We start from the raw sequence: 72,089 nt of genomic DNA on the forward strand, positions 1-72,089 counted from the left end.
AAAGTTCTGCAGTCCTTGTGGACTGCCTTTAATATTTATTCAGGACTCCATGGCACTTTAGTTTCTGGTGGTGGGGCCAGGCAAAACTCAGGCTCTTGCCACTGGAGTGGAGGAGTCCCCTCTGGCTGGGGCTGCTTTAAATGCTTCTTCCATGGTCACTGGACAAATTCTGCCCTATGCTGTGTTCCACTGTGACAGAGGCAGGACTGAGTTTCAATGCCAGTTCCCCCAATCATGTATCTCTCCCTCACCCAAGCATACAGATTCTCTCTTCATGAGCTGCCAAAAGATGAGGAAGGAGTGATGTAGGCAATGCAACACTGTCGTTCCTGCCCACTTCAGTGCCTCTTTCCTTGACATAATGTTAGAACCAGCTACCGTGATTGCTTACCTGACTTTTGTATCTTATGGAGATGCTTTCTTGTGGGGATAGTTGTTAAATTTGGTGTTCCTCCATGGGAAGAATTGCTAGATTGTTCTATTTGGCCATCTTGCTTCCCCCAAATTTCCTAATTTTAAGTGCCTATAACAACAACAGCAAAGTAATAATAACTTTAGAGAAAAAAATCAATGTCTAAACTTAACAAATTCTGTCTATAGGCCAGATTTGGTCCAGTGTAAGCATGAACTCCAGTCAAATTATCTGGGTTCCAATTTTTGCTTCAGGATGTACTAGATACATAACCTCACAAGTTAGTTCTGTTACCTCAGTCCTTAATATATAAAGTGAAACAAATAGCACCAACCTCCTACAATGTTTATGAGACGAAATGAGTTTCTAATATATTTCCATGTTTCTGAGACACCACTAAAAACAAGATGCATCATTATTTTATGTGCCCGTAAGAAAGAAAAGATGGCTGCTAATTAACCTATGACACAATGCTTTCTTATCACTCGAAATTGTTGTTTTATAATTATTTAAAGAGCTCTTTCAGAGTTATTTTCACAGTAATTTTTATCATATGTCACTCATGGGCGTGTGTGTGTGTGTGTGTGTGTGTGTGTGTATAAGAAATACTAAGTGAAATAATTTGGTTTGTATTCTTAAAACCTCCCCACATTATTAGTCTGACATGAATTAGTTTTCCATTGTGATTTAAACACAGTATTATTGTTGGTGCTATTAGCAGCACTGGTGATGTAGCAGTTAAAAGAGTGCTCCCCATTGTCTCCTGGAATTTTTTCTAAGTCACTGAAACCATAACGAGAGTTTTCATGTTGGCACTTTCTTGATCTTACTAGAAGATGTCAATGGAGAATTTTCAAACAGGAAGACTTGTGTTCTTTCTTTAAATGGTCCTTAAGTTAAAGATTGTTGGCTAAACATTCAAAGGATTTCAATTGTTCCATCACTCACCTACAATAACAACAAAAAAAGTTTGTGCATATACAAACATCAACAGCTACATAATCACTGCTGTTTTTCTGAGAATTACTGTCAAAATTTTATTAATTATAAGATATTTTTGACTTTCCTAGATGATAAAATGTAAAAAAGTTTATTTGAAAAACTTTAGATAAAGAAATATCAAAGCATTTGATAAATAAAAATAAATTTTTATAGAGAAAAAAGCTAGTCTTTTCACTCAAGTCTCGGCTCCATCATTTATTATCTATATAGCCTTCTTTAAGACCTTGACCTTTTTATCTATAAAACAAACATAATTTGACTTGCAATCGTTGCATGTGACTGTACATGGGTGAGTGGATGGTCACGTGTAGAGCATCTTGTGTATGTCAATTCAGCTATCTGAGTCTGAGGGCTGAAAGAACCAAAATTGGGGAAAGAAAGGAACATCAAAAGATTCATGAATTAGATACCTTCGGAAAAGGCAGACCAAATTTAAAAATTTCCTCAAAGAAGAAAAAACGGATATGTAATATTGGTTTTGGCCAATAAATGTAACCTGTTGAGAACAGAGGAGAAAAGTTGATGAGGAAAGAGAGGAAATAGCACAAAGAGAGAAGCATATGCCTACACTGGACATTCTGGTTGGGTGATCTCAGAAAGCTTGAGTCAAGGTCCAGCTGTCTGACCTGGGATGTGTGTTCACACAAGTCCAGGAACAGTCATTGTTTGTGACGTTGAAGACTCAGGGGCCTCCTTTTTCCATTAAACTGGATTCCAAAGTCCCTCCTGTCAAAAAAATAAAACAAACAAACAAACAAAAACAAACCACTGCTTCAGCTTTTTTGGTTCTTATTTACAAACTGGCCTGTTGGCCTCTTCCTTACCCTAAGTCCCTGGAAGTATCTGGACTTAGAAAATGAGGTCAGTGCCAGAGAAAAGTAAGGCAGAGGGAACAGCTACCTCCCTCCTGCCCCACATCCAAGGATCACAAATGATTTGGAGAGCTGAATGAGGCATTGTATATTTCATTTACAATGATTGTACAACAGCTGTATAATCGATGTTATTGAAGATATGAATGTTGCTCAGAGTGTAGCATAAATGTCCACAGTGAGCTGCAAATGTGAATAAGAATGGCCTTGCCTGCATAGTAATTGGTATTATTACTGGAATGAATGGGAAAGCCACATATGGATGAATGGGTGGGGCTACAAAAGGGTGCAGCCTCAGAGACAAATGGTAGCTTTTATTTTCTCTTATCCATGCCTGTTATTTCAAATAACCATCCACAGTGGGTGGAGGAAAAGGGATAGGAAGTAGGAATATAGTGGAGAAAGAGTGAAGCTGCTCATCTACTACTTTATATCATGCCCCTTCCTGTTTTCCAGTGCCTACACTTATTAATTATAACAGAGTATATCACACATCCCCTCCTGGAAAAACAAAATCTGTCTGTTACAAAGGGTAGAAGGATAGACTCAGGTGAAGGGTGTGGGGGTGGGGGGAGACATAGGGAAGAGAAACACTTCAGGTTAATTGGAGCTGAGAATATAAAATACTCGTCTTAAAGTGTGTGCTTCAGTTATGAGAAGGAAAGTGTCGAGATCATAATGTTTTCTGTGCAAGATTCAACACAGCATGGGTGTTTTAAAACAAGCAGTAATCATTTCTCATGGAGAAATTATAAGCAGCAGCTCCAGGCTCAGGACAAGCGCATGGGAGAGCCGTTCTTTTCATTTCTGTAGAAAGGCACAAGGAGAAACACGGTAGTTAGCAGATGAGTCCCTTGAACCAAATGGCAGAGTTAGTGACATACAGAATTATATAGTTCAATTTACTTATTGCTTTATTCATTCAGAGAGAAATGACACTGAATTCTCCTAGAATTTTGCATATTAGGAGGGAAGAAATTTTGGTTTTAAAAATCAAACTGTGTGGCTTCTGCAAAGGTTGCAAAGCAAATTGGTCAACTTCATAATCAGGAAATAACAGAAAATTGTTAAATGATTTATTTGGCAAAGCTGGCTATGTTATTTCTTTTAGAGAAGAGACTTTTTGAGCCTGATACAAAAACAGCCTCTGCCCTGATAGACACAGTTTTTGTTTGCTTGCTGTCATCCTGGGTGCACCTATGTGGCATCTGAATCACTATTAGGTCTCTGTTTAAAGATTCATTTTTTGCTAGAAATAATTTCTCTAAAGTAATAAACAATGCACTGCATAACACCACTTTAAAAATTCTTAGAAATAACTGCAAGGAAATTAGTTACAATTATTCACATAGTTCCTCAAAATGGTAGCACATGAGAAGAAAGAGGGGTCCCTCTCACCCGTTTTTTGAAGACCATCTTTGTTTACTTCATTCCCAAGTATTAAGAGATTGCATGATCCATTTGCATAGGATAACTAACATATACCACATCATTTGCACGTCTGCAAGTACACGTGAGTAACCGTAATTACACGTGACACCAATTACTCTATTACTTTGTATTAAATTATAATGGAAAATTCCACTAGAGAATTGAAGCCTAATTGCATCTTAATTTGCATAATTTTGCATATTAATTACATCTCAGATGAATAATAAATTTCAGCAGATTTTTAATTTATGCATAGACACAAAAACAAGTGGAGAAATAATTTAGAAAAAAATACCAGCAACTATTACTTAGGGCATTCAACTAATTTTGCTTAGTTTAGCAAAACAAAACTTGGTTTGTTTAATATAGCATCTTTAGACTGATTGCTGTTTATTGCACAATATGTCAGTCTTGAAACATAGGTGCAGACATGGTTTTTCTTAATAAAAAAGTGTTCAATTATAGCATTTTAAGTTTGATTTTTTATATTTTGATAAAACTGTCTCAGAGATAATATTGTTTCATTGGAAATATCTTTGTGATACATTTTGATTGAGACTTAATTTCTGTTGCAGTTATTTTAAATTCAAGGGACTATAAAAATAGAATATAAAAATATCTTTGTGAAGGAGATCACTAATAAAATATATCAAGTGTTTTCTTTCTTGAGTTTACTATGAAGTCACTCAAGATTGTTTTAGTGATTTTTGTATGAATGATTCAGAGTGAGAAATTCCATGTGTTTCGTTTTATAGCATATAACAATTTAGAGGAATGGCTTTCAAAGATTACTACTATTTTCTGACTGTTTTCTTTGTTTCTCACTGCTTGCACGGTAAACAGTAACATTTGTTCTTAATTGCTAGAGACCTGGGTTTTAAATTTAGTCACCTTTACTTTGGATTTATTAAATAAACAAAAGGTATATTTCTCAGAGTTAATTAATGCATTTTAGTTACATAGCTGTATCTAGGTTGACAGTCCTTAAAAAAAAGAAAAAAAAAAAAAACACCGACTTAGTGTTCCTCAAATGAAAATACGTAACTGAAAATTCACTCAGTGTTCCTCAAATGACAATATGTAACTGAAAATTCATTTCATCTACCTCTTGCCTAAACCCAATCTGTATTGCTTTATACCTGCTGCCACTGTTAAAGGATGGGCGGAAACCTTTAGCTCTGCCTCCACTAAGTCTAATACTATGATCATTTGCCAAATTATACAAAAGGAGAGGATGACACGTCCTAATAAATCAGGAAACTGTCAGGATTAATAATCTCAGCCGTCATCTGTTTTCCTATAAAAGCCCTACTGGCATCAAATATTTTCCAGTTTGTTTTGCAGTTCTGTTGGTGCGGAAACTGGACCTGTGCCAGCCTGGTGCCGTGCAACCTCCAAGAAGCCATTCTATATGTCTTTTATAACATTAGTCTAAATTTCACAATTGTGCTGGTTCACAGGGCGGTAAGCAAGAAGTCTTTACAACATATGTTCCCCTTCTCCGGTTACCAATCATTGTTACGATTTGCTATTTGATAGGCAATAGTTTGAGCTTAAAGGCTTAGATTTGTCTTTGTTTCCTAATAGTTCAGTATTTTCTGTTTGTGTCAAAAAAGTTTGCCTTATTCTTAGGCAAGCTAGAAGCAATGGAAAAATAAAAACTCACCAGTGCTTTCTTTATTACATGAATTTCTATTAGGTGCTTGACTCTGGTCTTTGCTTTCTGTTGCCAGGTTACAGTCCTAGGAACACCTTTGATTGTTTGTATGTTTAAAAGCAGAAATAGTTCAGCTATCTAAAATATAACTGAATCGATGACTGCATCTGGTTTTTTTTTTTTTTTTTTACTTTTTTTGTTCAATCCTTTTGACCAGGTTCTTATATTAAAGAGAGGTTTGAGCTGGATGAATGCCTCAAACCAACCCAGTCTTTCCAACATTTAAACAATGGTTCCCTCTTGTGGCTATGCTTCAATAGTGCGATTTAAGAATGGAGGAAAGTAAAAATCTGGTGACTATTAAACAGATTTCGACACAGCATACTGTAGTGATCTACTTGCACCTTGTATTTAGAGGCATTCCCAGAACTCTCAAGTTTTTCTGACTTATTTTCAGTAAGGTATAAGTTTTGGTGTTTGGGGTGAAAGAACAGCCAAGCATCCTGATGCTTATTTCCTGGTGGTATTAGAAAAATACTCTCCTATAGGGGATAGAGTCCACATTTTAGGGCATTTTTGAATATGTTAAAGTGTATGTTGGAAAAAAGGCAGTTTAGGCTGTCTCTGTAGCTTTAGAAATAAATTTATAACTTCACTATTAAAAATATTAATGATTTCCTAAAGGAACATCGTAAGTGTACAATTAAATCTAGATTATGCTTGTCCTTTCAGATTTTATCCTCAAAGATCATCTGAGAGGGGGTAAAAATCTTACAATTAACCAGCTCCTCTAAAATGATCTTTCCAAGCACCTTTGATATATGCTTTTAGAGATTTATTTTGAGTCAGATTTCCCCAGGGTCCACCATCTTACGCTCTCCAAATTACCGTGATAAAAAGCATTCTTCTGACACCATAACTTAAACAGCCCACAAATACTTTCTGTCTGTGTTAAGCTATGTTCAGAACAGCAACAGCCAAGAGCTGTCCCTTAAGTAGATTTTTTTCTTTTTTCCTGAAGACTGTGTTTAATGTAAAAGTAAAGTGTTGTTAGTAACAGAGACAAGAATCTGCACCACGGTCATATGACTGTGTCTACAAAAGATTGCAGCCATCCACGCAAGGCGGATGCGATGTGTTTTAGTACACTTCAACATTCTGAGTAATTACAATGCCGACTTTCAATTCTACTTTAAGGATCCTTTTGAAAGAATGAAAGCATTCGTTCTTGTCAAGCCATTTTCAAGCCACAGTCTTTCTCATTCACCACAGAGTTTAAGTATTTGAAAGTTTAACATGGAAAATGAGGCTCGGGATGGAAACGGACATGATTTCTGTGTGTCGAAGGAGGGTGATAGAAAGAGAGCTGGTCGTCCAGAAGCAAGAGTATGGCGATAATATAATTACCGACAATATAATTACCGACAACATATCACTTACTCTTCCGATTCCAAATGAACTCCTTCCTTTCCCTCCCTCAGCTAGAACAGGCTCAGGCACCAAGTTACAAGTCTCTTCACTTCATTGCCGGGACAGCCCCGCAGGTTTTGCTCATGAGCCTCCATTTTGTTTAGAAGTGCACACCTTTCCCTTGTTAATAAAAACACAGGCATTTAATTGTTAACTATTCACCTGCAAGATGAGTCACATCAAAAGCTCTCATAAGAGAGGAAGCTTATATATTAAGGAAATAGGACTAGCATCAATTTAAGTTTTAGCACAAATTCCAAAATTAAGAAGAATGATTTTTTTCCCCCCTTAAAATAGTGAACTTAAAAAGCAAAGTTATTTCCCATTTTGGTTTTCTGATGCCACTGTCTACCATGACTGGGCTCGGGAGGCACCTTTGCACACGCATTTCCTTTTGTCACGTTCAACCCAGGTCTGGTCTGAAGCTTCCTGTGGAGTTAATGCCCAACCCACTATAATTCTTTCCCTTGACTTTTTTCCCTTTCTTTTTGTTCATTAAAAAGATATAAGATTAGGCTGGGGGTAGTGGCTCACGCCTGTAATCCCAGCACTTGGAGAGGCCTAGGCAGGCGGATCACCTGAGGTCTGGAGTTCAAGACCAGCTTGGCCAACATGGTGACACCCTGTCTCTGCTAAAAGGAAAGATACAAAAATTAGCCAGGCATGGTGATGCGCACAAGCTGAGGCATGAGAATCTCTTGAACCTGGGAGGCAGAGGTTGCAGTAAACCAAGATCATGCCACTGCACCTCAGCTCAGTCTCAAAAAAAAAAAAAAAAAAAAGAGAGAAGAGATATGATTAAATGAAACAATGACCAAGAGATGTTCCTCCACAAATGTGTAGTGATTACCTTCTTGTGGGTATTGAAAAATGTCCATCAACTGGTTTTTTATATGAACTGTACCGTCAAACTGTTCATTGCTCCTTGCATTTGCTCACTTTTTGTCTCTGCTTCTGTCTGTCTCCCTCTCTGTTTGTCTGTTTCTCTCTTTCTTATTGAGATTATCAATGTAATATACTTGACAGGAAAAATAAAACCTAAAAAGCCAATTGGCTCCTTACCTTCCTCCTTCATTCTCTTAGGAAATCACAGAGCCCCTTGAAAGTTGGCAAAACAAAGAAGGAAATAGGGGAACTGTAACACAGAGGAATCAGAATTTAGATTTAATGATCCAGTAAAATGTCAACCAAATATTCAGGCTTTGAGACTGACACTTATTTGCCAGCTTTTTATTAATATTTTGCCAAAAAATGGTGAAAGAAGTCCTGATAATTACCATATATTCTGATCATTGTTTAATAAAGGAGACTTTAGCAACAAAAGAACAGATAGAACATAATCTCAGAAAGAAAAAAAGACATCCTTTTCCATTAGCTATATTTAGTTTTTAAAAATCATCACATTTATCTCATTTTTCTTCTTTTTCTCCTTTATGCTTTTATCAATTAGATTAGCTAAACTTCAGTATACAGTAGTGCTAGTCTATAGACTAAAATCTGGAACACATAAGCTCACTATTTGTTGTTCTTTAGAGTCCTGCTCAAATTTACCTCTTTCAAGAGATTCTCCTTAATTTCCCATGTGAAAATAAACAGTTGTTTCTTCTAAGCTCCTACATATTATTTTATTTTCATCCATTTTATTTTGAATTTGATTGATACTGCACTTACCTCCATCTCCAGATTGTAAACTCCATGAGGTCAGGAATTCTTATTACTTATTCATTTTTTAAGGAGCACTCCATAAATGCCAGTCGACCAAATAAACCCAAATCTGACAGAAAAAGATATGATTTATGCAAGAGCTGATTTTTCCTTCCACGGAGCAGTAATTCCTGGTAGGCACATAGAAGGGGGGTTAGAAATGTTAGGAAGTGAAATCGATCACCTTCACATCATGCTGGCAATGCCACAGTGCCTAAAAGGAAGATGTAAATTCTCCAAATTGTTCTATTTATATATGTGTATTTATATATGTGTGTGTGTGTGTGTCTGAGGATTTAACTTCCAACCTCCAGATATGTACACACACGTAAATATACACACACATTACACACATATACATCGAGTTACTGGAACTTTGCTCCAATTAAGAACACAACCCAAAGTTTCAATATGGAGAGGAAAATATGTATTTTTATTGGCCTTGCTCTTGGCTAGCCACTTTTATTTTTCAGATTCTCTTTGCTAAACCTGATTCCTGGTGTGCTATGGTACAAAGATCTGTGGCTGTCATGGGGTTGCAGATTTTAGAGTTAGAAAGGTGTTAGGAATTGATCTGTCTCCACTTTCCAAATGTATGGAAAAGGAAATGGAGACCGAGGAAGACAAAACATCTAGGTCTTCGGACTTGCCAGCCAGTGCTTTTCCCACTCAAACTATTAAATTGACAGAAGGGAAAATCATGTGGCAATTTGTGCTTTTAAAACAGAGAATTTTTAGAGGCAATCTAATTATTTTTATATTACATTAAGAAAGGAAGAAAGGGAAGAAGAGCAAGGCACCAAAATCAAGAAGGTAAGCTCTTTGGAAAACCTGGTTTTCATCAGCTGGTCATAACCTCTGGAGTGAAGACTGGGCCCAGAGGAATATTCCGGACCGATCTATTCTTGGCAGAAACTGCTTTTTGGGTGAGTAAGCCGCCCACTAGCCTTTTTTTTTTCTCCCATCATCTAGATAAAAATGAGTGTTTAAAAACTGTGCTAAAATTTTCAAAAACACCTTAAAAAGATTCCATTACTTAAAGTGATTTGGATAATTGTGTTCAATGGTAGCCATTATTTAAAAATATAATTAGTTGCTGAACTCAGAGAAGGAGGGAAATTTCTGCAGGTGTTTCTCATTATTTGCTATGCATACAAAATATCTGCATAAATTACCATTATTATTCCAATGTATACTAAGAGACAATAAAGCATTAGCAAGCAAAGAAGAACGTTGTTGACCCACAGACTGTGAGAGAGAGGCCTGGATGCACAGTAATAGTGTGTTGGCCTTCAGTGCTGTTGCTGCACATGTGCTACCGCATTCAGGATTAAAAGAAACAATTTTGCACCTGTAACAATGTTACATATGGAATGTAACTCCATCAGAGAGATATTTAAAATAGGAGAGGGGGCAGGGAGAAACAAAACAACTGGAAAAAAATAAGGCTATAATTGTTTCAAAAGGGTGACACACACTTAAACTAGGTATCTCGGATTTCTTTGAGCTTAAAGCCCTAGCAGAACAGACAACTGAATTTTTTTAAGTATGTGGTGCATTTGCCAGTTTTCTTTCATTATTGTTAGGGTTTGATGGCAATGTTATTGTCAGTATGGTCCAACCGAACTCTCTATGATGATGGAAATATTCCATATGTGCATAATCTAGCAGTAGCCATTAGTCACATGTGGCTGTTGAGTCCCTGAAATGTAGCTGGTGCAACTAAGTAATTGATTTTTTACAATTTAATTTTAATTAATTTAAATATAAATAACCACATCTGGTGGCTAATGTAATGGACAGCATAGGGAAGTTAGTTGCACTGAGTTGTCCTTGTCAATAAAAATGGTAACTAATATCTTTTGAGTACTTACTACATACCAGGCACTGGGCTAAATGTTATCTCATTTAATTAACACCACAACTCTATGAAGTAGGTACTTTTATGCTTGAGAAGACTGAGGTCCGTAGAAATTAAGGTATTTGTCTTGATGTCACCAGACCAGCATATGAAGGAGTCAAGATATAATCTAGGCAGTCTAACTCCAGATTTCTCCCTATGAACTCTTGTTAAGGTGGCATCAAGAAACAACACACTGCTGAATTTACTCTACTAATCCACAATAAATCAACTTCTGTCAGTCTCTAATATGAAATCAAATGATAAATGAATATGTGTCACATTGGAAGTAAAGATTATCCAGTGATCAATCCAACTCTTACGATTGACAAGAGGGAGGCCTAAAGCAGATGAGTTCAAATGTGTTAGTGCTTAGTAAGCTTAAAACCAAGGTCATTGTAATATATGCAAATGTAGCGAGCGTCCCAAACTGCAGGTAACATAGCAAACACTCATAAAATGGTGTGTGTGCATCCTCCAGGGAAATCTGATACAGCGACCAAGAAGGAAGACTTGGAAGAGATGTTGGGGCCTGATCATTTGGTGATGAAAAGCAAATGAAAAATACTGCCTGGAGGCCGGGTTCGGTGGCTTACACCTGTAATGCCAGCACTTTGGAAGGCCAAGGTGGGTGGATCACCTGAGCTCAGGAGTTCAAGGCTAGCCTGGGCAACATGGTGAAACCCCATCTCTACTAAAAATGCAAAATATTAGCCAGGTGTGGTGGAGTGCACCTGTGGTCCCAGCTACTTGGGGGGCTAAGATGGGAGGATTGCTTGACCCTGGAAGGTGGAAGTTGCAGTGAACAGAGACTGAGATTGTGCCACTGCCCTCCAAACTAGGTCACAGAGTAAGACCCAGTCTCAAAAGAAAAAAAAAAGAAAAAGAAAGAGAAAGACTGAAAGAAAAGAAAAATACTCATTGGGAAATGAAAGTAAGCCACTAACAATTTGATACATCATTCTGCTTTTCATTTATAATTCTTGCATGATATGAGTAACACTCTGCTGATATAATATCCCCAGCCACTTATAGTTCAAGAGTTCACAAACCAGTTCATGTTTCAGGCCCATCCAAACAAGAGACTGCTACTAAGGGATCAAAGGAGAAAACAAGGCAGAAAATTGGTACATCTTATTTTTAATAATTCCCATATTATAATGGATATTAGCAAAAACCTGTTTTGAATCTTGCTGCCATAGCTTTTAGAATAGTCTTAAAATTCATGCAATCTTTGTGGGGGTTCTGTACTTCTACATATATTTTGACTAAAATCGACTAGAATCTTTTGTCCAGATGGTAAAAGAAAACTTTCTTTTTGCCTTAGTTAGGTGCTTTACACATCTTAGGTAGGCAAAATTATTCATATTGGACTTCAGAGAGATTAAGTAATTCACCCAATGACATCCAACCAGTGAGTTAGAAAATCAAGATGTGAACTCAAGTTCTGTGTCTATCAAGTTCCAAAAATTGTGTCTATCAAGTTCCAAAAATTGTCACTCTCTACTGCTCTGACCTGCTCCCCACTGCCATACAGTATTGTCTGTGATCTGGGCTTAAAATTATGAATATAGTTGTATTAGTCCATTTTCATGCTGCTGATAAAGACATACCTGAGACTGGGCAATTTACAAAAGAAAGAGGTTTAATGGGACTTACAGAACCACATGGGTGGGGAAGCCTCACAATCATGGCAGAAGGCAAGTCACATCTTACATGAATGGCAACAGGCAAAAAAGCTTGAGCAGGGAAACTCCCTTTTTTTAAAACCATCAGGTCTTGTGAGATTCATTCACCACCACAAGAACAGCACAGGAAAGACCTGCCCCCATAGTTCAATCACCTCCCACTGGGCTCCTCCCATAACACATGGGAATTGTGGGAATTACAAGATGAGATTTGGGTGGGGACACGGGGCCAAACCATATCATTCCACCTCTGGCCCCTCCCAAATCTCTTATCTTCACATTTCAAAACCAATCATACCTTACCACAGTCCCCCAAGTCTCAACTTATTTTGGCATTAACTCAAAAGTCCACAGTCCAAAGTCTCAACCATGACAAGGCAAGTCTCTTCTGCCTATGAGCCTGTAAAATCAAAAGCAAGTTAGTTACTTCCTAGATACAATGGGGGTAGAGGCATTGGGTAAATACAGCCATTTCAAATAGAAGAAATTGGCAAAAACCAAGGGGCTACAGGCCCCATGCAAGTTTGAAATCCAGCGGGGTAGTCAAATCTTAAAACTCCAAAATGATCTCCTTTGACTCCGTGTCTCACATCCAGGCCACACTGATGCAAGAGGTGGGTTCCCATGGTCTTGGGTAGCTCCACCTCAGTGGCTTTGCAGGGTATAGACCCCCTCCTGGCTGCTTTCATGGGCTGGCATTAAGTGTTTGTGGCATTAAGGTGCACTGTGCAAGCTGTCGGGGGATCTACCATTCAGGAGTCTGGAGGATGATGGCCCTCTTCTCACAGCTCCACCAGGCAGTGCCCCAGTAGGGACTCTGTGTGGGGGGGCTCCCACCCCACATTTTCCTTTTGCACTGCCCTAGCAGAGGTTCTCCTTGAGGGTCCTGCCCCTGCAGCAAACTTTTGCCAGGGTATCCAGGCATTTCCGTACATCTTCTGAAATCTAGGTAGAGGTTCCCAAACCTCAATTATTGACTTCTGAGCACCTGCAGGCTCAACACCACATAGAAGCTGCCAAGGCTTGGGGTTTCCACCCTCTAAAGCAACAGCCCAAGCTGTTGGTCCCTTTTAGTCAATGGTTGGAGCACCTGGGACACAGGGCACCAAGTCCCTAGACTGCACACAGCAGAGGGATCCTGGGCCTGACCCACTAAACCATTTTTTCCTCCTAAAACTCTGGGCCTGTGCTGTGAGGAGCTGCCATGAAGACCTCTGACTTGCCCTGGAGACATTTTCCCCATTGTCTTGGGGATTCACATTCAGCTCCTCATTACTCATGCAAATTTCTGCAGCCAACTTGAATTTCTCCTCAGAAAATTGGATTTTCTTTTTATCAAATTGTCAGTCTACAAATGTTTCAAACTTTTATGCTCTGTTTCCCTTTTTAAATTGAAGGGTTTTAACAGCACGCAAGCCACCTCTTGAATGCTTTGCTGCTTAGAAATTTTTTCCACCAGATACCCTAAATCATCGCTCTGAAGTTCAAAGTTCCACAAATCTCTAGTGCAGGGGCAAAATTCTGCCAGTCTCATTGCTAAAACATAACAACAGTCACCTTTACTCCATTCCCCAACAAGTTCCTCGTCTCCATGTGAGACCACCTTAGCCTTGATTTCATTGTCCATATCATTAACAGCACTTTGTTCAAAGCCATTCAACAAGTCTCTAGGAGGTTCCAAACTTTTTCACATTTCCCTGTCTTCTTCTGAGCCCTCCAAACTGTTCCAACCTTTGCTTATTACCCAGTTCCAAAGTCACGTCCACATTTTTGGGTATAGTTTCAGCAGTGCCCCACTCTACTGGTACCAATTTACTGTATTAGTCTGTTTCGTGCTGTACGTCATAAACACACACCCGAGACTGGGCAATTTACAAAAGAGCAAGGTTTAATTAGACTTACGGTTCCACCTGGCTGGGGAAGCCTCACAATCATGGCGTAAGGCAAAGAGGAGCAAGTCACATCTCACGTGCATGGTGGCAGGCAAAGAGAGCTTGCACAGGGAAACTCCCATTTTTTAAAACCATCAGATCTTGTAAGGCTCATTCACCACCACCAGAACAGCACAGGAAAGACCCACCTCCCCCAGTAATCCAATCACCTCCCACTGAGTTCCTCCCACAACACGTGGGAATTGTGGAAGTTACAAGATGAGATTTGGGTGGGGACACAGAGCCAAACCATATCAATAATCCAGTCTCATTTTTGGTATTCCACAAAATCAGATCTTCAAAGACACAAACCAATTCATCAGATTTGCATAACAACATGCCTCAAAATCCTGGCTAATTCTGTTCCTTTCAAACTAAATGAAACTTCACACTCTTTTCCTGCCCCCAGCCTGTGCCGTCTCCCACAAAACTTTCCTAATTTCTAATTCTTCACAGGAATTTTACTGCACACCTGCCCCATCTGCTTTTTAGGATCAAAACTAATTACCCCTCCCTTGAGTTCTCACAGTCATTCCTCTGTGTTTGCATCTATTACACTGTATTATGGTTGCTATTTAAGTACCTGTGTTCTCCACTCCACCACTCAAAGTTGCATTTTATCCTCTGCTCCCTTTTTGTGTGTGTGTCTTCAGTAACTGACAAAGTGTCTGCATATAATAAATGCTTAAATATTTGTTGAATTCAAATGAACTAAATAAAAACAAGCAAGTTCACACAAACTTCTCCAAATATGAATTAAACCAGGGTATACATTTTCACACTGATAATACTGCTATCAAATAAGCCAGTTATAACAATGATCTCTTTATGATTGTATTTACATGGTATTTTATAACAGTTTGGTTCTCACTTTGTTTCCCAACAAAACAATGAGCCCTTTAAAGTTATTATTTATATTAGTATAGCACATATGTTAAGAGCACAGACTCAAATTTATAAGTAAATAGTGCTCAGGTCTTAATTTAACACGGTGACTGATAGATGACATGGAAACATCAATGCCACTGAAAGAAAAGTTTAATGTCATTCACACTTTGAGAAACAAGAGGTGTGGCATGCCATGCAGGGCCACAGGAAGAGACAGCAGATTTGGATAGGAGACAGAAATAGGGCTTTGGAGGAAGCCTAGGCCAGAGGTTTTATTGGTGTTTCTGTACGAAAGGCAAGGTGGGGTAGAATAACATGTTCAGGATTGACTAGTTTGAATAATTCCAATGGGCTTTGGGCTATGGGAGTGGTCTTAGTTGCCCGGTATCTGACCCTGGAATAATTTAGGTCAGAGGAAATATTGGCTTGGTGTATGAGACTACATAAAGCAGGTGATTGGAGATTAGTTGGTTTGGGTATGAAAGGTATGCTCATGGCCTAGCCCTTTGTTATCTCTAAAGAGTGGCTCACCCTTGGAAGGACAGACTTCACTGACCACCAAGATTTTTAAGATTTCAAAACATAAGATACAGAAAATGAAAAACATGACTAATACAATGACCTTGAACAAGTTGCTCAACCTCTCTCATTTTCCTCATCTGTAAAATGGGGATAATAATTACAACATCATAGGGTTGTGGTGAGGATCAAATGAATTAATATACATAAGACAGATAGAACAGTATATGACATATACAATATGATGTAAAAATTAGCAATAATATTTGTCACTACATACAACACCTCCCAAAATGCATCCCACAAGATAGGAGGTGCTTGAAAAGTATTGAATGAATGAACGTAGGAATAAATGAAGAAGTCCTCAGGATTACACACCTTAGTGTTGAGCAACCAACATTTCAATTTCTTAGAAACAGAAAAATAATTTATGGGTAAAGCTGGTACTGGAGTGAAAAAGATGAACTGAATCTAGCGAAGGAATAAGATTCTCACTAACTAAAGCTTTTGTTGCTGTTTTCCTATAGTGCATCTTTTAGTCCATCTATCTCTGTCTCAATATTTAAGGCAGGCATTTGTCTTTCCGGTTTCTTTTGGCATCACTGCAGTCATCAAATGGAACATAATTTCCTTCATCCATAACCCAGTGAAGTTTAGTTGGACTTGATACCACTCCCAATTTTAAAAAGAAAATTTGCATCTTCAGACATCAGCAGCATGAGGCAACCTAAGAAATAAGTGTGCATTAGGCCTCTAAATAGACTTTTCCTTTATTATCTGTATGTAGCATCTACCTAATGGAAAATGAAGCGACAGCATCCATCTCCTTCTACTGGCATTACAATTTAAAGGAATCCAGTGAACTGTCCTTGTTAAAGCATAGGATCTAGTACGATTCTTTACTTCTAATGAACCCAGCATTTCAGATGCACAGATCTTTAGAATTGGAGAACTGGATGTTTTTCCACCCCCTGGATTTCCAAAGAAGAAAACAGATTCCAAGGCCCCATCTGCCATCTCTTGTCAACAGTCCTGGAAAAAGGACTCATTTCTATGTATTTAGGACACCCAGAATAATGTCTTATTTTTTGAAATCAGCATGGTATCCAAATGAAGGCAGCCATTTTACTAGTATTAATACAAAAAACTTACTTCAGTGAACAATGAAGACTTGAAATATCTATCTACTATATCCCCAATGCCAAGAGCATGGAAGAGATAATCTATGTTACAACATGGATAAGTAACTAATTTTCTTATTCATAGGTACAAATAGCTGTGTTGGAAACAGCATCAGTTGGAGACTTTGGGGCCCAAATCTGCCAACCTCTAGATATGTGACTTTATGTAAACTATTTAAATACTCGAGGTCTCTGTTTTCTTATCTGTAAAATGAGGGGATTAAATCAGATGTTCAAGATCTAACGTTTCCTGATTTTATGAGAGGATTTATAATCAAACTTTATGGTACTAATTACCTGCAGGTCACTTAAGTAGGTCTGATTATCAACACTAATTCACATGGACTTAATATAGAATTAACCAGACCACATGATAACCTCATAAACATACTCTTTATACACTTTTAATCTTTTGGGGTTATTTCCTATAACAAGAGGTCCAATTTAAAAATGAGTTGAGTTATAGGCCTTTATATAGCATTCATTTCTACACACTTGAAATAGAAAATGTTAGCTATTTAATCAGTCAGGTTTATAATTTAGTTTGTAAACTCAGAGACCATATCTAGGTTTTACATAATATTGATTACATGATCAGGGCTCATTAAAGGATAATAATTTAAAAATCACTTCTAAGTGTTAGCTTTTCCTAGCTAATTTCCTTTTCATGTGAATGCTTCATGTTTTAATATATCACCCTTTTCTCTTTATTTATTTATTTATTTGCTCTAGAAAACTGGTGAGAATTAATCTAGAATGATGACAAAATTAATGGGAATTTAAATGGAAGTGTAATCTTATTGGAATTTCATTTCTGATGACATAATAATAGGCTTATATAGCACCTTTCATCTATGGACCTCTAGGCACTTTACAAACATTAGTTAATTCGCACAACAATCCTGTGAGGTTGGCAATTATAATCAGCCCCATTATGTAAATCAGGGAAGTGCAATACAGGGAGGTTAAGTTCCTCAGGCAACAGGGAAACTAGTGGCAGAGCCGGCATCAGACCACAAGCATCCAAATGCTTACAACTGCACACCCAAAGAAGCTTGTGGAAAGCCTACCATTTTAGTTGGTTGCCACGAAAAGACCTCTTTCCAAAAGAAAAAAAATCCCAAAGAAATGTCTAATCTTGCCATTGCTTGCAGTGCTCCACAACGGAGGTGAAAGAACTAGAAGGGTAGGGCAGTATAAAGGAGACTTGCCTCGCAATGTACTCTGCCAAGCTTTTTCTCACCAGGCCAAGACTCCAGCCAAAAGGCTATGTGCTATCCCTTTTTTCACCAGCAACATTTGAAGGAAAAATAACCCAAATGCTAATATGAACATTGTTTATAATAGCAGAAATGATTTATTGAGCGTTTAATGGTTGATGGGCATTGTATTAAGATGTTTCATATACGTCACCTCATTTAATCTTTATAATAACCTATATATAAGTATATTAACTATTGCTGTGTAACAAAGCACCCTAAAACCCAGGACTTAGAAAAAATATTTATTTTTGTTCTCCTATCTGTGGGTCAATGAGGGGGTTGGTGATGTAGGCTGGACTTGACCTCCAGCTGAAGGTTGGATCCAGGTCTACTCAACAAGCCTCTCCTACTCCTTAGACATCAGGATAGCTGGAGCATTTTTTCTCATGATAAGCATGTTTTAAACTGTTACTGCATCACATCTTCTGATATCCCACTAGCTGTGCAAGTTCAAGGCCAAAGCCAAAATATGAAGTACTTCCTGCCCAGGATGAGGTCCACCCAGTTGCATGACTAAATCCAATGTCAATGAAATAGGAAAGTTTATTCCTGATACAAAGTTGGTAGAAACAGTGAATATTTTTGAATAGTTGAACCTATCGTTGTAGCTATTCTTTTGTTCCTTCTTTTACTTTTTTTTTTTTTTTTCTTTTTGAGACAAGGTCTCACTCTGTGGCCCAGGATGGAGTGCAGTGACATGATCATGACTCACTGCAGCCTCTCTCTCTACCTCTTCGCCTTAAGCAATCCTCCCACTTCAGCCTCCCAAAGGGCTGAGATTGCAGGCATGAGCCACCGCACCCAGTCTTGTAGCTATTCTTGTTCCAATTTTACAGATGAGAAAGCAAGCTGGAAGCAGGGAAGCCTTAAGAATTTGAATGTCTGTATGTCTCCCAGCCCTGCTCTGACTGCTGTCTCTCTTTTAACAGCAAGCATATTATAGGTTGCCTTTTCATTCCTCAGATTATCCACTCAGAAGTGACATAAACCCACCTTCTCTTCTTCACTGGAGATTAATGATTTAAATTACAGGGCCAAGCACTTCTCTGTCCTGGTTATGGCTTAAGCAGGGGCTAAATAGTCTTTTTCGCTTCTGTGCCTTTAGTTCCACATGAGACCAAGAAGCACTGAGCCCTCCTCAAACCTTCAACACCAGTGCATTTAAGCTATTAAACCGTCCTGTTGCATTTCAAAGAATGGATGCTGACAATTCACAGAAAGCACCCTTTAGCTTTTGGATGTATGAATTAATCATTCCAGTTAACTAGATACAAAGTTCACCTAAGGTCTCTGACCTATTGAAGATAAATATTAAACATATCCGACTTACTCAGTAGAAGCAATGCAAATTACCAACAGTCCCTGGGTCAAGGATCTGAGAGACAATAAGAAGTTAAAATAAATCAGACCATAAGGGGCAGACAAGAATTTTATTACTGATGTGAATACTGCACATCATCCACATACAGTTCTCTCCTGCCAATATCAGCAGGGGCACCAAAAAGTGTGAGATAGGCTGGCTCAATTTTTGTACTTTAGTCAGCTGTTACATCTTCCAACTCTATTTTTAAGAAGTAGAATTGTGAACACAAGAAAGGAGAAAGGCCTGCAACTTTATTAGTGTATACCTACCAGTTTAAAAGGAGTTAATAATATTTTAACACCTATAAAACTATGCAATGGATAGAAGTTGTGGCATTACAATGTTTGCTTTTCAAATTCCATTTTGCAGAGTGTAAGAATTCCTTGGCAGGGCTACAGGAGCAGCTGCAGGAAAACAGAGAGGCAGAGGTACAGTGCCTTTGGTCTCCCCTTATTCTACTGGAGCAGCTGCATTTTTATCTGCTTTATCAATTGAATTTCATGTACAATTACACTGGAATAAAAGCATTCTGCTGTTTTAAAAATGGTTTTAAACCACTGGTTTTGATCATGTCTTTTTCTGCTATATTTTTCATTTTTCTATACCCAACAATTGTGCTTATCTTGAACATGGCCTTAACATTTATTTATTTAAATTTTGGCTCTTTGCGTATCAGCAAAGAATGGTATTCTCTTTGCCATGTTTTTAGCCTTTTTCCAAAACATGCCCCATTTTGTTTTGATTGCTTTAATCTTTTTGTTCTCTTCTCCTTATGTTCAGCATCAAAATTGCTATTTTACTCCTAGCCTAGGGACAGGCATATTCGATACCATTTCAAATAAATAATCTAACTGGAGATTGGAGAGAAAAACAAGATCTCAGAGGTCTGGGAATGGCTGTGTTACGTTTAATTTATGCAAAACCTTCTGTATCACACTCTCTGTAGGATTTTCTTTGAATTCCTGACCACTACCTTTCAGATAGTGGAGTTTCATAGAGCACACAGCAATGATCAGTATAACCCAAAGGGTTCTTTCCAGTCACTTCCACTCTCCATCTCTTTTTGTGAAATGTCACGTACGGATGAGCTGAGAGACCACAGGCACACTTGGGCTGCTCCCTGAAAGCCAGAGCTGCTTCATATCTATTTATATGTGGACATGATGAGGCCTCTTGGACAAACATAGCAACTCTTCACTGAAAATGTCTCAGTTCTATTTTTTAACACAATATTCCAACCCTCCCCTTTCTCTTACCATTAAGGGTATTGCCTCACATTGCACTATCCCTCAGCTTCTTGGTCCTCTGAACTGTGCTATCACTGTAACAGAGAGAGAAGAAAAAAATTAATCTCCAGTGATATCAAGTAACTCCTGTGTCTTTGGCACCATTGCTGGTGGAAATCTCTGGTCTATTTAAATTACTGTGAGTTTAGACTTCAAGAAAAACTCCTCACTGATTTTTCCTAAACATTCTTTTTTAATTTTTTAATTTATTTATTATACTTTAAGTTCTGGGATACATGTGAGGAATGTGCAGGTTTGTTACATAGATATACACGGGCCATGGTGGTTTGCTGCACTCATCAACTGTCATCTACATTAGGTATTTCTCCTAATGCTATCCCTCCCCTAGTCCCCCACCCCCCAAAAGGCCACAGTGTGTGGTGTTCCCCTCCCTGTGTCCATGTGTTCTCATTGTTCAATTCCCACTTATGAGTGAGAACATGCAACGTTTGGTTTCTGTTCCTGTGTTAGTTTGCTGAGAATGATGGTTTCCAGCTTCATCCATATCCCTGCAAAGGACATGACTCATCCTTTTTTTATGACTGCATAGTATTCCATGGTGTATATATGCCACATTTTCTTTATTCAGTCTATCAATGATGGGCATTTAAGTTGGTTCCAAGTCTTTGGTATTGTGAACAGTGCTGTAATAAACATAAGTGTGCATGTGTCTTTATAGTAGAATGATTTATAATCCTTTATAAAGTAATGGGATTGCTGGGTTAAATGGTACTTCTGCTTCTAGATCCTTGAGAAATTGCCATGATGTCTTCCACAATGGTTGAACTAATTTACACTCCCACCAACAGTATAAAAGCGTTCCTATTGCTCCACATCCTCTCTAGCATCTGTTGTTTCATGACTTTTTAATGATAACCATTCTAACTGGTATGAAATGGTATCTCATTGGGGTATTTATTTGCATTTCTTTTGGCCAAGACAATCCTAAGCAAAAAGAACAAAGCTGGAAGCATCACGCTAACTGACTTCAAACTATACTACAAGTCTACAGTAACCAAAACAGCGTGGTACTGGTACCAAAACAGATATATAGACCAATGGACCAGAACAGAGGTCTCAGAAATAACACCACACATCTACAACCATCTGATCTTTGACAAACCTCACAAAAACAAGCAATGGGGAAAGGATTTCCTATGTAATAAATGGTGTTGGGAAAACTGGCTAGCCATATGCAGAAAACTGAAACTGGACCATTTTCTTACACCTTAACAAAAATTAACTCAAGATGGATTAAAGACTTAAATGTAAGACCTAAAATCATAAAAATCCTAGAAGAAAAGCTAGGCAATACCATTCAGGGAATAGGCATGGGCAAAGACTTCATGACTAAAACATGAAAAGCAATGGCAACAAAAGCCAAAATTGACAAATGGGATCTAATTCAACTAAAAAGCTTCCACAGAGCAAAAGAAAGTATAATCAGAGTGAACAGGCAACCTACAGAATGGGAGAAACTTTTTGCAACCTATCCATCTGACAAAGGGTTAATGTCCAGAATCTACAAAGAGCTTAAACAAATTTACAAGAAAAAAAACAAACAATCTCATCAAAAAGTGGGCAAAGGGTATAAACAGACACATCTCAAAAGAAGGCATTTATGTGGGCAACAAACATATGAAAAAAAAGCTCATCATCTCTAAATGTTCTTTATATTGGCAATCACTTTGAAATAAAACCCATGATAATTCTTAGTCACATTTTGGGGTTACTGATGAAAACTAGTTGTAATATTCATTATGAATCAGTACTAGTATTCAAAATGGGAGGGGTATATTGCCTTCTATGAAATAAAACATATTTCCCTTCCCTGTAACACAAAGGTAGGCCAGTTGAGGTCCTAACAATCTTTTAATTTCTTCCACCAGCACTGCAGTATGGGTTAGTGTGTAAATTCTGATTTTGTGAAATACCAGTGTCAATGTCCCCAGTATGCCACGCATAACTTCTTTGGAATTAACAGTTTTGGGCACCTAGCACTACTAACTGTTGTCCCCTGTGAATCTTTGTCTAAATGTTTCATCTGGTGACTGGATACATGTTCAAATGTACAATAGGCTGAAAGTACAGATAATTAGCACCCTTTGGGAATAGCACCAGCCTATAACTGCTAGGAGTTATAATTTATTATATTTTATTATAATTTATATATATATATATAATGCGTATTCCATTTCTGTAACCCCTCAGTGAGATAACTCTGAGGGTCATGCTTCTACACTAGCTCTAGAATTCTCCAGTGGTATTAAGCTCCAGTTGTCCACAGTGATAGTTGTCTTGAGATCTCATCATTTTTCTGTTCTCTTCCCTTCCCTGACTCACTTTCCACATTTCCTGCTGGCATCTTCAGCAATCAGCTCGCAAATAAACCACTTGAACTCAGGCCCTTTCTTTAGGATTTGCTTCTTGGGTAACTCAAACTAAAATACTATTCTATGCCTCAAATTCATCACTGGTAAGGGAGTGGGATGATAATAACTCCCCCAGAGGCTTGTAAAGATTCAATAAAACAGAATCTTTATACTCTTACCATTTCTATGGCCACAAAGTAGGCATTTAATAAATAATGTTAATCCATAGTATGTATCCTCCCATCTTACCTGTATACCTCTATCACCTGACACTCTGCCACTGTGTTCCCTACTCATTTCAATGAGGATACAGTGGTCTTCTTGCTCTTCCTCAAACATGCCAAGCACACTTCTCCTTCAGAGTCTCTGCACCCTCAGTGTCCTCTTCCAGATATCTGCATGGCTTTCTCCATTACTTCTTTATAAACCTTGTGCAAATGTGATCTGATCAATAAGAATTTCCCTGATCACCACATACAAAGTAGTATTTCCTATAAGATCTCAGTGCCCTCATTGCCCCACTTTATTTTTCTTCATTATAGTCATCATTGTCCACTAGATCAGAAACACCATAAAGGCAGGAGCCATGTTTATTTTGTTTCTTGCTCCATCTCCAGCACCTATAAAAGGACTGGGCACCTAGTAAAAGGAAAAATAATATTTGTTGAATGAAAGATCTTCATAAAATCCAAAATTTTAAAAGTCCTTTTAAGTGTAAAAATACTTAAAGATATACTGATTAGGATAATCTTATCAGATTATGCCAGTGGTGTGTGGGAGCTGGCTTATATATGCTCAAAATAGTGAATTAAATATTCAGCAATTTTCTTGACCGGTTCTTAAAGTGTTGCAGCTTGAAATTGGCCATGATGAAAATGTTCACACCATGGAAATTAGTAAATGTAAATGTTATATATCAAGACTTTATTTGGGAAGGGGGAATCTGTTTGTCACCACACTACTGATGACAGCTAAAATTCTGGAGCAAACAGAATTGTAAAAGAAAAGTGCTTTTAGGCTAGAACATAGCTTTGGAGTAAGGATAAAGGATAACATTATTGAACACTGATATCATCCTTTGGGCCTTATGTTGAGCTTTATGTCTGAGAGATAGTGCAGAATTATCCCCCAGGCAGATTTAATAAGATTTGCTTCTATGTTACATTGCACCATGCATACATTTCTACTACTCTTCATATGACATGAATTTTTCATTGTTAATATATAAACAGTTGGCTCTATGAGGACAAGGCACTGTTCATCTTTATAATCCCTGGAGGCTAACAAAATTTGCCCACACAGCAGGCTGGTGAGTGCTTGAACGACACAGTGATAAAAGTCAGGATTATGATGACTGACACAAAAAGTAAGGCCATATATAACTGACCCCATAATGCTTCCTTTCACAGTATCTTAAAGAATGAAGTTGAGTCTAACCTCACCTTCAATTTGCAATCACTTCTATTAAAATGATGAAAATAATTCAATCAGCTCAGTCCATTTTTCTTTTCTTCTTTTTCTTTTTCTTTTTTTCTTTTTTTTTTTTTTTTTTTTTGAGATGGAGTTTCGCTCTTGTTGCTCAGGCTGGAGTGCAATGGGGCCATGTTGGCTCATCACAACCTCCACCTCCGCAAGCTTCAAACAGTTCTCCTGCCTCAGTCTCACAAGTAGCTGGGACTACAGGCATGCGCCACCACACCCAGTTAATTTTGTATTTTTAGTAGAGACAAGTTTTCTCCATGTTAGTCAGGCTGGTCTTGAACTGGTGGCTTCAGGTTATCCGCCCACCTCCGCCTCCCAAAGTGCTGGGATTACAGGCATGCACCACCGTGCTGGGCCTCCTCAGTCCATTTTTCTTTGCACAAACAAACTCTGCTAAGGATAGGGGTTCTCAAGACATAAATTCTAGTCAACTTGTAAATATATGCTGACTTCTGAAGCCACAGAAATATATCATGAAGAATAAGTTTCAATTTTGACCTTGCATGCCATTCACAAAAGAAGGGTTATTGAAAGTCTGAGTAATATTTTTCTCCTTAGATGAGCATATTAAGTGAGGCAGGAGAGATTATGCTGCAATAACAAATAAACTTAGAAATTGTGGTGCTAGAAATCAATAAAAGTTATTTTTCATTTGCATCTTAGTCTTATGTGAGAGATGTGGCTTTCTCAGTAGATCTCCTCCAAGGCACCTCTACACACTTTCCATGGTGGGATCTCAGTCATACCAGCCCGCTGTAATTGGAAGAGGTACTGGGAAAGGTAATCTTTCTGCATATCATGAAATAAATTATTCTGATGAACATCTATTCAGTCTCTGCCAAAATGTGTCTAAAAATTATCAGATATTCTATACATAAATTCATTTTACAGGAAATCTCACTACCTCAATTTACTGATAATGGCCCACTTTTCCTGCGAGTACAAGTCTCTGTTTGCTGCCTGACCAATAGCCTTCTATTTCTCTGCTGTTTAGGAGAGCCTGCATTTTTCACTTAGAGCCTGGTTTTCCTAGCTTCCTGTCTTTAACTTTATGAATCTGAAAGACAAATCTGGTGGGAAGTGCTGGGAAAGACTTTCTTCGCAATTGAAAAGAGAACAGAAGTATATTTCCCTATTTTCCTCCATTGATGTGGCCATGCAGTCTATTGCATGTGAAATTAGGACTGCCATCTCGTGACAATGAGAAGAGGCACAGCAAAGGTACAGAGATGGTCGAGTTTGAAAGATGGAAGTTACACGCCTCCTGAAAACAGCAAAGAGCCATTGAATTAACTCTGGAACCCATATATGTTGGGACTCTTGTTAATCGAGACAACCTTTTTTCCATGTTAAGATATTTTTCAGTGTATTTTTTATTTAAATGGTTTTAGGATATTTATGGCTTTTTTTTTTTTTTTTTTTTGAGACGGAGTCTCGCTCTGTCGCCCAGGCTGGAGTGCAGTAGCCGGATCTCAGCTCACTGCAAGCTCCGCCTCCCGGGTTCACGCCATTCTCCTGCCTCAGCCTCCCGAGTAGCTGGGACTACAGGCACCCGCCACCTCGCCCGGCTAGTTTTTTGTATTTTTTAGTAGAGACAGGGTTTCACCGTGTTAGCCAGGATGGTCTCGATCTCCTGACCTCGTGATCCGCCCATCTCGGCCTCCCAAAGTGCTGGGATTACAGGCTTGAGCCACCGCGCCCGGCCTATGGCATTTCAATAGGTGTTTTTAAGTGCCTAATTGATACAAGGTACAGTGTTAGCTGCAGAAAGATGTTTTCCACTCACCTCAGATCTGTTCCAATTTCACCCCAAATGCTGCCAAACATCTCCTTCAAAAAGGCAAGCAAATACTCTCTGATATTGAGGTTTACCTACATATTTAATTTGGAACCTCTCCATTCCTAGAAGATGGACTACAGTTTTAGAACTGTTAAAGTTTGTTGTGTACCTCAAGAGAGACTGTCAGGGTGGACCATCCTTGTTATTAAAAACAACAACAAAAACAACAAAACTTGGCAATGAAAACCAAGCCTCAAAGAATGGTCTCTAGTAAAGAGATGGAGACTAGGGGAGTTAAATTATCCTTTATTTCAAAGTAACAGCAATGTTTGGTTTTTTCCCAGGTAGATCAAGAGAAAAGAACTTTGTGGGGAGCTTGGGACTCAGGGAGAAAAGGAGGTGAGAGAAAGTTTTCTGTAGTGAAACATGTCAGCTAACCAAGGCTAAGCATAGAGAGGACAAGGCACCTTGGCTACGCTGATGTCTGATCTTTTCGTTTACATTGTTTTCTCTTTCTGCTTATATTTCACCATCATTATTCCCAATTCTTCAGCAGTTGTTACACATAATAGAGTTACATATTGCTTTCTTAAAGAATAAGGTGAGCACGGTGTTTGAGTTTGCTTAGGACTTTTCCAGTTTTAGCCCAGAAAGTCCCACATTCAAGGCAAACCCAAATGGCTTGTTATCCTACTTAGAAAATGAAGGCAAGAGAGTGAGACCTGTGAGTGGGAGTGGTAATTAAATGGCGAAAGCCGATCAAAATTGAGATGCGAGTAGTATTCTGACCAAGAAGTGAGGGATCCAAGGAGAATGTAAATTTTATTTTCATGGGAATTCTAAATGATATAGGATAGGTGGTTACACTTACCTCAAGGACACAGGAAGTCAAATTGACTATATTAATGGTAAAGAAAAGAGTAACTCCAGAGGGTTGGGGATTTGGAAACATAGGGATCCTGGTGTTGCCAGATTAAACTAATTTCTATAATTGTGGCAAATGATGAGAAATTCAGGGCTCACTAAGAACGTATAACAAAACAATCTCTCTGGAAGCATCTGGAAAGTCCTCCTTGAAGACAAAGTCCTGGCTATGTTGAATTTGAAGTCTTTCAGGCAGATTCATTCTCTAGCATCACTGACATAAAGTAGTGACTTCTAATGAGTACAATTAATGGAGACTTTTTGTGACTGGAAAAAGAACTTGCAAACTAGTGTGAGAATTACTATAATTCTGATTTTAGCTGCTTCAAGCGATCTTTAATAGGCCCTTTCTCCTTCTATGAGGCTATCCCATCCTCAAAATGTGCCAGAGTTTAATCTCTCTACTTCATTTCTACTCAGCTTTGCTTAAAGATAAAATTTTCACAAAGATCAATTCTACTTAATGTATTATCTAGTTAGAGAGTCGATCCTCCCAGATACAGTCACTTCATGTGGAGGAGTGATGATAGTACTGGATCACTTCAGCCATCAGTGTAAGGTGTTGGGACATACAATTTTGACTCCAGGAAACTCAAGATCTCTCCTGAGTAAAGCCAGTTTCCAGAATGAACAAGAAAAAACTTATCTCTGACTATATGTACCACATTCCTCAGAATCCCCCTGAATTCCTTTACCTAGACAGCTTGTTGTCCATGTGGGAAAATATACCATGCAACTTTTTCAATTATACAGAAGACAACTTTCTCCAGCATTTCAATAAAATTCAGTGTTACTGGCTTCATATTCCCACTAATGTATTGTAATCATATACTTGCTATTTCTGATTAGCAATAATATCATTGCAGCTTATTAGGTCAAAAGACCACTAAGAGAAGTTCTCTACCAAAATAGAATGTCTGAAAGGCATTTTTGAAATTCATTTTAAGAATGAGGTCATTGAAAAAAACAGGTTGCAATGAAGACTGTAAAGCAGACACTTGTTCTTTGGTGAAAACATTCATACATTCTGAACTGAATAAATCTAACATATTTTAAATATTATATTGTTTCAAAAAATAACAAACTGTCAAGTCCTGCTACTTATCACTGTGTGATCTTAGGCAAGAAACTGGAACCATAAATGAAGTATTTATAAACAGCATATGCAGTAGCATTCCAAAAGGCAGTCTTCTCTTATACTTTGGTTTACAGTGTATATCTTTTTTTTCCCCCAACATAACTGTAACCACCTTGAGGCAGAACCTCTTTACTCCCCCAAGGACAGTCTGCACCAGAATGCACCTAGTAGAAGTGTAATATATATCTGTAAGATATAAAGCTAAATCGTTGATTGTAGGTTACTCATTATGCTGTTCCAATCTTCATTGCACTTTATGATGTGTAAAACAGGAATATAGCTTATCAACTATAATCCATTTTTTGAGGCTCAGAATGATTTTTGAGATCAAATAGGGCAGTGGGAAGAATTGCTGAGTTTGAATATGGCCTCTACCACTTACTTGCTGTGAGATTTGGACAGATTCCTTATTTCTCTGCTTCAGTTTCCTCATCTGTAAATAAAGACAAGAGTATCTATGATCAAGTAATTACGAAGAGTAAATGAATTATAAATAAAAAGGGCTTAGAACTGTGTTTGGTGTAATAGCAAGTACTTTATGGTTGTCTTTTATTCAAATAAATTTATAAAATCATATGATTTTACAGAATTGAGCTGTAAAAAATCACTATATCTACTTTCTTTCTGCCCAACCTATTACTAAATCCATGGTATACCTTACAATCAATGATATCTAAAAAAAAAAAAAAGGAAAGAAATAGAGTTGCTAAAGAAAACCAAAGAAGACACAATGAGAAAAATGACTCAGGAAAATGGAGACAGAGAAGTGAGAGAAAGTGATAAGATGCATGGAAACCAAACTCAAAACCTGGCCCATTGCTGTTCTCTGGTTGCTAGATTTTGAAAATGATACTGATCTTATAATTTTACTTGGAGAAGAAAACAAAGTAGCCAATAAGAACTGAACATTATTTCAGTTATAGTTATTTAGTCATCTCCTGACATACAGGGTTGGTTGAAAGGATTTGTTCACTTTTCCCCTTACCTCCTCCTTTCCGATGTTTGGTTTTCACCGGGGTGGTTGGGAAGGAAGCTGTGGCAGCAATGAGGAATGTGAGAAGTTCTGACTGTCTCCTTGCCCTTTGCCTAGAAATATCAGTATCATGATCATAATATTTAAATTGATGAATGGAAAGCCATAAAACTTGGTGGAAAACAATATAGGATGCCTTTTTATTTCATATTGACACGATTCAAGCTTTAGCCTAAGAATACTTACATAAAAATAAGCAACTTTTCTTTTACAAACTATGATGTCTTCACATTTCATTTCAGGGTCACCTTTGAAACAGTTTTCTACCCAGCTTCTTAAATTATACTTTATAGAAAACTAGTTTCATGAAATATTTGTAGTTGTTTTATATTTTTATGTCTTTTCCCCTCATGGCTAATGCCATTTTTAAAAAAAGTTCAGTGGTCAAAAAAGTAAGGAAAACATTGAGTTAACTAAAATTTAACAAGTGTCTTTTTGATAGGAATTTTCAGAATCTTTATTATGCCAACAAGCATCATCCATCTTTTAGAAGAAGATACCATAGGCAGTTTTTGCCAAATGTATTCGATCATGTAACATTTATAGCAATTTTTTCATGGTACATTGCAATGGTTGATGGACATGCTTTAGGAAAAACATTATGAAGGGCTGACTTAATTCAATGATGCAATGCATTTCTTTAACATTCTGTACTTTTCAAAAAAACAAAACCCTTTCACATATATAGTAATAATTCTTCATCACAACAGTCCCCAGGAAGCAACAGAAAAATAATTAATACAGCCATTTTATGGATCTCATAAACAGAAGCCTTAAAGGTTGAATTATTTTCTCAATGTCATACCATATGACATAGAGGACTTAGGTCTCTTGATTCTATGCCTTATCCTATTGAACATCTTATTCAGGATACATTTTTTTTTTTTTTATCATTGTAGTCCTGTACTAGCTCTCATCTATCTGCTGCAAACCCAGTGAGGAATTATGACATCTGAGGGCACATAGTACTTTGCATCTTGGTCCCCGGGTTAAATTGGAAAGAGATATTTCTGAGAAGCCAGTAGCCATTGGAGGCAGCTATGAAGCAACCATAAGAGAATTTGGAGCAGACCTTCTGATACTGATTGACAAGAGACTGGTATAGGGCTGGAACCTGGAGCTCTGATAATCAGTTTATTGCTTAGGAGGTGATGAATAAGAGCCATGTTGGCTAAAACTCTGTCGTATTAGTTGTTGGCCACAAGGCCTATAAGTAGATCATCATATAATGTCACAATCTGCTAATATGATGCGGAGTGGACCTTCTGCTTATCAGCTCCCAGGTCTGGAAGGTCAAGAAGAGCTGAGTGAGGTCGAAAGAAAGAAATCATGATGCTAACTACTTTGCCTTCCATTTGGAGCTTTAAAGGTAGAAGACATTTTTGGTGATGATACTTGGTTTAACCCAGCACATCAAGATAAAACAACAACAACAACAACAAAAAAAACAGACTTGGAATTCAACACCAAACACCATTATTATAGGCAATCCACTGCTGTGGTTTGGATGTGGTTTGTTCCTGTCAAAATTCATATTGAAGTTTTATTGCCAGTGTAGCAATATTGAAGGTGGGGCCTAGTCAGAGGTGTTTGAGTCATGGGGGGTGTATCCCTATGAATAGGTTAAGGCCTTCTTGAAAAGTAAGTTCCTGCTGTCACAGATATAGATTAGTTCCCATAATAGCAAGTTGTTATAAAGCAAGTTTCCTTTACCTATTTGGCCCCTTCTTCACATCCACTCCCCTGTTGACTTCCTGTCATGCTATGATGCAGCATGAAAGCCTTTCTAGAAATCAGTACCGTGCTCTTGAATTTCCCAGCATGTAGAACCATGAGTTAAATAAAACTGTTTTATTCATAAATTACCCAGCCTCAGGTATTCTGTTTTAACAATACTAACCAGACTAAAGCATCCACCTTCTCATGATTCAAGTCTCCAAAGATGAAAGGAATGTGCAAAGTTAAGTACAAACCACAGCTTCCCAGGGAAGAGAACTCTATTCAGCCAAAAGTCAGTTAATCTCATAATGTGTTTTTGTGTGCTAAGTGGTATTTCACTGTATAAGTTGTCTAAGCAGCACACGCTGAATTGTCACCAGCCTCCAGAGCTGTAGGAAAAGAAAATGATCGCTTATGTATCTTGGTGGCTTATCAGGGAACATGGAAGAATTAATGTATTTATTCTTTCTTCTGAGATTAAATGTAATTGCTTTAAAAAGATAATCATGCTATTGTTTGAATTGTACGCATTTCTTATGAAGCACTAATACATTTTCCTGTAGTCTGACAAAGTGTATGGTCTCTTATCCTCATTTCCCTGTGGATAAATACTTTGTTAATTAATAAAGTATTATACGAGCACTTAGTGTCTGCATTTAACAGTGCAAGGATTTCATTCAGATTATGTTAATAGATTGTTCACATTATTCCTTGCATTAATTACAACTTCTTTCTGTGGTTTCATCATAAGAGCATTGTCATTGTGAATACAGGGGGCTTTTTGGATTATATTCTTGTTTGACTGCTGAAGTAATGCTAGGGAAATATTATTATATCGAGCACTACTCTCTAGGACTTGGCAAAAGCAAAAGCAGATTCAATTATTCTCAAATCTTAGAGGAAACACAATTAGTTACAGTCTGGCCTACTTGAATCAAAATCAAGCAATTTGGGAATTTCTCTATAACCTACAATATCTTAGAAAAAAATTATAAAATTAGTATTTCATATCATGATACCTTAGGCATAATTATCAGGAAAAAAAAAATAAAAGGTTTCCTCCCAGTAATTGGTAAACGTGGAATTCAAATGAAGCAAATATGTAGCATGGGTATAAATCTTAGGCCACAGGCGTGCAAGAAATTTCACTTTCTTTTTCCCAAATCAGCTTAATTCTGACTCACCTCACCTTATCTAAGTAAGCTCTAGATATCTGCTGTGCTGGTGGGAAATTTAATTGGGGGCGTGTGGACCACCCCCTTTGCCCAGTGTTATGCAAAGGTTCCCAGGTCTTAGGTAATACCTGGAAATGAGGAAGGCCCTGGGTCATCAGCCATTAGTGTGTTATGGTTACTACTGAGGCACAGCAGGCCTAGTGCTCAGGGTCCCTTCAGGTCTGCCTATGCTCCATTTGTACTTGAGCTGTTTGATGTACTTTGGAAGGCTGAGGATCTCTATGTCTGCCCTAGGGATGAGCCTCCTCAACCATATCTCAAGGAAATCATTCACTCACCAGTCTACAGGCAGAGTACTACCACAAGGAAATATGCCAGTCCTCACCATCCCATTCTCCTCCTCCATCTCTTTTTCTTTCCTGGGAAATATTTTTCTACTTCATGCCTGTTGCTCTGACAGTCACTTACTTCCTCTGTCTCTAGTTGTCCTCAGAAGCAATCTTAGCATTTATCTTTTTAGGCTTTTCCTAGCCAGATGGTAACTGAAGATCTCTGCCAGGCCAAAACATCTCAGAGGTCTATCTGCAAAAGGGTCAGCTATGTGCTTAGAATACAGGTGTGGGGAATAAACATACAGGGCAAACACATATACATTATCTTGAAACAAATCCTGGAACATAAACTATTTTCCAAAGACATGCAATTTTATTAAAAAATAAACTTTACAAAATACAGTTCTGATGTTACTATTTCAGATAAAATGAGAAATGATTTGTAAAAATAAAACTAGTTTGAATTCAGAATTTATAAAAGCCCACATTTGGTGTTTTACATGGGAATGTGATAAAACATTAACATTTGATGTTTTGTCTATTTGTTTATACAAGTGATTAGGTTATTTTCATTTTATTTCTTAAATATTCTCATGAAGTGTAATTGTAGGAACTAAGGAGCAGGTTTTCTTTCCTCCCTTTTTATGCTCACTCCTATAGTCATTCTTGCCTCTAGAGTCTTCCTCTTCCAACTCCTTCCTGGTGTACCCAGCTCCACATGCAGTTTTTCTCACTCATGACCACCTCTTGCCCTTTGTACCAACACTTTTCGCATATCTAGGGCTGCAGATTTAGCAAATAAAAATACAGGACAACAATTAACTTTGAAGTTTACATAAACAATGAAAAAGTTTTTAGAAAAAGTATGTTTCAAATATTGCATGGGACATACTTATAGAAGAAAAAAATTTCATTGTTAACTGAATTTCAAAGTTAACTGCGCATTCTGTAGTCCATCTGGCAATTCTACTTATATTCCCAGGTCATTATCTCACTTTTCTCCAACCTTTCCCACCTCTTTTCACAGAATATTGTTCCATGTAACTAATCTATGGGTATGAAGTTTTAATTAAGCAAAATAAATAAGCTCTAGATATCTACTATACTGCATTCAACCTACAGTCAGCAATAATGTATTATACACTTAAAACTTTATTAAGAAGATTGATCTTACCACAATAAAACAAAATTAGACAAAGAAAAGGCATTGTAGTAAATATGAAAGAAATTTCAAAGAAGGGGTACTTTGATTGAACACCCCACAATCTTCGATGAATTTCTCAACCTGTTCTCTTAGACCCTGAACTGTCTTAGAAATAGGAAACTGGCTTCAAAAAGTAAAATCTAACAGCCTCAGAATTCCACACTTATGGTGGAAACAGAGTTAAAATAAAGAGTTATAATTTAAGTCAGAGGACTTCGTGTGATGTAAGATAGAAAACTTGAACAGTTTATAATAATCAGGCATCCTGAATTCATAAAATAAAAGGAAAAACATCACACTACAGTTGAGAAAAAAAAGGAGACTTTTTTTTTTGTTTTTAACTCGATAGCACTAGAGTTAGAAAAGTAAGCTGATTGAATGGTTCTCTTTAGAAAACATCCATTTGGCATATGAAGACCCTTGTTGTAAAGAGAGGAGTGGCTGGGGAGGCGAAGCCCATTAAAGTTGGCAGTTGTGCTTTGTCAACTATTTAGTGTGGTTGAAGCAAAGGTAAAGTAGCAAGGATTGTTCCTGCAGGAAAATATATTTAAGCTTATAGGCCAGGCTTTACAAGTAAGAGTGCAAGGACAAGAAAAGTAGAGGTTTTATTTCAGGGCAAAGTAAGAAATGCACAGGATATGATCCTTCTGGTTCAACAAAGTCTCCAAGATGCTTTCAAGTTGAACATGTTTCTGAGCATTGCAAGGATAGCTCATAAATGGTTATTCTTAAACTGTTGCTTATTGAATCAAATCTGAATCTGGCAAAGTAACAGCAGAAGCCAGGGGAAAGCCAGTAGATGATGCATTAATGCGGCCTTGAAAATAATTTTCAAGTCTTACTCAGCAACAGAATTTGGTTATATCCTGCTTCATATGGAATGATTTCATTCCTTTGGGGTTTTTTGTTTATTTGTTTGTTTGTTTTTTTATCAATCTGCCTTCCACAATAGCTATTTAAAGTAAGCATTAAATTTATCAAAAGTGTATTCTTTATTGTAATCAATTCTAAAAGATAGAAGAATACCATCTTCTTCTGCAAACAGAATGAGCACCTATGGAATTCAACAATATTTATGAAGAAAGAAATTGTATTTATATAGGAGGAAAAAAAAGAGTAGATTGAGGCAGATCTGTGTTTAAAACACAGCTCATTTACTAGCTGTGTGGCTTTGGATGGATCCATTAACCTCTCCGAATTTCTTTCCTTAATTATAACATGCACTAATAATGTCTTGCATACATGAGAGTTATGAATTAAAAATAATATGTGTAAAGTGTTTCACACACAATAATAGCTACAATCTAATGAGGCCTATTAAGATATCCTGAGGCTCATAAAGGAGAATTGCTGAGACCTCTTGAATAACATTTCTCAAAATGTGTTGGGAAAACATTAGTCCCTACCGATGTGTCTGCTATTATCAAATTTGGGAAATGTGTTTTATAGGCTTCTATTAGAAATTAGTAAAGACTCTGAGAAGCTCTGCAACTAAGAAATCTGCTTCAGTTCAACACTGAGTTTTCAAGGCCTGAGAATTCTGTAACCTTTTATTAGACATCAACAGGGATTCCAGTCTTGGGTGAACTTTGCCCCTGACATCAAAAAAGAAAGTCAATTCATTACAGTTTGTTCAGCTGAGGATGTGTTTCTTACTATGTTATTTTGACATTGTTACCTTTCTTTTTCACTGATTTTTTAACCTCCAGTTTTAATTCATGTAAACAAATTTGAAGGAAATGTCATTTATTAAAAGTATAGCATTTGTCAGATGGATAGATTGCAAAAGTTTTCTCCCATTCTGTAGGTTGCCTGTTCACTCTGATGATAGTTTCTTTTGCTGTGCAGAAGTGCTTTAGTTTAATTAGACCCCCATTTGTCAATTTTGGCTTTTGCTGCTATTGCTTTTCGTGTTTTAGTCATGAAGTCTTTGCCCATTCCTACGTCCTGAATGATATTGCCTAAGTTTTCTTCTAGGGTTTTTATGGTTTTAGGTTTTACGTTTAAGTCTTTAATCTATCTTGAGTTAATTTTTGTATAAGGTGTAACAAAGGGCTCCAGTTTCAGTTTTCTGCATATGGCTAGCCAGTTTTCCCAACACCACTTATTAAATAGGGAATGCTTTCCCCATTACTTGTTTTTGTCAGGTTTGTCAAAGATCAGATGGTTATAGATGTGTGGTGTTATTTCTGAGGTCTCTGTTCTGTTCCATTGGTCTGTACATCTGTTTTGGTACCAGTACCATGCTGTTTTGGTTACTGTAGCCTTGTAGTATAGTTTGAAGTCAGGTAGCATGATGCCTCCAGGTTTGCTCTTTTTGCTTATGATTGTCTTGGCTATATGGGCTCTTTTTTGGTTCCATATGAAATTTAAAGTTGTTTTTTCTAATTCTGTGAAGAAAGTCAGTGGTAGCTTGATGGGGATAGTACTGCATCTATAAATTACTCTGGGGATTATAAATAATTCTACTATAAAGACACATGCACACATATGTTTATTGCAGCACTATTCACAACAGCGAAGACTTGGAGCCAACTCAAATGCCCATCAATGATAGACTGGATAAAGGATATGTGGCACATATACACCATGGAATACTATGCAGCCATAAAAAAAGATGAGTTCATGTCCTTTACAGGGACATGGATGTAGCTGGAAACCATCATTCTCAGCAAACTAACACAGGAACAGAAACATGCACAGGAGCAGTGCATGTTCTCACTCATAAGTGGGAGTTGAACAATGAGAACACATGGACACAGGGAGGGGAACATCACACACTGGGGCCTGTCAGAGGGTGGAGGACTAGAGGAGGGAGAGCATTAGCACAAATACCTAATGTAGATGACAGGTTGATGGGTGCAGCAAACCACCATGGGACGTGTATACCTATGTAACAAACCCACACATTCTCCACATGTATCCCATAACTTAAAGTATAATAATTTTTTTAAAAAAAAATATACCAATCTATTTTCTTACTATGGGACTTTTCTTATGCAACTTTCAAGTTTAGGGTTTTGTCATCTGACCTAATTCATTTCTTTAAGGAACTATTATATTTACAACAAAGAAAATGCACTGATCCTTTGTCTTATGAAAGACATATGAATGCTACTTTCCCAGCTTCTGTAGATACAGATGCTGAATTGCCTCAGCTCACATACTAAGCCTTTCGCCTCACCTCATTCTATCAAATTCCACTGGTTTTTGCCCTCACTGTTCTTTCCATCTAAGGCAATACTTACCATCACAACATAAATATAATCTCCACTCTTTCACTTGTTTTGCTCACAAACTTCATCTCTTCCCCAACTAGGCCTCTTATTCCCATGAAAAACTGGGAAATAGCATTTCTACAACAGCTGTACAGAATATACATGAATCAGGTCATTTACGCCCACCCTGGGCTTGCAATTCCATGATCCATCCCTCATCAACTTGACTCCCCTGCTTCCTGGAGCCTCAACAGAAAGAGTCTCACCTAATCAATCCTAACTTCAACAGTTAGATTTAGACATTTTTAGTAACTCAAAAGCAAATTGTTGGTAACTAGAGAATCAAGTATTTTTGGCAATAGATATATAAAATAGCAGCAATTATTATATGGCTGGGAAAGTTCGTATGATTATCTTACAAGATAAGACTTATCTATAAGCAGACTAATAACACAGTCTTACTTAGGTACAGTTTTTGGTCTTTGGATGAAGTAGTCTATTAGTAATACACTATAATCCAGAAGTTGCCAAAGTTGCTCCCATCTGTCCTTTTTGAGCATTTCATATGTGGCCATCATGCAATGAGCCCAGAGACCAACAGCTCCAATCCTACAGGACTTGTAAAAAGCACTAGTTGTGAAATGCAGCCAGAGAACTCATCGCATGATCTCAATTCCTAAAACATTGCACCATCAAACAGACATGCTGGATTGGCAGTGGCTGGCTGAGTGATGTCCAAGACCACAGTCATGGCAGTGAAAGGACTGAGGTGTTTTGGCACCAAATGTGGTGAATGGTTCCTCCATGGTATGCTTGCTTCCAGGTGCTATGATAAAAACCTTGGCTTTTTGATGATTCCTAAAATTATTCCTCTACCCAACATAAGACTATAAACAAAACAGAATATGGATGAACTCCCTGGATGGTGAAATATACGATTACTATTATGGCAGAGTGTTATACACCTACTCATAATCCAACTTTAGTTTTATTTTTAATATTGTTATTTTGACACATATGAACACTCACTGTAATAAAATTCCAGTGTAAGTTTTTTTTTTTCATCAAGTTTCACCTTCCCAGAGCAGGAGGCTTTTGAATTAAAAAATCTAATAACAATATCCAGCACACATAGCAATTTTCCCAATACAAACACTACTCTTAAATACTTCACATGTATTGACTATCTTAATCCTCACAGCAATACTATGAAGTAGATACTATTATTATTCACATTTTAGAGATGACAAGTGAGGTCAAATCATTCGAATTGTGTAGACTGAAGCACTGTGATTGATTGTGAGCAGTTACAGACCTGACAGCCCTGTTGGAGTTAGGCAGCAGAAGAAAAGGAGTTGAGGTTGACATCGTCCTTGCCTAAATGATAACTATAGGAATCATTCTCATCATAGCTGCCCCAGTTTCCTAACCTGTAAGATAAATATATACTTATCTCTCCTCCCAGAATATCTGAAAATATACTTACAAACCTCATAAAAACCCATGCCAACCACTATGAATAACATTGGAACCATTATTAATAACTAACTTAAGACTATGGAAATGGAAGAACCACAATTTGAGCCACAATTGTCCAAATCCTTGTGCAATACTATGTATCCTACAAGGAGAATTATGAAATAAAGAATGTGTTATCTGGAACCATTCAGAGGTCAGGATTCTGGGGCAAATTCTTAGGGAAGAGAGGCAGTTATAGTTAATTCAAGTTATTTTTCTAGTTAGGGCCACATATTAGGATGAGTCAAATCACATTATATGTAACCACTTTTGACTTAGAAAAATGACAATTTCATGTGGGTCAAAATAACACAATGTCTTACTTTATGGGGGATCTTAGGAAAAAGGATGTCGATTAGAAGGAAATCTGTAACAAGAGTAAGCTGAAATATCTAGCTGAAAACAACTCATCTATATCAAACTTGTAGCAACTTTGAATACATGATGGAGTAGTGGGTATGCAAACTATACTTATTCCTATGCAAATTTGAGTCAGCCTATGAGATTATAATTAGCCCAGGTGATACACCTGGAAATCTATACTTTTTGTCCTCATAGCTGCTATTCCAGAAAACCTGGTGTAACTATACTCCCCCTTTCCTGGCAGGAAATTGTAAATGCAAATTTTCTAGAAGTTCTCTTGCAAAACAACAAAGTAAAATAATAAGAACTCCTCTTCTTATTTTATTTTTTTTTTAACAGTGAGGTAATGTAATGGAATTCTGAAATATATTCTGTAACTGCCATTGTGTTCTGTGAGATATCCCTACAGAAACAGATTTGGAGTCACTCCAGTTCATGCTGTCAGTTTGGACTAAGACAGGCAGTACGAATGGGCAGACAATTTTTTCAATAATGAAATCTAGAAATTTGTTTGGAAGACCCTGAACAATTTCACTGGTACTCTTTGATGCTGCAATGCCATCAGCATGAAATGGAATAGTTCTGCTTTAAAGTGCCTGGCAAAAAGAGGCGCATGTCCCTGCATCTCAGAAGCACAAGGCGTAAACATCATGTTACTGTAAATTCCATTTTTTACAGCAGAGATTAGTAATGTATGAGCATGCATTTCTTATTGCCATTCCAATGAATTTCCTGAAGACTTTTAATTCTAAATAAAAGAAGGCACGTTTATATTTTCTGCCTTGTCATGTGTGTGCAGTACACATAGTAAGAGCTACAGACACTCAGAGAAAAGGAAAATTATGAATCTTGGAAGAATCATCTTTCTATCCATAGGCAGTTTTTGGTGTGTCTGGAGAGATCAAAAGACTCTGTACATATTTTGAAAAGTAAGAAAAGAACAGAAGCATAATGGTGTTATATCTTCCTGGGGATTTCATCACTTACAACAAGTGAATTTTGCAGGTGAGTACAAGGGAATGGTTTCTCAGAATTCCCTCTAAATCCCTTAGAAATTGAAAATTAGTATGAGGATTGACTCTGGAATACTCTGACTTTAAGAAAAGTCATGTATGTGAGGGTGCATACATGCATATACATGCACACACAAACACAATATGTGCACAAATAGAGCATGATGGCTGAAACAGTTTTACTGAAGTTGAGATTTAAGATGTTAAACTGAGGACTTCAATTTTCAGTCTATAAAGTCATTCAACCTCATACTTAGACTACAGAAGAGAAATTACGCTCAGAAGGCCCACCTGAAAGCTTTTCTGCTTTCTGTGATTAAGCCTAATCAGCTATGCATTTGGGTAAAAAGTTCTGTCCTATTGTTTGGATTGTTGTGTGAGCTCTATACCTTCTTCTTGTCTCCGTATTTCTGGCTCCTTCTCTGTTATGTTAACATGGTTTTTTAATTGATCTCATTTTTATATTAGTTACTTATTGGCATGCTGTTAGATAATACCTACCTGTCTCTCCAATTACACACACACACACACACACACGCATCCACCATGTAGGTAGCCTTCTAATTGCATGAAAACACTGGAATAGTCACGCACTCATCCCTAGGGTCCAGTCCTCAGGAATTGATTTTACAAAATGACCTTAGAGAGATGTGCAAACCCTAATGTGAAATAATTTGGGTTTTACTTGTGTTCACTTTATGTGGCGGAAAGTAATGGTTGACCTACTATTAATTCCTAAATCCCTTCTTCCTTATCCAGGGTGGTAATGTACCCCACTAAAAATAGTCTATTGCATCTATAGATGACCATGAGACATAATTCTAGCCAGTAGAAATACCTAAGGGCTTCTGGGAAAGTTTAGATTTCCCAGTATAACTACGATGCCTTCCTGTTTGACCTTCTTTCTGCCTGCAATAGAAGTGAGATGAGGGTGTGTCTGCTATATTACAAACCCTAGATGGCAAGCGTAAGTACAAAAGATGCTGAAACACAAAAGTAGACAATGTCTGGGTTCTTGACGTTATTGCTAAGCAGTTGGAAGAGACCGGCATTCACTGCCTCATATTTTATGATTTGATGAAAGCAAATCTTATACACTCAAGTGACTGCAGTCAGTTTATTTGCAGCTGACCCCTTCCCCAACTGACATAGCTTATATTGTAGTAACAGTTTCAGGCAACCAGATGTGTTCTCTGTGGTTATTTTGGAGGTTGGGTAAGTGTCTGATGGAGTGAAATGGTCAGAGCCTAGCTCTTCTTTCATATTCCTCCTTTCTGAGCAGGTGAATGCACAATGCCACTAGAGAACACTCTTTTCTTGGAGTGAAGAACATCCCCATTTTCCCTTCCATTCTTCCAGCTATTTTGTCTTATTTTTTTTTTCCTCTTTTCCTCAATGTTTGTATCTCATTTCAAAAGAGGAAACACGAAATCAGAGATTTGATTCAGAAGTAAAAATATTTTTGTTTGGGTTTCCCCAAAGCAGACATTGGGTCAATGATACGATACAAATAGTTTATTTGGAAGATGATTCCAGAAAGCACCTGTAGGAAAATGGGGAAGTGAGTCAAGGAGAAGGAAGCAAATAAAGGGTGTGTTATTGTGCAGATAACCATCAGTGGGCAATTGAGGCTTAGGGACATACAAAACGTGCCTCAGAGTTAGCCCAACATGCCTAACTACTGACCCCAGGAAAGTACCAGGAGCATTTTGTGCACCAATTCCTGTCAGTCATTGGTTAAGGCTGTTGAGGAGGTGGGCTACTACCTGATATCTCTAGCCTGTGGAATGAATGGCTCTAGATAAAGAGCTGCAAGGGTTTGTAGCTGAAGTTATTGGGTTGGTGTGCTCATGAATAAGTGCTGGAGGGATACTGATGGCATCATCAATATCAGCTATACTTAAACCCTTGCACCATTCAGATCCACTTGTGCCCCACCTTAAGTTCACTGTTTTGAGTTAAGGCTTCAAGATGGTGTCTAGTTTTAATTTTTTTAAAAGGGAAAATTTTACACAGTAGGTTTAGTAGAACAAGTTACTATCCTTGTTGTTTCAGTTTATCTAAATATTAATGTCTCCCATCTTCCTCCTCTATCAACCATTCCAGATCCTTTATCTAGCATGTTGCTTGCATTATGGGGTAACTGAGGCCTTTATTCCTATGTCATCTAAGCCTCTAGTTACATTCATTTGTAAAGTTATGCTTGCTGAAGTTGCCCGATCATAATTATTCCTGGGCAAGAAAACACCAGGAGATATCCCAATGGACCCCATGAGTTCAAGACATTCTTCTTTTTGCCTTCTTTATGTAGCACAATTTTTTCTGTCCTCAGGACAATCAGGGACAATAATCCCTGCCAGCATAGTAATTTTGTTCTTTTCCTGTTTCTGCACTCTCATGAGGGACTTCATTACCAGATGACAGCTATGGCTTTAGGTTTATTAGACTCTTATTGTGTCTTCTGATAGAAGGATCCCTACCCAACCCAATTCTAAAAAACTAGGACCTCTAGTTCCTCAGAGGCTAAAGTTTTGGAGATAGAAAATACACACACTACAAATGGATCATGGGGGATTGGTGGTAAAATGGGTCACTCTAAGTTCTATTTCTTAGTTTCTATATCTGCGTTTTCTAGTAGTTCAGAACAGAGCTCCACACAATGGCTATTGGTTCAAAGTATATACCATGCTTTCAATAATAGTGCTTCAATAATGAGAGATGTCATCCCCATGCTGGAACCTTAGCTGTGCCTACAAGATGCCATTCCTTTGTTCTGTCAGATCGTCAGCTTCTGGGTGATGAAGATCTCATGGTCATGTGCAGACCACTTGGTCCAAGGAGATCTCATCATGGTAAGCCATAACCTCCTTGGATGGTGGTGCTGAGCCACAGTGGGCAGAAAAGACTAATCCATACCCTAAATACACATTAATTTAAATATTAACAAATTACTGTTCTTTCTGGGATAAAAGAGGTATAATGTATTAACTTTCAAAATTTGGCTGTCTTGTCTCCTTGGGGGATGCTGCCATACAGAGGTAGAGGGCTTAGCATCTGACTAATGCTAGCAGGTAAGACGTTTAGGGTAGGCAGTAGCTAGTTCAACTTTGGTAAAAGGAAACCCCTGTTTGAGGACACTTCTCTGCCTTCTTCTCTGTCAACATGGCTATTATGGACACTAAATGCCATCTAAAGAGTTATCCTATTCATCTTTTGTTCAATGCCTGCTCTGCTGTACACTAGTGATAATGACATGGGAACACCAAAATTTGCAAGACTTTTAGGTTAGAATCGCATAAAATTGATACCACCCATTCCCATAGGTCTACTCACATCTTGCTTTCCAGACCTCTTTAATTCTAAACTGCCAATCTTGTTTCTTGTAGCCGCTAACAAAGCAACCAAACCATTTGCTTCTCCTCAGGGGTCCGTTCATATTCTTACCTAAGACCACTTCTATTTACAGACCACATTTAGGTACAAGAGTAACTTAATAGTATACTTTCTGCTCACTGGGAAGTTTTCCCATCACCATTTTTTTTTTTTTTCTAGGAAAACTTCCTCCTGAATGGGGCTGTAGTAAAGTAGCATTTCAATTTAAACCCACATCAATTGTAATCAAGTTGTGATCGTTAATTTTATGTACCAACTTTATGGGATGAAACATTTAAATCAATGAACTTTGGGTACTGCAGATTGTCCTCTATAATGTGGATAGGCCTCATCCAATCAGTTGAAAGCCCAAATAGAACAAAAAGACAGGACTCATTAAGTAAGAGAGAATTATCCAGTAGGTTGCCTTTAAACTTCACCTGCACCGTTGGTTCTCCTGGGTTTCCAGGCAGGCAGCCTTCAGACAAGAATTGTACCACTGGCTCTCCTGGGCCTTGGGCCTGCCAGTCTACATGGCAGATATAAACTTGCTACCCTCCAGAATCATGTGAGCCAATTTCTTATAATAAACTGTGTTTTACATATACATACATACACACACAAATATATATATATTTATTATATTATATATAATATATGATATTAATATATTATATATAATATATGATATTAATATATTATATATATAAAATATTGGGTTTGTTTGTCTGGAGAAACCTGACTAATACATAAGCCAAACTAGTTTGTGAATCAGACCCAGGTGTTTTCCTTTTCCTATCATTTGGTATATTCATCCCAATAATGCACTTAGAGAGTTTTTAAAAAATCACAGGGTGTATCTATGAACACACAAGAACCTCTCTGAGATAGACTGATACCAGGACTCTTATTTATCACCTTTGCAAGTTTCTATACTATCAAAGGGGCCATGTTGCCATTTTTGAGTCATCTGATTATAGTGTCACCTGAAATTATATAACTAATAGCCATCGAAAGATCTCAGTGCTCCACTTTCCAGAGTTAATTTGGAAATTAGCCATAAGACCCTTCAGGGAAAGACTGGGGAAACTGCTACCACATATCCTTGCTGTGGAATTGCAAAGTTCTTCCTCAAGGGGACTTGAAATGTCCTTTCATTAAAGGGAAAAGCTGTCTCATGTCTTGGTCAAAGAACTGGCTCATGTCTGGAAGTGAGGTGAAAAATTGTGATTATTTTTATTTTATTTTGAAGGCTCTCATCAATCTTCTTGGTCACTTACTCTTGATCTTTTGTGGATTTAGTAAACAAACAACATCATCGTTGACTACTCATCTATCTCACCCCTAGACTCACCAAGCTTTATATACATTTGTCACAGATCGCTGCAAGTCAAGGGCTCTTGGTCATACTGGCCTTAATGCCAACCAGGTAATTACACCTTTCTTGCCTTTGATGTCTTGCTGCTGCCGTCAGTTTTCTCTCTCCTGGTTCTTTATTATTCCCATTGACAGAAGCAAGCCCACTTCTATAAGTATCAGGAAACTGCCACCACTGAGCTTCTCAATGATGCCAGTGTTTCTCTCCCTAGTGAATGCCTTACCACTTTCATGATGGAAGTGTTCCCTAGACTCTCTGGAAATATAGTTAGCTAGTGGTTTCACTTATCTTATAAATAATTTTACTTAATAAATTCATTTTACACACTCTTCTATACTTTTAAATCCTTAGTCAAGTCTACGTCACAGTATTCTGATGTCTCTACATTTACTGGCACTTTTTCTAGCCCCAAGGAACTATCTCAGCTCAAGAATCAGAAAAACCAAGGAGTCATTTACAGGGCACCAATAACAGGTGCTCCAAACACAAAAAGAGAAATCCTTTCTTACCTTTTGTTGTCTAATATACGGCCCTAAATGCTGTACTGCCCAATATAGTAGCCACTTGCCACATGTGACTATTTAAATTTAAATAATTTAAAATTAAATCAAATTTAAATGTCAATTTCTCACTTACACTAGCCGAATTTCAATTGCTCAACATCCACTTGTGGCTAATGACTACTTTCTTGGATGGGGCAGACAGAGAATATTCTTCCTCACAGAAAGTTCGATTGGAGAATACTGCTTTAAAGTACCTCATACTTCTTCTACCTAGTAATATTATTAGGTATCATTTTCATGTATACACTACACTATTGCCACCGCTTTACAATTATTTCTTACAGCAACCCTCTGAGACAGCTTCTATTTCTACCCTCACCATCAATATCACAGATGACAATCTCTAATATGTTAAGATACGAGTTTCCCTAAATTTATGTAGCCAAAAAGTGGTGGGTCCAGGAAACAAGTTCAGATCACCTGTCTCCAAACCCACTTCATAATGGTGCTTCCAGAGATCCTATTTTTCTGCTGACTTATATTTATCACTATTATTTGATGTTAATATTTACATTGAGGAGGGGTCATGGGTCCTGGTACTGTGTGCCGTGAGAAGATGATAAATTTAATGTTTATGTGTGTTTGTGAAAGAAGAAAAAAAAGGTGACACCTAGCAGTAGTAACTAACAGAAAATAGAAAAATGAATACAACCTCACAGAAATGTGAGACAACTTTAAGTACACCAATAAATATGTAATGGGGAAATCAGAAAGAATGGAGAAAAAGTAAGGAATATAAAAATATTTGCAGAGATAATGACTAAAAGCTTTTCAAATTTGCAAAAAAAGACATTAATCCACACATTCAAGAAGCTCAACAAACTCCAAGTAGGATAAATTCAAAGAAATCTATACCCAAACAACACTTCATAAAAAAATGTTGAAAGACAAACAGAAAATCTTGAAAGCAACAAGAGAAACATGACGCATCACATCCAGGAGAGCCTCAATAAGTTTAGCAGAGGACGTCACATCAGAAACAATGAAGCCCAGAAGGCAATAGGATGTGCAAAGTGCTGAAAGAAAAACACCAGTGCATATTTGTCACTCAAGAATCTTATTTCTAGCAAAACTATTTTTCAAATAATGAAGGCAAAATAAAGACATTCCAAAAATGAAAAAGCTGAGAGATTTATTGCTAGGAGATGCACCTTACAAAAAAAAATACTAAAGAAAGTTTTTCAGACCAAAAGCCTATCAACATGGAAATTCAAATCCACATGAGCCAAAAAAGAGCACCAATACATTTAATAATGTAACTATAAAAGGCAATAAAAAGGCTATTTTTTATTCTCTTTAATAACTTACAAAGTGATTATATAAAACAATATGCAAATAATTACATTGTGGCACTTATAACATATAGAAATATAATATATTTGACAAGAACAGAAAAAGGAGATGGGTAGAAGCAGAGTTGTACTGGAATAAGAAAATGAAACCAGATGTTAAATCCACAGGAACAAACAAAGAGAAACAAAAATGGGAAAAATGGAGGTAAATGTAACAAGTTCTAAAAGTATGCACTTGCTCTTTATTTCTCAGTGTTTTTAATAGACATAAAATTACATAAAGTAATAAGTTTGACAAGGTATTATTGGGTTTGTGACACAGATAGGTGTAATATATATAACGGCAATACCACAGAAAGAGGGAAGAGGGAATACAGCTATATAGAAGTCAACTTTTTATATTACATTGAAATTAAGTTAGTATAAACCTGATAGTAGATCCTAATAGTTAAGATGTATATGGTAAGCTTGAAAGCAACTACTAAGAATATAGCTAAAAATTTTAGTATAAAACTATTATTTTAAAATGTTACAACAGAAAATGTTCACTTAATGCAAATGAAAGCTGGAATGGCTATAGTAATGTCAGATAAAGTTCGACCTTACAATAAAAAAGAGATAAAGAGGGGCATTTTATTACAATGAGTGACACTGGAAATGAATTACAGAAATACATTTGAGAATTTCACAGACATGTGAAAATTAAAAAGCATACTGCTAAATAACCAATGAGTCAAAGAAGAAACCACAAAGTAAAGTAGAAAACACTTAAGATGAATAATGAAGACATACGTATTGAAACTTACAGAATGCAGTTAAAGCCCTGCTAAGAGGTAAATTTATGGTTGTAAATACCTACATTAAAAGACTGACCTCAAATCAACAACTAAGTATCCCTGTTAAGACAACAGAAAAAGAACAAACTAAATCCACAGCAAGCAGAAGGAAAATAATCATATGTATTAGAATGAAAATTAATACAATAGATGATTGAGTAACAATAGACAAAATCACCAAAACAAGGAAGCAAGATGGTCGAACAGAACCCTCCAGTGATTGTACCCCTCCAGGAACACCATATGGATAAACTATTTACACAAGAAAACAGCTTCATAAGAAGCAAAAACTAGGTGAGTGACCACAGTGCCTGCTTTTCACATCACATCAAGGAAAGAGGCACTGAACAGGGTAGAAAAGACAGTCTTGTGCAGCCAACATGCCATCTCCCGCTTCCCCTGGCAGTGCTCTGTGGCTTAGGGAGAAAGAGTCTGTGTGCTTCGGAGAGGGAGAGCAAAGTATTGTGGGAAGTTGAATTGGAACTCAGAGCTCCCTTGTCAGAGCAGAGAGCAAAACAGGGCAGAATTCAGAATGCACACATGGAGGGAGCATTTAGATTAGCCCTAGCCAGAGAGGAATTGTCCATCCCAGCTGTTGAAACCTTAGTTTTGACTGGTCCCACCACCATGGGCTAATAAACTCTGGGTCCTTAAATAAACTTGAAAGATGGCATAGGACACAAGGACTGTAATTCCTGGGAAGTCCTGGTGCTGTGCTGGGTGCAGAACCGGTGGACTTGGGGTGCATAAGATTCAGTGAGACACACCAACTGAGATGGCCAAGTGTGTGCTTGGGCCACCGCTCTCCCAATTCCAAGCAACATAGCTCCCAGCTTCAGGAGATGCTCCTTCTGCTTGAGGAAACGAGAGGGAAAAATAAAGGGGACCCTGTCTTGCAACTTGGATATCAGCTTGGCCACAGTAAAATTAAGCCCAAGCAGAGTCACGGAGCTCCCGTCCCAGCTGTAGCTCCCGGACAACATTTCTAGACCCACTCTGGGCCAGAAGGGAACCCAGTTTCCTGAAGTAACATCCATAAAAAAATGTTGAAAAACAAAGAGAAAATCTTAAAAGCAACAAGAGAAAAATGACCCATCACATCCAGGTGAGCCTCCATAAGATTAGCAGAGGCTCGGCTGGGCGCGGTGGCTCAAGCCTGTAATCCCAGCACTTTGGGAGGCCGAGACGGGCGGATCACAAGATCAGGAGATCGAGACCTTCCTGGCTAACACGGTGAAACCCCGTCTCTACTAAAAAGATACAAAAACCTAGCCGGGCGAGGTGGCGGGAGCCTGTTGTCCCAGCTACTCGGGAGTCTGAGGCAGGAGAATGGCGTAAACCCGGGAGGCAGAGCTTGCAGTGAGCTGAAATCCGGCCACTGCACTCCAGCCTGGGCGACAGAGTGAGACTCCGTCTCACAAAAAAAAAAAAAAAAAAAAAAAAAAAATTAGCAGAGGACATCACATCAGAAACATTGACGCCCAGAAGGCAACAGGATATTCAAAATGCTGAAAGAAAAAAAACAGTGCATATTTGTCACCGAAGAATCTTATTTCTAGCAAAACTATTTTTCAAATAATGAAGGCAGAAGGCAGAAGCAGAAAGCAAAGGCCTAGTCCTGGCCTGTTTTATTACCTGCTGACTAAAAAGTCCTTGGGCTGTGAATACACATCAGTGTTAGTCACACAATAGTTGCCACAGGCCTTGGGTGAGCCTCAGTACCGTGCTGGCTTCAGGTGTGACCTAGTGGATTCCCAGCTGTGGAGACCTTGGGAAGATACTCCTTCTGCTTGAGGAAAAGAGAACAAAGTGAAGAGGACTTTGTCTAGCAAAGTGGGTACAGTTTAGCCACAGTAAAATAAATTACCAAGCAGATTCCTAGAGTCCCCTATTTCAAGCCACAGCTCCTGGACCACATTTCTAGACCCTTCCTGATCCAGAAGGGAGCCTAATTCTCTGAAAGGAGAGACCCAGGCCTGGCAGGATTTACCACCTGCTGACTAAAGAGGCCTTGGGCACAGGCTGTGGGCAAGACCCAGTACTGTGCTGGCTTCAAGTGTGACCCAGCATCATCCCAGCAGTGGTGGCTATGGGAGGACTTGTGTCATTCCTCCCCCAACTCCAAGCAGCTCACTATAGAGAGACAGAGACTCTGTTTAGGGGAAAGTTAGGGAAAGGACCAAAAGACTTTGCCAGGTAATTATCCTGGATCTTACTGAAGATCATCAAGGTGGTACCTTTATAATTCTGCAAGTGTCACAGCATTACTAGGCTTGGGGTGCCCCCTAATGCACATAAAGCTGCAGTGACCAAAGATTTAAACCACAATACTCAATTTGCTTTGAATACTTGAAAAGCCTTCTCCAGAAGGATGGGTACCCAGACTCTGAAAGTTAGAATATATACTTAACTCTTCAATTACTGGACATTGACTAACATCCAGAAGCGTCAAGACCGTCCAGGAAAACGTGACTCACCAAATGAACTGAATAAGGAACCAATGACAAATTCCAGAGTGACTGTATTGGGGAAGCTCAAGGAAATTCAAAATAACACAGAGAAGGTATTAAGAATCCTATCAGATGTATGTAGCAAAGAGATTGAAATAATTTTTCAATCAAGCAGAAATTCTCAAGTTGAAAAATTCAATTGAACAGCTGAAGAATGCATCAGAGCCTCTCAATTGATCAAGCAGAAGAAAGAATTAGTGAGCTTAAGAGAAACTGTATGAAAATACACCAAGGAGAAAACAAGAAAAAAGAATAACTGAATAAAGCATGCCTAAAATATATGGAAATAGTCTCAAAAAGTCAAATGTAAGAGTTATTGGACTTAAAGAGAAGAAAGAGTGAGAGAATGGAGTAGAAAGTATATTCAAAGAGATAATAACAGAGAACTTTCCAAACCTATATAAAGATATCAACATTCGAGTACAAGAAAGTTATGGAACACCAAGCAGATTTAATTCAAATAAAACTACCTCAAGACATTTAAGAATTGAGCTACCAAAAGCCAAGCATAAATAAAGGATCCTAAAAGCAGCAAGGCAAAAGAAACAAATAATATACAAAGGACCTCCAATAGGTTTCAACCTTCCCAGCAGAAATCTTACAAGCCAGGAGAGAGTTGCATGATATATTCAAAGTGCTGAACAAAAAAACCTTTTATCTTAGAATATCCAATGAAAATATTATCCAAATAAAGGAGAAATAAGAATATTCCCAGACAAACAAAAGCTGAGGGATTTTGCCAATATGAGAACTGTCCTACAATAAATGCTAAAAACAGTTCTTCAGTGTGAAATAAAGGGCATTATCAAGCAATAAGAAATCATCTGAAGGTACAAAATTCATTGGTAATTGTAAGTACATAGACAAATACAGTATATTATAACCTTGTAATAACCAACTCATATCTTATAGGAAGACTAAAAGGAATCTATGAAAATAAATAACTATAACAACGTTTTAAGAGACAGACAATGTAATAAGATGTAAATGGAAACAAAAACTTTAAAAGTAGGGGAAAATAAAGTTAAAGTGTAACATTTTTATTAGTTTTGTCTTTGATTATTTGTTTTTTTTTTTTTTTTGGCAATCAGAGTTAAATTGTCATCAGATTTAAATAATGAGTTAGAAGATGTTATTTGAGAGCCCCATGGTAGCCTCACATCAAAGAACCTACAACAGATACAAATACACACACACATACAAAAACAAAAAAAAAGAATTTAAATTGACTACCAAAGAAAAATCATATTCACGAAAAGGTAGACAGGAAGGAAGGAAGGGAAGACCACAAAACAAACAGAAAATAAGTAACAAAATGGCAGCACTAAGGCCTTATTTATCAATAATAACATTGAACGAAACTGGACTAAACTCTCCAGTCAAAAGACATGGAGTGGCTAAATAATAATAAAAGACCCAACTGTCTGTTACCCACAAGAAATTCACTTTACCTGTAAAGACAGACATAGAACGAAAATAAAGGGGTGGAAAAAGAGATTCCACACAAATGGAAATCAAAAAGGTACAAGAATAACTATACTTAGATAAGACAGATTTCAAGTCAAAAACTGTAAAAGAAACAAAGAAGGTAATTATACAATGGTTAAGAGGTCAATTCAGTAAGAGGTTATAAAAATTATAAATATATATGTACATAGTACCGGAGGAGCATACAGATTTATAAAGCGAAATTTATTACAGCTAAAGAGTTAGATCACAATGCAATAATAGCTGGAGACCTAAACATCCCATTTTAGCACCGGACACATCATCCAGATAGAAAAACAACAAAGAAACACCAGACTTAATCAGCAGTACAGACCACATGGACCTAATAGATATTTACAGATCATTTCCCTCAATGGCCGCATAATTCTCCTCAGCACATGGATCATTCTCAAGAATAAACCATATGTTAGGCCACAAAACAAGTTTTTAAAAAATTCAAAAAATGTAATTATATCAAGTAACTTCCCTGACCACAATGAAATAAAACTAGAAATCAGTAACAAGAGAAACTTAGGAATCTATACAAACACTTGGAAATTAAATTATATGCTCCTGAGTGACCAGTGGGTCAATGAAGAAATTAAGAAAGAAATTTTAAATATGTCACAAAACAAATGAAAATGAAACACAACATACCAAAACCTATGGGATACAGCAAAAGCAGTACTAAAAGGAAAGTTTATAGCAATAAGTACCTATGTCAAAAAAGTAGAAAAACTTTAAATAGACAATCTAATGATACATTTAACAGAATTAGAAAACCAAGAGCAAACCAAACCCAAAATTAGTAGAAGAAAAGAAATCATAAATATCAGAGTAGAAATAAATGAAATTGTACCAAATGAAAATATAAAAGATCAAAAATAAAAAAGCTGCTTTTTGAAAAGATAACAAATTCAGAACCTACAGCAGGACTAAGAGAAAACACAGAAAACCCAAGTAAATAAATAAAATTGAGATGAAAAAGGAGATATTTCAAGTTGTGGACAGTGGCTTACACTTGTAATCCCAACACTTTGGGAGGCTGAGGTGGACAGATCACTTGAGTCCAGGAATTAGGAGACCAGCCTGGGCAAGATGGATAGATCCCATCTCTACAAGAAGTCAAAAATTACCCAGGCATGGTGGTGTGTACCAGAAGTTCCAGCTACTCAGGAAGCTGAGGTGGGAAGGATCTATTGAGCCTGCAAGGTCAAGGTTGCAGTGACATTGTTGCACCACTGCACCCAGCCCTGGGGACAGGGCAAGACTTTGTCTCAAAGGTTACAACAGGCTGAAGGAAGGAAGGAAGGAAGGAAGGAAGGAAGGAAGCTAGGCTGAAGGAAGGAAGGAAGGAAGGAAGGAAGGAAGGAAGGAAGGAAGGAAGGAAGGGAGGGAGGGAGGGAGGGAGGGAGGGAGGAAGAAAGAGAGAAAGAAAGAAAGAAAGAGAGAAAGAAAGAAAGAAAGAAAGAAAGAAAGAAAGAAAGAAAGAAAGAGAGAGAGAGAGAGAGAGAGAAAGAAAGAAAGAGAAAGAAAGAAAGAAAGAAAGAAAGACGGACGGAAGGAAGGAAGGAAGGAAAGAGAGAGAGAGAGAAAGAAAGAAAGAGAGAGAGAAAGGAAAGAAAGAAAGAAAGAAAGAAAGAAAGAAAGAAAGAAAGAAAGAAAGAAAGAAAGAAAGAAAGAAAGAAAGAAAGAGAAAGAAAGAAAGAAAGAAAGAAAGAGAAAAGAAGGCAGGAAGGCAGGAAGGAAGGAAAAGGGAAAGGAAGGAAAAGGGAAGGGAAGGGAAGGGGAAAAAGGAAAAGAAAAAGGAGACATTGCAAGTGATCCTGTAGAAATTCAAAGGATCATGAGAAGCTATTTTGAGCAACCATATGCAACTAAATTGGAAAACCTAGAAGAAATAAACAAATTCCTAGACATGTACAACCTACTAGGATTGAACAGTGAAGACATCCAAAACCTAAAGAGACCAATAACAATTAATGAGATAAAAGCATATTAAATATTCTCTCAGCAAAGAAAAATCTGGGACTCAATGGCTTTACTGCTGAATTTTACCAAACATTTAAAGAACTAATACTAATTCTACTCAAACTATTCTGAAAAATAGAGAAGGAAGGAATACTTCCAAACTCATTCTACAAGGCCATTATTATCCTGATACCAAAACCACAAGGAAATGTCAAAAAAAGAAAACTACAGGCCAATATTTCTGATGAACATTGATGCAAAACACATCAACAAAATACTAGCAAAATGAATTCAACATCTTAAAAAGGTCATGCATCATGACCAAGTGGGATTTATTCCAAGGATGCAAGGATGATTCAATATATGCAAATCAATCAATGTGATATATCATAACAGACTGAAGTCAAAGAATCAAATGATAACGTCAACTGGTGCTGAAAAAGCATTTGATAAAATTCAACATTCATTCATGATAAAAATAAAACCTTCAAAAAACTGTCTTTAGAAGGAACATACCTCAACCCAATAAAAGACACATATGATTGACCCACACAGCTAGTATCAAATGAATGCTTTCCTCTAAGATCTGGAACATGACAAGGATGCCCACTTTCACCACTGTTATTCAACCTAGTACTGGAAGAGTACTAGCTAGAGCAATCAGACAAGAGAAATAAATAAAGGGCATCTATATTGGAAAGGAAGAAGTCAAGTTATCTTTGTGGATGATATGATCCTATATTTGGAAAATATCTAAAGATTCTACTAAAAAACTGTTAGAACTGATAAATTCAGTAAAATTCTAGGATAAAGTATCAACATCAAAACATCAGTAGCATTTCCATATGCCAAGAGCAAACAATCTGAAAATGAAATCAAGAAAGTAATCACATTTCTAGTAGCTATAAATAAAATAAAATACCCAGGAATAAACTTCATTAAAAAATTGAAAGAGCTCAACAATGAAGCCTCTAAAATGTTGATGAAATAAATTGAAGGGGACACAAAAAAATGGAAAAATATTCCATGTTCATGGTTTGGAAGAATCAATATTGCTAAAATGCCCATATTATGCAAAGTGATCTTCAGATTCAATGCAATTCCTATCAAAATGCCTATAAAATAATTCATAGAAATAGAGAAAAAAATCCTAAAATTCCTAGAGAACCACAAAAGACCCAGAATAGTCAATGTCATCCTGAGCAAAAAGGATAAAACTGGAGGAATCACATTACCAGACTTCAAATTATACTGCAGGGCTATAGTAACCAAAACAGCATGCTACTGGCATAAAAACAGATACCTAGACCAATGAAATGGAATTGAGAATCCAGAAATAAATACGAACACCTACAGTGAACTCATTTTTTAACAAGGGTGCCAAGAACATACATTGAGGAAAGGACAGTCTCTTCAATAAATGGTACTGGGAAAAATGGATATGTATATGCAGAAGAATGCAACTAGTTTCCTATCTCTCACCATATTCAAAAATAAAATAAAAATGGATTAAAAACTTAAATCTAAGACCCCAAACTATAAAACTATTAAAAGAAAACTTTGAGGAAACTATGCAGGACATTGTAGTAGGCAAAGATTTCTTTAGTAATACCCCAAAAGCACAGGCAACCAAAGCAAAAATGGACAATTGGGATCACATTAAGTCAAAAAGCTTCTGCACAGCAAAAGAAACAATCAACAAAATGAAAAGAAAACCCACAGAATGCGAAAACTATTGGCAAACTATTCATCTAACAAGGGATTAATAACCAGACTGTGTGAGAAAGTACAACAACTCAGTAATGCAAAATCTGATAATCCAATTAAAAAATGGACAAAATATCTGAATAGACATTTTCTAAAAAAAAAAAAAAACAAAGACAAACAGGTATATAAAAAGGTACTCAACATCATTGACCATCAGAGAAATGCAAATCTAAGCTGCAATGAGATGTTAATCTTATCCAGTTAAAATGGTTTTACCCAAAAGGCAGGCAATAGTGAATGCTGGTGATGATGTGGATAAAAAGAAAGCCTCATACACTGTTGATGGGAATGTAAACTAGAACAGCCACTTTGAAGAACTGTGGGGAGGTTCCTCAAAAAACTAAAATAGAATACCATATGATCCAGCAATCCTACTGCCAGGTATATGCCCAAAAGAAAGGAAATCCGTCTATCAAAAAAATATCTGCACTCCCATGTTTATTGCAGCATTACTCACAACAGTCCAGATTTGGAATCAACCTGTGTCCACTGAAGGAGGAATGGATTAAGAAAATGTTGTACATAACACAATCGTGTGCTATTTGTCCATAGAAATGAAGGAGATCCTGTCATTTGCAACAACATGGATGGAACTAGAGGATGTTATATTAAGTGAAATAAGCCTAGCACCTAGCACAGAATGACAAATTTTGCATTTTCTCACTTATTTGTGGGAGCTAAAAATTAATACAATTGAATTCATAAACAGAGAGTATAGCATGATAGTTACCAGAGTCTGGGAAGGATAATGGCAGGGTGGAGTAGACATTGTTAATGGGTACAGAAATATAGTTAGAATAAATGAGATCTAATATTTGATAGCACAATAGGCTGACTTGGTCAAAAATAATTTATTGTACCATTTAAAATAACTAAAAGACTATAAGCTTAATGTTTATGACACAAAGAAACGATAAATGCTTGAGATAACGGACATCCTCTTTACTCTGATATCATTATTACACATTGTATGTCTGTACCAAAATATCTCATGTAACCCTAAATATATACACTTACTATGTACCTATAAAAATTAAAAACACTTAAAAAATAATAAAAATAAATGCCATTACTTGAAAAGTAAATACTATAATTGGCTGATGAATAGAAAAGCAGTTAACTTCTTAATATTAGCTTAGTACCCAGAAACAGTGCTACATTCTTCTTGTTTTCTGTGTAAAGAATTGTACCATTTCTGAAAAATGACAGATTTGTTTTTTTACAATTTCAATAACGTTAGTAAATATTAACTAAAAATGTTCATAGTAGAAAAGAAAATTAACAAACCAAAGTTGATTATTTGAGGAACTAAACTTATAGGAATACAAAGCATTATCAATGAAAAATATGAACAATTACAGGACAAGAAATTAGATATATTTAATAAAAAGAACAAACCTCTAGAAAGACAAACAATGGCCACTTTCTTTAGAATAACAAAAAACTCTGAATACAATCATACCAAGTAAAGAGATTAAATTTATAATTTAAAAAAAAACCTCCTACACAAGAATTCCCGACCAGATGGCCTCACTGTGAATTATGTCAAACACTTAAAAAATAATTTACAAGGTCTGGGCCCAGTGGCTCACACTTGTAATGCTAGCACTTTGGGAGGTTGAGGCAGGAGGAGCACTTGAGTTTAAGAATTCGAGACCAGCTTGGGCAACATAGCAAGACCCTGTCTCTAAAAAAAAAAAAAAAGAAAGAAAAGAAAAGAAAAAGAAAGAAAGAAAGAAAAAAGAAGAAATAAGTAAAAATGTTTTAAAAAAATACACAATCTTCACAAACTCTTCCAACAACTACAAGAGGAGAGAACATTCCTAACTCATCTTATGAGGCAAGTATGACCCTGATACCAAAACCGGACAAAAACATCACCAAAAAAGAAAGCTAAAGACCAATATCTCATACATATACACACAAAAATTAAAAAATACTAATGAGTCAAATTAAGGAATACATAAAATATTAAATGCCATGACAGAATGGGATTTATTCCACCAATACAAGATGGGTTTGACAATGGACATCAACTAATATAAAATACTACAACAACAGACTAAAAAACAAAATTACATTATCATGTCAATAGATGCAGTAAAAGTATTTGATAGAATTTAGCACCCTTTATGATAAAAGCACTCAACCAGCTAGGATTGGAAGGAAATTTTCTCCTGATAAAGGGCATCTATGAAGCACCCACAGCTAACATAATACTAAAGGGTGACAAACTGAGGGCTTTTAACCTCTGGTCTGGAATCAGACACAGTTGTCTGTTCTGCCTGCTTCTATTCAATATTACAGTAGGAGTTCTAGCTAGAGTGAGTAGGTAAGAACACGAAATAAAAGGCATCTAGATTGTAAAGGAAGAAGTAATACTATCTCTATTTGCATAATGCATGTTCTTGTATATAGAAAATCCTAAGGAATTAAATTAAAGCATTTAGGACTAACGAATGAGTTCTGCAAGGTTGTAAGATACAAGATCAATATACAAAAATAAATGGAATTTTTAAAAAAATTATACTTTAACTTCTGGGATACATGTGCAGAATATACGGGTTTGTTACAAAGGTATACACATGCCATGGTGGTTTGCTGCACTCATCAACCCGTCATCTACATTAGGTATTTCTCCTAAAGTTATCCCTCCCCTACAACCCCACCTCCCAACAGGCCCCAGTGTGTCATGTTCCCCTCCCTGTGTCCATGTGTTCTCATTGTTCAATTCCCATTTATGAGTGAGAACATGTACCGCTCCTGTGCATGTTTCTGTTCCTGTGTTAGTTTGCTGAGAATGATGGTTTCCAGCTTCATCCATGTTCCTGCAAAGGACATGAACTCATCCTTTGTTTATGGCTGCATAGTATTCCCTGGTGTATATGTGCCACATTTTCTTTATCCAGTGTATCATCGATGGGCATTTGGATTGGTTCCAAGTCTTTGCTATTGTGAATAGTGCTGCAATAAACATATGTGTGCATGTGTCTTTATAGCAGAATGATTTATAATACTTTGGGTATATATCCAGTAATGGAATTGCTGGGTCAAATGGTATTTCTGGTTCTAGGTCCTTGAGGAATCGCCACACTATCTTCCACAATGGTTGTACTAATTTATACTCCCACCAACGGTGTAAAGACATTCCTATTTCTCCACATAGTCTCTAGCATCTGTTGTTACATGACTTTTTAATGATCGCCATTTTGACTGGCATGAGATGGTATCTCACTGTGGTTTTGGTGTGCATTTCTCTAATGACCAATAATGACGAGCTTTTTTTCATATGTTTGTCGGCCACATAAATGTCTTCCTTTGAGAAGTGTCTGTTCATATCTTTTGCCCACTTTTTGATGGGGTTGTTTGTTTTTTTCTTGTAAATTTGTTTAATTTCCATGTAGATTCTGGATATTAGACCTTTGTCAGATGGAGAGATTGCAAAATTTTTCTCCCATTCTGTAGGGTACCTGTATACTCTGATGATAGTTTTTTTTGTTGTGCAGAAGCTCGTTAGTTTAATTAGAACCCATTTGTCAATTTTGGCTTTTGTTGCCATTGCTTTATGTGTGTTAGTCATGAAGTCTTTTGCCCATACCTATGTTCTGAATGGTATTGCCTAGGTTTTCTTCTAGGGTTTTTATGGTTTGGGGTTTTACATTTAAGTCTTTAATCCATCTTGAGTTAATTTTTGTATAAGGTATAAGGAAGGGGTCCAGTTTCAGTTTTCTACATATGAGTAGCCAGTTTTCCCAACACCATTTATTAAATAGGGAATCCTTTCCCCATTGCTTGTTTTTGTCAGATTTGTCAAAGGTCAGGTGGTTGTAGAGGTGGTGTTATTTCTGAGGCCTCTGTTCTGTTCCATTGGTCTATATATCTGTTTTGTTATCAGTACCATGCTGTTTTGATTACTGTAACCTTGCAGTATAGTTTGAGGTCAGGTAGCATGATGCCTCCAGCTTTGTTCTTTTTGCTTAGGATTGTCTTGGCTATACAGGCTCTTTTTTGGTTCCATATGAAACTTAAAATAGTTTTTTCTAATTCAGTGAAGAAAGCCAGTGGTAGATTGATGTGGATAGCACTGAATCTATAAATTACTTTGGGCAGTATGGCCATTTTCACAATATTGATTCTTCTTATCCATCTGGAATGTTTTTCCATTTGTTTGTGTCCTCTCTTATCTCCTTGAGCAGTGGTTTGTAGTTCTCCTTGAAGCTATGCTTCACATCCCTTGTGAGTTGTATTCCCTAGATATTTTATTCTCTTTGTAGCAATTGTGAATGGGAGTTCACTCATGATTTGGCTCTCTGTTTGTCTGTTATTGGTGTATAGGAATGTGATTTTTGTATCCTGAGACTTTACTGAAGTTGCTTATCAGCTTAAGGAGATTTGGGGCTGAGATGGTGGGTTTTCTAAATATACAATCATGTCATCTGCAAACAGAGACAACTTGACTCCCTCTCTTCCTATTTGAATACCCTTTATTTCTTTCTCTTGCCTGATTGCCCTGGCTAGAACTTCCAATACTATGTTGAATATGAATAGTGAGAGAGGGCATCTTTGTCTTCTCTCAGTTTTCAAAGGAATGCTTCCAGTTTTTGCCCATTCGGTATGATATTGCCTGTGGGTTTGTCATAAATAGCCCTTATTAATTTGAGATACATTCTATTAATACCTAGTTTATTGAGAGTTTTAGCATGAAGGGCTGTTGAATTTTATCGCAGGCCTTTTCTGCATCTATTGAGATAATCATTTGGTTTTTGTCATTGGTTCTGTTTATGTGATGAATTACGTTTATTTATTTGCGTATGTTGAACCAGCCTTGCATCCCAGGGATGAAGCTGACTTGATCGTGGTAGATAAGCTTTTTTGATGTGCTGCTGGATTCAGTTTGCCAGTATTTTATTGAGGATTTTCACATCAATGTTCTTCAGAGATGTTGGCCTGAAGTTTCTTTTTGTTGTTGTTGTGCTCTGCCAGGTTTTGGTATCAGGATGATGCTGCACTCAGAAAATGAGTTAGGGAGGATTCCCTCTTTTTCTATTGTTTGGAATAGTCTCAGAAGGAATGGTACCAGCTCTTCTTTGTACCTGTGGTAGAATTCAGCTATGAATCCATCTGGTCCTGGGGTTTTTTTGACTGGTAGACTATTAATTACTGCCTCAATTTCAGAATTTATTGGTCTATTCAGGGATTTGACTTCTTCCTGGTTTAGTCGTGGGAGGGTGTGTATGTCCAGGAATTTATCTATTTCTTCTAGATTTTCTAGTTTATTTGCATAGAGGTGTTTATAGTATTCTCTGATGGTAGTTTGTGTTTCTGTAGGATCAGTGGTGATATCTCCTTTATCATTTTTTATTGTGTCTATTTGATTCTTTTCTCTTTCTCTTTTCTTCTTTATTAGTCTGGGTAGCAATCTATCTATTTTGTTAATCTTTTCAAAAAATCAGCTCCCAGATTCATTGATTTTTTGATGGGTTTATCGTGTCTCTGTCTCCTTCAGTTCTGCTCATACTTAGTTATTTCTTGTCTTCTGCTAGCTTTTGAATGTGTTTGCTCTTGCTTCTCTAGTTCTTTTAATTTTGGTGTTAAGGCATTGATTTTAGATCTTTCCTGCTTTCTCCTGTGGGCATTTAGTGCTATAAATTTCCCTCTGAACACTGCTTTCCAGAGATTCTAGTATGCTGTGTCTTTGAGAAAGCAAAACATAAAATTAAGAAAACAATTCAATTCATAATAGCATGAGAAAGTGCTCAGGAAAAATTTTTTTAAAAAGAAGTGCAAGACTTACACTCTAAAAACTTTAAAATAATGTTGAAATTAAAGATGACCTAAGTACGTGGAAAGATATTATATGATCAATAATCAGAAGATGATATTGTTAAGATGGCAGTACTCCCCAAATTGATTTACAGATTCAACAAAATCTCTAGCAAAATCCCAGCTGTCTTCTTCGCAGAATAAATTGGAAAGCTGTTGCTATAATTCCTACATAAATTCAAGGAACCTAGACTAGTCAAAATAATCCTGAAAAAGAAAAAGTTTGAGAATTCACATTTTCTGAAAAAACTTACTGTAAAGAGACAGTAATCAAGACTGTGTCGTATGGCTACTGTGTGTGTGTGTGTGTCTGTGTGTGTGAAATAGAATTGGGAGTTTAGAATTAAACCCTCAAGTTTATAATCAGTTGATCCTCAACAAGGGTGGCAAGAGAATTCAATGGGGCAATAATAGTCTTTTAAAAAAATGATGCTGGGAAAACTGAATATCCACATGTGTATTGGATCCTGAAGTTGGATCCTACCTCACACCACATAAAAATTAACTAAAACTAAATCAGAGACCTAAAAGTAAGATCTAAAACTATAAAACTCTTAGAAGAAAATTTATGTATAAATATGTATGACATTGCATTAAGCAATGTTTTCTTAGCTATAATACCAAAAACACAAGCAAAAAAAGTTAAGATATACATTATCTACATCATCAAAATTAAAAATTTTGTGCCTCAAAAGTATACCATCAAAAACATAAAAGGGCTACCTGCAAAATGGAAGAAATCTTTTACAAATCATATGTCTAATAATAGCAATGTGATACTACCTCACATCCACTACAATGGCTATAATATAAGAAATAACAAGTGTTAGCAAAGGTTTGGAAAAATCAGAACCCTCAAGCATTGTAATGTAGGAGTATAAAATAAAGTAGCCATTTTGAAAATCAGTCTGACAGTACTTCAAATATGATACAGCAATTCCACTTTTAGGTATATACCCAAGAAAAATAAAAGCGTAGGTCCACACAATGTGCACACACATTTATAACATTTATAGCAATGTTATTCACAATAGTTAAAAGGTTAAAACAAGTCAAACATCCATCATATGACAAATACATCAGCAAACTGTGATATATCCACACAATAAGATATTATCTGGCAATAAAATGAAAATACTGACATGGGAGAATCTTAGAAACATAATTCTAAGTGAGGAGATCGGTCAAAAAGGATCACATATTGTATGACTCCATTTATATGTAATATTCTAGTATAAGCAAATCTACAGAGACAGAAAGTAGATTAGTGATTGCCTAGGGCTGGTGGGTTAGATTTGGGGAGTATTGAGGAATATAGATGACAATTAAAGTGTGTAGGATTATTTTGGGGGATGATGAAAATATTCTAAAGCTGATTATGGTGATAAATGCACAACACTGAATGTGCTAAAAGTCCTTGAATTGTACACTTTAAATGAGTGAATTGTAATAATATTTTTTATGATATAGACAATGACATGTGGCATGGTATGGTACCAATAAAGCAGTTTAAAACAGAATAACAGATAAATGGCAGGTTCTCTGTAAAATGAGAAAACTAAGAGCAAATATAGGAATATATAAATCACATAGATTTTCTCTGTCCAGTACAGTAGCCACTAGCCACGTGTGCCTATCGACATTTAAATTTCATTAATTAAAATTAAGTACAATTAAAAATTAAATTATTTACTCACAGTTACCACATTTCAAGCATTCAGTAAACACATGTGGCTAATGGCTTCATTTTGAAAAGTGTATATATAGCACACACCCATCATCTCAGAAGCTTCTATTGTACAATATTGATATCTACAATCTAAATATCATAGACTTATTTTTACTTTTGCTAAGTATATTATCTACTTAAGAACTATTTTTTATTTTCAGACTTTTGTCCTTTCTGATTTAAGATAAATTTTCTTAAACATAGATATAATTTTTTAAAAATGTTTTTACCTTGAAGAAAACATGGTTAACCTATATTAGCTCCCTGTTGCCATCTCCATCTCTCACAAAAACCAGTCTGGATCACTGAAGTATAATGTTTTTAATAGCACTCAGTTTGAATGTTTACACAGAAAAAAAGTAGTTTATAAGACTGAAGGTAGAGAAAGATGAGAGTCTGGCGTGTTATGATGAATCTTATTGGTATGTAAATATTGGGTATTAATTTAGAAACAAAGGTGGTTATGACAGTGAAGCACTAATATTTCAACCTCATTTGAGGAGGAAATATGCATTTGATTGAATCAAAGGTGTTCAAAAGGAGGGTTATTTTAATTGCTATGTCACCGAAGAATAAGAAGAAGGTAAAAGAAAATACTCTATTGATATGTGTTGTCATCTGGATTTGCTTTTCTGTAGTCATCTGTGTGTGCATTTGATTGTATTTTATGTCACCCTGGTGAACAATACCACAATATGTCAAGACCATTTAGAATTCAACTACAAAGGAACTAAGAAAAGGGTTATGGTTTTCATGTCGATCAGCATCTTCTGCTTAGATTGGGAGACCTTAAAATTAACTCTAGCAGTATAAAAAAATACCAGACACAATGCATAACAGGCAGTCTCACAAAAGACTTCCTTTATGGCTCATCAGAGTAAATTTCCTGTCAAAATACTCCTTGCGCTAAGTAAAGGTTATCTATTCATATGAACACCTGACTTATAAAATCAATCAGGGCACAATAAGAAAGATGCCTGCTTTTTGCACGCATTCAAGTTGTTGTTCCCATTAACTTAACTTCCTAAAAATATATTTCATTTTTTCCGTCTGCTCTGCATAACTCATTAACATCATAATCGCCAGCAATAATTGCCTAAAGTAAGTAAAGAAAATCGCTAAAGATGAAGAGTTGAATTACCACTTAATGAAAGAAGAAAAAAAAGAAGACAATTTAAATCAACAGTCTAAGATGCTGCAACCACTCCCTTCCTTCAGAAAATGTATAGTAATTGTGTTTTTTTGGAGCCTGTTGTGTTTGTAAATGAGGATTCTCAGACAGTGAATTCTCAAAATTATTCTATGAGTTTAATTGATGATATGAATCAGATGAACTTAAAAATATTTTCTCAGCAATCTAAAGCTGCATTTTTATAACAAGTTGCAAATAAAACTATTTAAGATATTTTTGAAATCATCTCTATGCTAATTAGAAGGCCTGACCAAAATGAAATGTTTCTTCTAGACCTCAAAAGGTGTGGATTCTCTCAAAGAAATGTTTAATCTATTTGGCGATTTATTGGTTATCCCTTTTAGCCAGTATTCTTCAATTGTAGTTGATTTCTACTCTCAGAGAACATTTGATAATGTGTGAAAAACATGTTGTTATTCACAACTTAGTGATTGCTACTGATATTCAGGATAGCTCCTTGTAACGAAGAATCACCTGGCTCAAAATATCAACAGCAGCAAGGTGGAGAAGTCCTAATTTACACCAACAAAAGGACCTAAGAGAGTCTTATAAAAGGCAGTGAATAAAATGAAAAGATAATGTCTCTAAATGACATTATCTGTTCAAAGTCAAAATATTAATAATCTGTTCAAAGTCAAAATATTAATGCAATGTTTTCAAAAATAATAACTTATTTTACAATTTAGAGAGCAAGCTGCACATAGGGAGATAGGAGAAGGGGAATGAGGATACATTCCTCCAGCTGCCCTGATTGGCCAAAACTTCAACTCATGTCAAATAATCAGGCACTAACTGTAGTAAAGGGTAATTATGATTTATCATTTTTATAGTTATTTATTGACTCTGTAAGCATATGAGTTATTATGAGAAACAGATTAAGTGGGTTGGCAGCATCAGCCAAGTACACATGTAAAAGGATAGTAAAGTGGAATTTTGGCAGATGATTTAATCCAATGGTTCTCAAACATTACCATGCATCAGAATTAACTGAAGGATGTGTTAAACACACAGACTAATGGCGGCCCCATCTCTATAATTTCTGACCCAGTAGGTCTGGGGTGGGTTTTAAGAATTTGCAGCACTTTTAATAAGTTCTTCAGCGATGGTGATAGTGCTGGTCTGTGGCCACTTTGAGAACCACTTCCCTAATTCAGTAGATAAAATGAAGTGCAGTACAACTATGATGCAAACTTCACTTACAATGATAATATAAACAGTCACGTATTAGGAGATGAGGAAACTGGAAGTTATTTTAGAGAGAACTCTAAAATGTGCACTGTTGAGTCCTGTCCCCTCACAAGTGATAGAGGTGGGGCTGGAGAGTGCAGGCAGCTTCCATCAAGACCAGGGAAAGACACTTCAATCCAACCACTTGAAGAGATATGTTTCTCATAGTTTGCAACATAGAGGAGAATCCTGTCTCTCTCTCACTTAAGAAATCTAAAGAACAGGAGAGACTGGTTGGCTAGCTGATCAAAGACAGGGAAAATGTTAAGTTTCTAATATGGTGGAATTAACCTGCATAGTTGGAATTTGTCAGGGAAAAAGATGAATGAGTGTTTCTCATCTGGAGATTGTGCATGGCCTGTGTGCAAGGAACACGGTGTTGGGGTAATCTTTTTTTTTTTTTTTTAGATGGAGTCTTGCTCTGTCGCCAGGCTGGAGTACAGTGGCACTATCTCGGCTCACTGCAACCTCTGTCTCCTGCGTTCAAGCGATTCCCCTGCCTCAGTCTCCCAAGTAGCTTGGACTACAGGCACACACCACCACGCCTGGCTAATTTTTTTTGTATTTTAGTAGAGACGGGGTTTCACCACGTTGGCCAGGATGGTCTCGATCTCCTGACCTCATGATCCACCTACCTCGGCCTCCCAAAGTGCTGGGATTACAGGGGTGAGCCACTGCACTTGGCTGGGGTAATCTTAAATTTCATCTAAAAGGGAAGACTACAGGGAGTTAAGGGAGCTTAATAGAAAAGGCTGGAGATATTGCTGGATTGGTAGGGGCTGGGAGGAAGTAAGAATATCAGCCATGGATGCCTTTTGTTTTTTAATCAAGGTCATGACAGGTAGATGGTTTCTCCAAGAGTGAGGTAGGTGGGATATCTTCAACAATCCAGTTAAGTGACTCCACAAAGTCTATTTTTACATGTCGGCCAAATTTGCAGAGCACTGAAACCAGATAGCTGTAAGACTATCTGTTAAGTGAGGACTTTCCCCTTTAGTGCATCTCCTTCCCTCATTCCAACACTGGAAATAGCAGAAGCAGTGTTAAAAGAAAAACTTCAGGCAAATTTAACAAAATTCATTTGATCAAAGAATGATTCATGAATCAGGCATCACTCAGAACCAGATGAGGTTTAGACAACTTAGACCAGCAGTTTGAGCAGTGAGTTTTTATAAATTGAACATAGAAGCAAAGTAGAGAAATTATCTGACTGACTACAGCTAGGCATTGGCCTCATTTGTGCTTGGTATAATGAGGATTTGCCTTATTTGAGCACAGTCTGATCAGTTGGCTGTCTATGATTGGTAGAAGCTCAGCTGTTTATCATTGGCTAAAACTCAGCTATTTGCTATAAAAAATATATTCAAGTTGGGTGTTGTTTAATTTATATACTGTTAGGTTACAATTTGTTATGTAGGATTGAAAGTACAGAGACAGTCTCAAGTTGATGGCCTTGTGCTTATTAAATTTAACAATTTCCCCTTTTGGTCAGCCTATCAATCTTGAAAGATTGACCAAAACCTTGGACAATGTCGCGATTCTCTGTGGCTATCATAATGGACTTGTTTGGTCTCAATGTGGAATTCACAAATCACAGCATGGGCTCAGTTGAATGATTCTTTATAGTCTCTTCATGTTTTGTTGCTTTAACCGATGTGAGACCATGTAACACATAGTAGATGGCTGTATACATGCATTTAAGATGCTTGAGAGAACACAGTGCACCAGGGAGACTATTATGACCATCAGGAGGATAATACCAAAAGACTAAAATATGTTCCTTAATCAAATAAATTAAAATCATATAAACCCAAGAATGATCCATAAAAGGAATCTACTTGTCTCAACCAAGTAGGCAGTTTGTTGTTTTCTTGTCACTGAGTTTCTCTCATACCAGACGTGTTTCCCCAAGTACAACAAGGGGTGTTAGCTATCACACACACTTTCCCCCGTTCAGTCAGCACATAGTAAAGGCAAGCTTGTTCTCTAAAACAACTTTAGCAAAGAAGAGTAGAGAAGTTTCTGGGCAACTGCAGCCTTTGCAATAGAGTCAACCATAGTAGCCATTGTTTGGGTAGATATTTAATCATAACCTCATTTATATTTATGCCATGCCAAAGAAGAAACATTCTATCAAAGCTGCCCACTTAGAGATTGTATTAGTCAGGGTTCTCTCGAAGGAAGAGTCACTAGAGTCTCAAAACTGAAGAACCTGGAGTCCGATTTTCCAGGGCAGGAATCATCCACCACAGGAGAAAGATGTAGGTAGGCTGGAAGGTTAGGCCAGTCTCGCCTTTCACGTTTTTCTTCCTGCTTTATATTCGCTGGCAGCTGATTTGATTGTGGTCACCAGATTAAGGGTGGGTCTGCCTTCCCCAGCCCACTGACTCAAACGTTAACCTCCTTTGGCGACACCTTCACAGACACACCCAGGATCAATACTTTGTATCCTTCAATCCAATCAAGCTGATACTCAGTATAAACCATCACAGAGATATTTATGCCTCCTGGCAAATTCTTTCTTACGTTAGAGTACAAATTAGAAGGTATAGACCAATGTTCAGTATCAAATTCATTATAAAGTGGCAGTGGTACCATTATAATCCATAACATGCATTGAGTTCTTGTTCCCCACTTATTGAGACATGGATTGCTCGTATATGTGACTGACCAATAAATCCTCCACAGATAAAAATATACCCTGGAGAAGCAAAAAGGACAACTTCTTGTAGGATACCTTTAGCATTAGGGCTCATCAGTAAGAAAGCACTAGTAGTATTTATTCAAAGCTCTACTACTGAATTATTGCATGGCTGGAAACTACCAATAATTAGAGAATTTGGGTTATAGACTTGTCTACAAACTGTTGAATTATATTTTCTTTTGGTTTTCTGGCAATTTAGTGTCTAAAATAACATTGGTCCTTTCAATCTTCCCAGAAGATTGAAGATGATAGGGACAATGGTAATGCCATTGTGATTGTAATACTTTATGTAACTGTTTTATAATATGTATAGTAAAGTGAGTACCTCTATTATCGGAGACTTATCTGAGAATATCCTATAAAGAAAACATATTTACTCATGATATTTTAGTTACTGGTATAACATCAGCTTTCCTATATAGGAAAGCTTCTATTCAACCAAATAACATACAGACAATTACAGGAACATTTTGATAATCCATGGAGGGTGGAAATTGAATGAAATCCATCTTTAAGTGTTCAAATAATCCAGTAGGTGGCAGAAATGTAACACTTGAGGTTTTTATCTTACTAGGATTGAGTTTTCAATCCAATCATTGGTTATAGACCATTTTAGAAATTCTTAGAATAGTTTCTATACCAATGTTTTTTGTATCATTTTGACTACTCCGTGATAGTCGTAGGGTGCAGAGCTCGTAATAATGGAAACTTTAAGGACTCAGGAAAGAACAGGCAACCATCAGGGCCCTCTATGAGTCCACACTTAATTTTGAATATACATTCTTTTAAATGCCAATTTTGTTTCTCTAATTCTGGTACACAGCACTGTTTATTAAATAGGCTATTTTAGGTAATTTGACTTGGATCAATCCTATGGAGTTTATCCAAATTGCATATTTTAACAGTTTCAGTACTAGCTGGTTTAGCATGAAAATCTGCCAAAGTATTTATTTGGTACTTAATTAATTCTTGACCTTCTTGATGTTAGGTTAGCAGTTTCATGAACCAATCAGTTTCTTCATTAGAGTTATGGCAATTATCATCCAGTTTAATAGTATGATCTTAAAGTTATCAGAAATGTATACTTATCAAAGTCTGTCCCATGAATTTCCTTAAAGACAGAACACTTTACATTTATAGTTGCTTCGACAGTGCTCAAGAAAGTACCAGAGTAAAATGATTAACTGTAGTAGAAGACAATACTTAAAGTGGCCATGCAAAATATCTGATGAGAAATTATTATAAAGCAATTTTCAGGGAAATTACATTATTTCTGTGATATACAGTATTGTAGGATACTAACTAGAATTATGACTGATAGCATTATTGTAGGACCATCAGATTTACAGGAGTTTTGTATAATTTCTGGGACATATATTAACAACATTTCCATAGCATGGTTTGAAGAAGGTTCAGCATCACATTATTTGACCATGCTTCTCATGCAATTTAACATATCATGTAAGAAAATTAGTTTAACATATTTCCTTTTATAAGACAAAAATTATTGGGAGAGGTGGGGGTGGTTAATGGGTACAAAAAAGAAAGAAAGAATGAATAAGACTTACTGTGATAGCACAGTAGGATGACTATAGTCAATAATAACTTAATTGTATATTTTGAAATAACCTAAAGAATGTACTTGAGTTGTTTGCAACTCAAAGAAGAAATGCTGAGGGTATGGATACCTCATTCTCCATAATGTACTTATTTCACATTAAATTCCTGTATCAAAATATCTCATGTATGACATAAGTATATACATCTATTTTGTACCCACAAAAATTTAAAAAATAAAAAAAATATTTTAAAAATTATTTTGAGATATTCCAGGGGTCCATCTGAAAACTCCCAAAGTTAGTTTGAGATTAAAAGATCTTAGTTTATAATTTGATTTTGGGAAGTTGTCAAAAATGTTAAAAGATTGGAAACACTTGATTAAAATAGAATCACAGATCACTGTGAAACAGTATATATTCATTTAACTGTAGAGATTATTAAACGACTTCAATGGCAAATACAGAAAATCACGTACTTCTAGGAAAAGCCTTAGCTTTCATTAAAGAGGACTAGTTTTCTTAAGTAATCAAATGCCTAGTAAAGCCAACATGAACTACAGGAAATTATCTGGGTAAAACACAGAATCTTTGTTTCCCAGCCCAAATACTTAAAAGCTAAAGAAAAACCTTTCACAATGTATTATTAAGAGCAGACTAATACTAAAAACAAAACAAACACAAACAAAACTTGTTGTTTTAAGAGATTAAACTAAAATCTAATTTTGCATTAGTATACTTTTGACATTAATGCTACATTTTCAAAACTTACAAATCATTTCCTTTCAAATCTTAGCCGTCTTGAGCACACATAAAATTTCTTTCCCAAACTTCCTTTTCCAGAAACCTATAACTTTCTCGTATCTATTCAATTTTTGTCTTTATATTTTTCCTCTTTCTCACCGTGTAACAGCCAGTCTTTCTATTTTTGGGACAAAAATCACTATTTTTCTCTTAACTAATCAAAACACACTCTCATACTTTATAGGTTTTCTAACAAAATACACACCTTACTTTCTTTGTATACATGGACATAGAGTTGTTTCCTTTATTATGTAAAATAATTTTAGTTATTCGTGGTTGATCTTTGAATGGCACGAGTTTGAACTGCACAGACCCACTTCTACATGGATTTTCTTCTGCCTCTGCCACCCTGAGACAAGAGAAATCAACTTTTCCTCTTCTTCCAGCTCCTCAACCTACTCAGTGTGATGACATTGAGGATGAAGACATTTATTAACATATATTTTCTCTTCCTTGTGATTTTCTTAACATGTCTCATTTTCTCTAGCTTACTTCATTGTAAACATATAGTACATATAGCATATTAAACATGTGGCAATTGTTTATGTTATTGATAAGGCTTCTGGTCAACAGTGGGCTATTAGTATTGTAGTTACGTTTGGGAGAATCAAAACTTATATGCAAATATTGTGCATGAGGAAAGGTACCAGTAACTCCTGTATTATTCAAGGATCAACTGTATATCAGTTTGAATTTTTAACCCTTAGAAACTTCAATTTCTGCTGAAAACTAAGAAGTATGCAATCGTGAACTGCCTGTCACACCAACATTCTATAGATTAGCAAACCAATGATTCATAATTTTTTGAAGCATGTGCTTTCTCATAGTATAATTTTTCATTTTGGCACAGAACATATTTACTAACAAACCCAACTATCTTTAGTCTCTCTGCAATAAAAAATTGTAGGGGAGACAACATTTTTTTATCTCTGTCTTCTGTCTTCTTAGTTTTTTTTTTTTTTTTTTTTTTTTTTTTTTTGAGACAGAGTCTTGCTCTTTCGCCCAGGCTGGAGTGCTGTGGTGAGATCTCGGCTCACAGAAAGCTCCGCCTCCCGGGTTCACACCATTCTCCTGCCACAGTGTCCCGAGTAGCTGGGACTACAGGCGCCCACCACCAAGCCCGGCTAATTTTTTGTATTTTTAGTAGAGACGGGGTTTCACCGTGTTCGCCAGAATGGTCTCGATCTCCTGAACTCGTGATCCGCCCGCCTCGGCCTCCCAAAGTGCTGGGATTACAGGTGTGAGCCACCGTGCCCGGCTTTTTTAGGGTTTTTTTTTTAACCGTTACCTCAAAATAGACAATATGTCAGAGCAATGTATTTGAGGGGGTATCTTATGAACTTCTTCAAAGCAAAAAGTAAATAAATTTAAAATTACGTCAAGAAATGGCGCCGGGTGCGGTGGCTCACGCCTGTAATCCCGGCACTTTTGGAGGCTGAGGCAGGCGGAATACCTGGGGTCGGGAGTTGGAGACCAGCCTGGCCAACATGCTGAAACCCTGTCTCTGTAGAAATGCAAGAATAGCTGGGCGTAGGGGCGTGTGCCTGTGGTGCCAGCTACTCGGGCCACTGAGGCAGGAGAGTCGCTTGAACCTGGGGGGCGGAGGTTGCAGTGGGCCAGGATGGTGCCACCACGCTCCAACCTGGGTAATAGAATGAGACTCCGTCTCAAAAACAAAACAAAACTAAAATTAGAGAAATGCTACATTAATGTTTGGGTGGTCACATGCTACTTTGAAGTCTGAAGTTAGCAGATAAGCCTTTAGATTTTTGGAGTTTACCACTTTCCTATTCTGTATCATTAATGTAATTTTTTTTGCTGTTGTTGTTGGAGACAGTCTTGCTCTGTCACCCAGGCTGGAGTGCGGTGGCGCCATCTCGGCTCACTTCAGGCTCCGCCTCCCGGGTTCACGCCATTCTCCTGCCTTGGCCTCCCGACTGACTGGGACTGCAGGCATCCATCACCGGCTAATTGTTTTGTGTTTTTAGTGGAGACGGGGCTTCACCGTGTTCGCCGGGATGGTCTCGATCTCCTGACCTC

At 37.0% G+C, this 72,089-nt stretch overlaps 1 long non-coding RNA gene across 1 annotated transcript; it reads right to left on the minus strand.

The window, feature by feature from the left end:
• Positions 1 to 15,632: 15,632 nt before the first annotated feature.
• On the minus strand, positions 15,633 to 35,573 carry LOC103882389. The gene is made up of 4 exons (XR_002520567.2): positions 29,248 to 35,573; positions 28,645 to 28,695; positions 20,537 to 20,601; positions 15,633 to 16,201 (listed from the first exon to the last, which is right to left on the minus strand). It is a non-coding gene; the product is annotated as an uncharacterized LOC103882389 (long non-coding RNA).
• Between the last annotated feature and the right edge of the window lie 36,516 nt (positions 35,574 to 72,089).

Source organism: Papio anubis, chromosome 2, assembly GCF_008728515.1.
Source record: "Papio anubis isolate 15944 chromosome 2, Panubis1.0, whole genome shotgun sequence".
Taxonomy (NCBI): domain Eukaryota; kingdom Metazoa; phylum Chordata; class Mammalia; order Primates; family Cercopithecidae; genus Papio; species Papio anubis.